This window comes from Gobio gobio (assembly GCF_949357685.1).
Source record: "Gobio gobio genome assembly, chromosome: 6".
In the NCBI taxonomy this organism is placed as follows: Eukaryota; Metazoa; Chordata; class Actinopteri; order Cypriniformes; family Gobionidae; genus Gobio; species Gobio gobio.
In genome coordinates, this window is record NC_137102.1 from 29,962,056 (window position 1) to 30,034,144 (window position 72,089).

At 42.6% G+C, this 72,089-nt stretch overlaps 2 protein-coding genes across 2 annotated transcripts; both read right to left on the bottom strand.

The window, feature by feature from the left end:
* Positions 1 to 6,480: 6,480 nt before the first annotated feature.
* On the bottom strand, positions 6,481 to 7,437 carry LOC307128530 (uncharacterized protein; the record flags this gene model as incomplete). The annotated part of the gene is made up of 1 exon (XM_079820444.1): positions 6,481 to 7,437. One exon carries the CDS (start codon positions 7,435 to 7,437, stop codon positions 6,481 to 6,483), a length of 957 nt encoding a protein of 318 aa, XP_079676570.1.
* Positions 7,438 to 19,242: 11,805 nt separating this feature from the next.
* On the bottom strand, positions 19,243 to 47,354 carry wnt3a (wingless-type MMTV integration site family, member 3A; the record flags this gene model as incomplete). The annotated part of the gene is made up of 4 exons (XM_079820268.1): positions 19,243 to 19,722; positions 19,927 to 20,192; positions 25,787 to 26,028; positions 47,281 to 47,354. The coding sequence occupies 4 exons, from the start codon at positions 47,352 to 47,354 to the stop codon at positions 19,243 to 19,245; spliced, it is 1,062 nt and encodes a 353-aa protein (XP_079676394.1).
* Between the last annotated feature and the right edge of the window lie 24,735 nt (positions 47,355 to 72,089).

A 72,089-nucleotide genomic window follows, 5' to 3' on the forward strand; every position in this document is an offset into this window, starting at 1 on the left:
TTCCACTGCACGGTACGGCTCAGTATGGTTCGGTATAGTTCGCTTTGGCGCTTTTTCCACTGCATGGTACGGCTCGGTACAGCTCGCTTAAACAGTACCACCTCGGTTGGGGTTCCAAGCGTGCAGTACCGATACTAAAATGTGACGTGTAAACACTGCAGATCACTGATTGGTCAGAGAGTATCGTCACCACTAGCGTCATTGGATTTGCGACACCAACCTGCTAGCAGTAACAGCCAGGCAGTATCGTTGGCACGACTTGAGAGGAAAACTTGTTTAAAAAAACAAAAAATATGGCTGAATCTTGGTCGGTAGATGAGGTGCAGACGTTCCTCTCGTTGGTAGCCGAGGAGCGGATCCAGCGAGAGCTGGATGGGGCAACACGGAATGAGAGAGTTTTTCAAGAAGTCGCTAAGCTGTTAGCCGCACACGGCTACCGCCGGACATTTAAGTCAAGTCAAGTCAAGTCAAGTCAAGTCAACTTTATTTATATAGCGCTTTTAACAATGTAGATTGTTTCAAAGCAGCTTTACAGTGTTAAACAGGAAAATAATGCAGCATAATTTTATTCAGCTGTATAGCCATTCTGGAAAAATTTCAAGTATCATACAGTGACAGTGTGGGCTTTAGATCAATAATTTGATCAGTAATTTAGTTTAAATGGTTAATTTAGTTTATTATTTAGATGTATTTCGATGTTTAGTTGAAAAATTTAGTGTCCCCAACTGAGCACGCCAAGCCAGAGGCAACAGTGGCAAGGAAACCAAAACCCCATTTGGTGACCTAATGGAGAAAAATAAACCTTGGGAGAAACCAGGCTCAGTCGGGGTGCCAGTTCTCCTCTGGCCAATTAACAAACAGCGTATTATTATTATTATTCTGGCAGTTTTACAGCTCGGAGGTCATAATAGATCAGAATATTCGAGGGACCGGGGGCAACATGCTGGAGACGGGTTTATTGAGGATGATGTTGATTAAATAATTATTAAAGTGCAATATTCGAATGATCGGAGGCAACACGCAGGAGACGGGTTTATTGAGATGCCATGTCGATGAGGCAGTTTCAGGGGGAGTCTAATCACGGTCTCCCAGACACTTCGGGGTCCTGTGTTGGTCTTCTCTGGGCGCAGGTCCACCATCTGATCTGGATACGGCCCGGATCCAGCTGACTGCAGTAAACCTCGGGATAAAACAGAGAGACTAACATTAGCGTAGATGCCATTCTTCTGATGATGTAACGAGTACATCAGGTGTTATGGGAAGTGTTCCCGGTTCCGGCTGACCTAGTTAATGCAGCCTAACAATCATTTCATTGAAAAAGTGTTTTATGTGTATGCCACAGTAAAGAGATGTGTTTTTAGTCTAGATTTAAACTGACAGAGTGTGTCTGCTTCCCGAACAATGTTAGGAAGACTGTTCCAGAGTTTAGGTGCTAAATAGGAAAACGATCGAGCGCCTGCAGTTGATTTGGATATTCTCGGTATGATCAACTGGCCAGAATTTTGAGACCGCAGTAGACGTGATGGAGTATAATATGTTAAGAGCTCGCTCAAGTATTGGGGAGCTAAACCATTTAGTGCTTTGTAAGTAATAAGTAAGATTTTAAAATTTATGCGATGTTTAATAGGCAGCCAGTGCAGTGTTGACAGAACTGGGCTAATATGGTCATACTTCCTGGTTCTAGTAAGAACTCGAGCTGCTGCGTTTTGGACCAGCTGGAGTTTATTTATTAAGCGAGCAGGGCAACCACCCAGTAGAGCATTACAATAATCTAACCTTGAGGTCATGAACGCATGAACTAACTGTTCAGCATTTTGCATTGAGAGCATGTGCCGTAATTTAGATATATTTTTAAGATGGTAGAAAGCAGTTTTACAGATGCTAGAAACGTGGCTTTCAAACGAAAGATTGGTATCAAAGAGCACACCCAGGTTCCTCACTGACGACGAGGACTTGACAGAACAGCCATCAAGTGTTAGACAGTATTCTAGGTTACTACTTGTGGAGCTTTTTTGTCCAATAATTAAAAATTCAGTTTTTTCTGAATTGAGTTGCAGGAAATTACCAGTCATCCAATGTTTTATATCAGCTATGCATTCCGTTAATCTTGTGAATTGGTAAGTTTCTTTAGGGCGTGAAGAAATATAGAGCTGAGTATCGTCAGCATAACAATGAAAACTAACGCCATGCTTCCTAATGATATCTCCCAGTGGTAGCATGTACAGGGTGAAGAGTAGCGGTCCTAGCACTGAGCCTTGCGGTACTCCATACTGAACTTGCGATCGGTGTGACATATCTTCATTTACTACTACAAACTGATAACGGTCGCATAGGTATGATTTAAACCATGATAATGCAATTCCACTAATACCTACATAATTTTCGAGTCTATTCAAAAGAATGTTGTGGTCGATAGTATCAAATGCAGCGCTAAGATCGAGTAACACTAATAGAGAGATACAGCCACGATCGGATGATAAGAGCAAATCATTTGTAACTCTGACGAGAGCAGTCTCAGTGCTATGATACGGTCTAAATCCTGACTGGAAATCCTCACAGATACCATTTCTTTCTAAAAAGGAACATAAATGTGAAGACACTGCCTTTTCAAGTATTTTTGACAGAAAGGGTAGATTTGAGATTGGTCTATAATTGACTAAATCTGTAGGATCAAGTTGCGGTTTTTTAATAAGTGGTTTAATAATTGCCAACTTAAAAGTTTTCGGTACATATCCTAATGACAAAGATGAATTAATGATATTAAGAAGAGGATCTATGACCTCTGGTAGCATCTCTTTTAATAGCCTAGTTGGTATAGGGTCGAGCATACATGTTGTCGATTTTGATGATTTAACGAGTTTAGCCAATTCTTCTTCTCCTATAGCAGTGAATGAGTGTAATTTTTCCTCAGTGACACTACAATGCTCTGTCTGATGTGATGCTGTATTAGACGGCTGCATGTTTAAAAATTTTTTCCTAATATTATCAATCTTACATGTGAAGAAGTTCATAAAGTCATTACTGCTGTGCTGTTTACAATCATCAGAAGTTGAAGCTTTATTTTTGGTTAATTTAGCCACTGTATCGAATAAATACCTTGGGTTGTGTTTGTTTTCTTCCAAGAGAGTTGAGAAATAAGCAGATCTAGCAGTTTTTACAGCCTTTCTGTATGTGATCATGTGCTCTTTCCACGAATTACGAAATGCCTCTAATTTTGTTTTCTTCCAGCTGCGCTCCATTTTTCTGGCTGCTGTTTTAAGGGCCCGGGTGTGCTCGTTGTACCACGGCGTTGGACTATTTTCTTTAATCTTCTTTAAGCGCAGAGGAGCAACTGTGTCTAAAGTACTGCAAAAGAGAGAGTCAATAGTTTCTGTTGCAACATCGAGTTCTTCTATACTATCTGGGATGCTGAGCAGATGATACTGATGAGGGAGATTATTTAAAAAGCAATCTTTAGTAGCGGCAGTGATTGTCCTGCCATTTTTAAAGCGAGGGGGCGGCTTTGCAACCTTAGCTAAATTAAGTATACATGATACTAAGTAATGATCTGAGATGTCATCGCTCTGCTGCAGAATTTCAACGGTATCAACATTTATTCCATGTGACAATATTAGGTCTAAAGTATGATTATGGCGATGAGTGGCTCCTGACACGTGTTGCCTAACTCCAATAGAGTTTAGTGTGTCTTTAAATGCTAATCCCAATACGTCTTTTCCGTTGTCAACATGGATATTAAAATCACCAACAATTAGTACTTTATCTACGGCCAGTACTAACTCTGATAGAAAATCAGCAAATTCTTTGATAAAGTCTGTATTATGCCCAGGTGGCCTGTATACAGTAGCTAACACAAATGTTGAACGGGTTTTATCATGTACACTACATAGCGTTACATAAAGCACCAAAACTTCGAAGGAATTATATTTGAAACTAGACTTCTGAGTAATACTGAAGATATTATTATAAATTACAGCAACCCCTCCCCCTTTACCTTTCAGACGCGGCTCATGTTTATAACAATAATCTTGGGGGGTGGACTCATTTAAGTTAATGTAGTCGTCAGGTTTTAGCCAGGTTTCTGTCAAACAGAGCACATCTAGATTATTATCTGTAATAATATCATTAACAATAAGCGCTTTTGGGGAAAGGGATCTAATATTCAGCAACCCAAGCTTTATCAATTGTTCATCTGTATTATATATTTTGTTTATTTGTTGGACGTCAATTAAATTTTTACTGTTGAATGGTTTTGATGTTTTTTTGTATTTACTAATTCGGGGAACAGACACAGTCTCTATATGATAATATCTAGGTGAAGGAGTCTCTATGTGCTGGGATTTATTTAAACAGTGTAGGGACAAGTAAAAAAAACTGAAAAGCGATTACAGAACCATAAAGGACCACAACAGCCGGAGTGGTTCAAACAGAAGAAATTGGAAGTGGTTTGACCAAATGGACGCGATCTATGGCAGTAGACCGGCGAGTAATGGACGGGAGGGTGCTCTGAACTCAGCCACGGCGTTGATGGAGAACATGATGGAGGATGGTACGTTGTGTTATGTTAACATTCACCATCTACTTAAAAGCTTACTGTTTACATCTATACCTATTTAATTGTTATTTTTGTTTATGGTCAGTGGTATTCTGGATTTGCTAGTTTGTTCTATGGTGTGGTAATTTGTGCATTAATTTTTTTTGTACCCATATTTTGTTTTTGTTTCAGATGCTTTGTCTACGGTTGATTCATTAGCACTTTCTCCATGCTCTGACGCCTCAACTTCGGTTGCAGCAGTGACGCCACCAGCACGATCACCAACACCAGCACGATCACCAACACCAGCAAACTCCAGCAACAGTACGACACCGGAGCGCGTGGTCTCAGGTATGAAATGAGTAAAACACTCACGTTTGCAAATCATAAATCTTGAGTAATGATGATTTGAATGACAGAAATAATATATAGCATGTATTGGCAGCATTAGATATATCACAAAATGTGTGTGTGTGTGTATATATACATATATATAAAACTAAAACTATTAGGGCTGCGCAATATATCATAATATCGCAAATGTACACATCGCAATATGCATATCGCAAGGGTACGCAATATCTGAATGATTATAATAGACTACTTCAACATTGTGAAAAGTGTACGTTTTAGGTTTATACATATGTATGTGTGTATATATGTATATATGTATGTATGTATATATGTGTATATATGTATGTATGTGTATATATGTATGTATGTATATATGTGTATGTATGTATGTATGTATGTATATGTGTATATATGTGTATATATGTATGTATGTATATATGTATGTATGTATATGTGTATATATGTATGTATGTATATATGTATATGTGTATATATGTATGTATGTATATATGTATATATGTGTATGTATGTATATATGTGATTTTATTTATATATATATATATATATATATATATATATATATATATATATATATATATATATATATATATATATATATATATATATATATATATATATATATATATATATATACATATATATAAAACTATTAGGGCTGCGCAATATATCAAAATATCGCAAATGTACATATGAAAAACCAAGACATTTCTAACTTTTGTTCATTTTTGTCCAGGCAAGAGAAAACGGAGCCAGCACCATCAGGAGCATATTTCTATTTTAAGAGAGATGCAGGTGGCTGATATTCAGCAGCAGGAGCTGAACCGTGCACAGAGGGAGCGCCATGTGCAGATGGCAATTGAGGAGGCCCGTCTAGCAAGGGAACAAGAAGCGGCCTTAAGGGCAGAGGAAAATGCCCAAACGGCTGGATTCAATCAAGCCTTCCTCAACGTTATGGGGATGCTTGTACAGGCAATAAGTGGCCGGCAACAACAGAACTCTCTGCCTGATTAGAAACCCATGCGGTACAAAAAAAGCTGTTTTGTGCACTTTCATTTTAGAAAGTTCTGCACTACGTGCATGTTTGCACGTAAAAAAAAAAGTTGACTGACATTTTCACATTTTTTTCATTTCTTATACATATTTTTTGGCACTAAATACAATTTGCACATTGTTAACATTTCTGTTTACACTAACAATTTTTTTGTCTTATGTATTCCACTACATACATTTGCACTTCGTTTACATTTCCTCTGTTTACACTTTTACTTAATTTCTTATGTTTTATGTATATATTCTTTGCACTACATTTCCACTTTGTTTAAAGTGTGACGTTTACATTTTAACCTTTTACAATTTTGTATTTGTTTTGTTTTTTTTCAATAAAAAAAGGAACTGGACAAACGTGTACTTCATTACTTTCTTAATGCATGTACTGTACCAATGAATAAATGTGAATTATAAATAATAAAGCCTGTTTAATAATATATATTTTTTAAAGAAAGCGAGACAATACTGAAATACTGAAATATTTAGTTTATTAATAATCCACTTGACAGGAAAGACAACATGAATAGTTAACTATTCAAGTAACGCAACAGACCCTCACGTACATCCCTGCCCTCCTCCTCTACAGCCTGTGCCAGTGCCACCACAGGCTCTGCTGCTGAAGGTGAATCCCATGCACTCTCATAGGCCTCTCCATGACTCTCACAAAGGTTATGTAGAGCACAGCATGTCAGGACCATAGATTTCACAAGGTCAACCGCACAGTCATTCCTTTTCATAAGGCAGCGCCATCTTCCTTTTAATCTACCAAAGGCATTTTCCACAACGACACGTGCTCGGGAGATTTTCATGTTGTACACCTGCTGTTCTGCTGTCAGCCGTCCAGTGTCAACGAATGGTTTTAAGAGCCAGTGCTGCAAGGGATAGGCAGAATCTCCTAGAATGTAGTAGCCAACATTCACCCCACCAATGTTTCTGGTATTAGCTGGTATGTGACTTCCACGACTTGCCAACTCCCACAGTGTGGACAGTCTCAAAACCCGAGCATCATGCAGGCTTCCAGGCAGTCCTGTGAAAACATTCCAGAAAAGTCCCTTTCCATCCACAACACCTTGAAGGATGATGGAGTGCCAGCCTTTACGGTTGAAATAGTCACAGTGATAGTCCTGTGGTGCTATGATGGGTATGTGTGATCCATCAATAGCACCAATACACTGTGGGAGCCCCCACCTGTTCTCAATGTAGGCAGCCATTTCTTGAAACTTCTCCTGATCTGGAAAACGAATTTGTTCTGGTACCAGCAAAGTCTCTGCTGCAGCACAGAACTCCTGGACACATCGACAAACAGTTGTTATGCTTGCTCCAAAAAGATGGCCAACACTTCTGTACTCAGAACCGGTTGCGAGCTTCCACAGTGCGATGGCTACTCTCTTCTTTAGAGGTACACAAACACGAAAGTTTGTGTCCCGTCTTTCCATCACTGGACGCACTTTGTTGCACAAGTAGACAAACGTTTCTTCTGACATTCTAAAGTTCTCCAGCCATTGAGTGTTTGTAAAACCGGGAACAATCACATCCCACCACTCCGAAGCTCGGTTAAATGTCCAAACAGATGGTCTGTTGCGGCGACGTTGCAAAATGTGAAGGATCTGAAATACACAGAATACGCATTTTAAAACATAATTTTGCCAGCCAAGTTCATTATATGTTTTCGTGACAGTGATATAGCGATTGAGACCGTAGTGCAAGATTAGCTTACCCTCGTGCGCCGTCGAGCAAGCCTATTGTCGAATGCGCTTTGTTGTAGGAGTTCCCATACTCTCTTAGTTTTTTTTTCAGTATTTTGTTTTGCTGCCATCAGCCTCCTTTGAAACAAACTTTTTCGTTGTGCGGTGAAAAACATCCACATGCCGAGAATCAAGAACACCATTCCTTCGATAGGCTCCATTGCTCCGGTTTTGCACGTTTGTTTTTGTGTCGCGTTTACGATGATGTCGTGGCAGTAGAGGAGGCGCAACTACAACGTAATCCCACCCACTTGAAGCGTTGCTACTGCAGTGGAAAAGCAACCGAGCCGAGCTGAGACGTGCTGTGCCGAGTCAAGTCGAACCGTACCAAGCTGTACCATGCAGTGGAAAAGAGCCATAAATTATAATTATGTACATATGGTTTATTTAACCCCTAGGAAGCTCCATATGATGAAGGTTATCGATGATCCTACATGTACTTTATGTTTTTTCAAAGTGATTGGCAGTTACTTCCACATGTTTTGGGAATGTTCCCCAGTGGCCGATTTTTGGAAGATGATTGCTTCTAACCTCTCTAGGTTGTTTAAGATTAGATTGCCCTGTACGCCTGCTACACTCATTTTGAATGATCTTTCAAGGTTTCGTTTGACATTGGATAAGAGAAGAGCATTGCTAGCTGGACTTACGGCTGCAAAAAAACTAATTGCCACACGTTGGAAACCTTCACATTCACTCTCTTTTTGAGCCTGTGCTTAAACATATATGGATATTGTTTACTTGGAGTTGTCGACAGCTAGAGTCCACGGTGCAAAAGAGTCAGCAATAGAGGCTTGGCATTCAGTGCTAACCACTCTTCGTGGGCTTCAGATTTAATTTGTAACTGAGATTGGGAGGGTGTGGGTGGGTTATACCCGTTTTTTTTTTTTTTCTATTTTATTTATTATTATTATTATTTATTTTATTTATTTTTTTATTCTTATATTTTGTTAATCACATGCTCTATTATATATGCTTATGTATAGGTATGTATGTGATTTATATATATACTCTAATTTTGTGTCTTGTATATATCTGTATGTATTGTTTCTCTAAAAGAATTAATATAAAAAAATACAAACATTTGATCACAAAAAAATTAATAAAATGTTTTTGCTTCATATTCTCGAGAAAAGGAGCTTTTCCCATATGCAATACGAGAGACCTCTCTCAGGGAACCATACAATACACAAGTATAAGCAAGTTCGTTGTTAGTCGCCAGAAGCACACACTCAAAACCATGTTACTGACGCATGGAGCAGAAACAACACAACCTCAGCGTCCATTTTCAGGCCTTTCAGCTTAGGTCTCTCCAGCACTGGAAACTTTTCTAATATTAACGTGGGTCCTAAAGCTCTTGCCTGATAATGACCCTTCTTTTCCCGGTGATATTCCACTGACCTCTTCTCTTTTGTAATGTATCTCAGCCATCCCTCTTTCGACAGTCTTTCTTCAAATCTCCCTCTTGCTCACTCATCTAATCATGAGCAGACACGCCCCCTATTGCTGATTGGCTACAAGTTTGTTGTGGTGAGTTTTTCAGAAATTGCTTAAAGGGTAACTTCAGTGATTTAGCATTAGGCTTTGTATCAGTAGAAACCTGGTAGTTTATTCAAATTATGGTACTTTCCCCCCTCATATCCCCCTGAGATGAGAGAATTATGCATTTTATTCCTGGAAAAATTCCTCCGATGACGCAAATATCGTCATTTTGCGTCATCTGAGGATTTTTTGGCCAGAGGCTAAAGACTACAGCCACTAGATGGAGCTGTTCCGCATGTTATCAACCCGTCCATAGGGGAGAGATCTCACGCACAGAATGTAAGAGATAGCCGGCCGTACAGACATTCATAACGGATCGATGCTGAGCAAAGTGAGTGTTTCAACTTTGAATGAATTCCTGTGATAGTTTAGCTTCCATATGCGATCTGAAAACGTGCCAGACTGTCGCTTAACGTTACCTCAGCTCTTCGATGAATGAAATCTGACACTGCTGCGTCTGTGACGTGACTTTCGTTCGGCTCGCTCACACTTTATTGAAAAGACACGTTCAGTTTTTAATTGTAGTGTTTATTCTCTAACTGAACGAAATGATTGTATTACTATGAAGATCAAAACGATGGTGTACGGAGTGGCCTCGTAGGGCAGCGAAGCAAGTGCATTCTGGGAGTTGTCTTTCATCCACATGAGACCAAAATCTTTTCTCAGTTTAGAATGCACCAAATTCAAAAATACACATTTCACATTTCTATTACATAAATTACCCAGTTTAAATACAAAGCTTAATGCTAAACCACTGAAGTAACCCTTTAATGCACATTTAATCCCCCCCCCCCCCCCCCCCCCAAGATGCCCCTGCTGGTGACTATACAGAACGTCAAGAAAAACATAGTTACACTGTGTTCACTAATTTCCCTTCCTAGTATCCTTATGTTAATAAACATTACAAACTTTACAAACAGGACTATTACTGTTACTCATGTTTAGATTTGAACTAACCCCTAGAAATATTAAACTTTGACATGCAACTTGATGTCTTATGTCAAATCTGGGAACATGAAGCAAAACCACATTTAAATAAAAAAATCAATGACAAAATGAGAATTTGCTTTTAATTTTTTATTTTATTTGGTTATAACATTAACAGCTAGAATTCTAATAACAGAGAGCAGGACACACAGTGGATCCTATGTTGTCAGTGAAAAAAACCAGCAACAACAGTTTCTGGTTGCTGATAAAACTTTTACACAAAACATTTTACACACAAGTAATAATCTTTTGTCAGCAAATATATAGTCTTACTTATATATACATTACAGTAAAATAAATAATCATAAAAAAATCCTCAGACTTTAGAAATCCATAAACACAGAATTAGTCTGTACAAAACTTTGGAATTTAAGACCTTGTTTAGAATACAAATTGAACTGGCTGGAAGCAAACAATTGAAATTTAAATGCAGTGATGTACACATAAAAATTATTGATTTTGTAGTTAGGGGCGGATCATAATGTTAAATAAAGCTTTGTGGAATGCTGAATTAGGTAGGCGCTTTTAAATGATGCCTGACTGATGAGAGATTAAATCAGTGTGAGATGGGCAAGAGGAAACTTGAGTTCATGTTCTTTGAGGAAAGATCTGCAAAAAGAACTTCTGCCAAAGAATTTTACAAGCCGGGGTTTTATCGTTGACTTCTCACCTTTCCCTGCGATATTAGACTGACTAAATATATTGCAGGGTATGCTTGCTAGATACAAATATTTTTTAAATGTAATATCATAATTGTGAATGGAGCTTGTGATCACAAAATATTCTTCAGACGGTTGTACAATGCTACTTTGTCAAAATATACTGTGGCTTTTAATAACAACATTTTCAATGCATCTCAGTTTTCATACAGTACATATATTTTACAAGCTATTGTTCAAAAGGAAATGCAAAAGTGTTAGAATATCTCTATTTGGTTAACGAATACAAACTCTCTATCAAGATTCCATTAGTAGAAAACTTCACATTTTAGTTGTTAATGCTTACACAGTGTCTTTCACAGAAAGAAGAAAACAAAGAGCCATACACATATACAGACACATTTACATACGAGCATCAAGACACAGTAGATTTACACAGATAAATGCAAATGCACATAATCACACATAAATATAACAGCCAACCTGTTATTAGTTAGCAGTATTATAAATGACAGTAGTTAATTTAGTTTCTGCACTTCTGCTAACATTCAAACCGGGTAGGTAAAGTCTAAAGAATAATAAAAACACATTAATTTTGGTCATGGATTCACATATAATGGCTATTAAAGACATATGTGGAAAATACTTGAGTATTACAATTGTGAATAAAAACGGAATAATTAATTTTGTCATAGCAGAAACAAAACCTATAATCAATGGTCCAAAATTAACCTTTTACCAAACAAAAGTATTAATAATAATTACAAAAAGCTTTTCACTGCTTATCAAAGGTAGGTGGATTTACAAAATTATATTCTGTTTTGCATTAGTTTCTTTAAAAAATAATAAAAAATAATGCATTTACTGGCATTTGACACTTGGCGAATTTGAGTGTTTATTTTGGACCCTGCATGTAGTGTTTCAGCTAGTGAATAAAGGCACAATTACCTTGTATATTCATTCTGGTGAAATATCAATAATACTGTCACACAAATAAGGCAAATTAATATCATGCTCCATTTCAAGATAGAAGTGCTGACATCGGTAGGATTTCGCTTTAAAAGATTATTGATCTTAAGGGAAAACTGGGTGTTCCCATTCAGTCGGTCACGTTCGATGTACGTCGGACGTACCGACGAATTGGGATCACTTCTGGGAGCCCCTATCAGCTTCGAGCTATCTAGAACCGGCCAATGAACAATTGGCGTGCGAGATTTGCATCTCGCGCCCCGTTCGCACCGCGGGTATAAACAGGAAGCGAGAGCGAATGCACGCTGTCATTCACTTCGGAGCCACACAGGCGTATGAAGGACTCACTCTTCTTCAAACAAGACGAGTATTTTTCGCTGCTATCAAGCAAGACTGTCTACAGACCGGAGAAACCAGAGGAGGACGCGTGTTGGAGGAACGGCACCTTTCAATGGGATCCGCGCTGAACTCATCGAGCTGCCTCTGAGTGCAGAAAAACTGCTGTTATCACAGCAACCTGTTGGTCTGGGTAGAGCGTTTTTCCTGCTGAGTACAGGCACGGGCTGCACTAACAATCCCGTGCGCTGTCGCGTTTCCCCCTGAGTGCTTCAGCACAGAGCGTTTTCCTCACAAAAGAGCTTCACGGGTGACGTGCCGTCTTTTTCAAGATGTCTTACCACCCGTGCGTTTCTGGATGCGGTCGTTCCCTGTCCCCTGCTGACGGTCACAATCGCTGTCTCACGTGTTTGGGCACACAGCACGCTGAGGCGGCGTTTGTGGATAGTTCATGTTCCCACTGCGGGAACATGACTATCTCGGAGCTAAGATCGATACTCTCCTACCTCCGGGCTGGGGGAGTCCCCTTACCCATCCCACTAACTAGGTCTACCCCTAACCCGGGTGGACCTGCTTCTTTGGATGGCCAGGGTGATCTGAGGATCACGTTTAGGGCAAACCCGCCGAGTGAATCTCTGCAGGCCCCTATTCCCTCTGCTCCGCAGCCGGTAGAGCCTCCAAGGGAACCCGTCTCCCGTCCCGGGCCTGTAAGTTCTCTTCCGGTCTGACCGGGAAGGCTTACAAGGCCTGCAGACAGGCTGCGTCCGCCTTGCACGGCATGGCGTTGCTTCAGGTCCACCAGGCCCAAGCACTCCTTGACATGCACGAGGGTAGGCCTGACCCAGAGCTCCTCCGGGAGCTCCGGACGGCGACGGACCTCGCCCTCTGGGCGACGAAAGTCACCGCCCGTGCCATCGGTCAGGCGATGTCCACGCTTGTGGTCCCGGAGCGTCATCTCTGGCTAAACCTGGCTGACATGAGGGAGACCGATAAATATCGGTTCCTGGACTCCCCCATCTCGTCAGCTGGGTTATTCGGCGACGCGGTCGAGAGCTTTGCCCAGCAGTTCTCGGCCGCCCAGAAGCAGACGGAGGCGATCAAACACATCCTGCCCCGGCGGCCCGCTGCTGCCTCCACCCCGCCGCCGGCGGCAGCGCCTCCGACTACTCGTCGCCGAGGACGTCCACCCGCCGCCGCCTCCGCCCCCGCCAAGGCACCGCAGCAGCCTTCCACCAGCCGACGGTGTGGGGCCGGCCGTGGGAAGGATGTCCAGCCCGCTCAGGCCGCTGCCAAGCCAGGTGGCAAGCGCCGTCGCAAGCGACCCTGAGACGGGCCGCCCAGAGATGGAGGAGACTGCTCTGAGGGAGATGGCTGCAGTACCACTCCTTCCCCCGGAGGAGGGCCGGGGGAAAATCTTTTGTTTTTCTGTTCCGCCGCTGGTCCCAGTACCAGCGGCACCCAAAACATCAATAAAAGAGCAGTTTCCAATATCTCTGGGTGCCAAGAGAGCGCGCTTGGCGGTGGTCGACGCTCCCATGCCTCGCCACCCTCAAGTACCTCTCCCTTCGCCAGCAGGGGACGCCGGCTGTCGGGACGCACACAAGCGGCCTCCCCACACTTGCACGTCCCCTCCGCGGATGCAGGTAAGTGTTGCACAGCACACTCAGATCCCGCTTCGGGCCGCTCCCATGCCGTCCGAGCCGGATCCCTTCGTTCCGCCTCGCTGCCCCGCTGCGGGTACGTCTGTGGTCCCGATGGTCCCCCTTGCTCGGAGTCTGGGAGCCTGGCTAGCGCTTCCCAGCCCGTCTCGGTGGCTCATCCGTACCATCAGACTCGGCTATGCGATTCAGTTCGCCCGGCGTCCCCCCAAGTTCAGGGGCGTTCACTTCACGACTGTAGTGGGGGCGAACGCCCCCTTGCTCAGGGCGGAGATCGCTGTCCTACTGGCGAAGGACGCGATAGAGCCGGTCCCTCAAGCCGATATGAGGTCCGGGTTCTACAGCCCGTACTTCATTGTACCCAAGAAAGGCGGCGGGTTACGACCGATCTTGGACCTGCGATTCCTGAACCGGTCCCTTCACAGGCTGCCGTTCACGATGTTAACGCAGAAGCGCATCTTCAGGTGCATCCGTCCCCGAGATTGGTTTGCAGCGATCGACCTGAAGGACGCGTACTTTCATGTCTCGATTCTCCCTCGACACCGGCCCTTTCTGCGCTTCGTGTTCGAGGGACGGGCATATCAGTACCGCGTCTTACCCTTCGGCCTGTCCCTGTCGCCCCGCGTCTTTACGAAGGTTGCGGAGGCGGCCATTGCTCCCATGAGAGAGCATGGTGTTCGCATCCTCATCTACCTCGACGACTGGCTGATTCTTGCCCAGTCGCGAGAGCAGTTGTGCGAACACAGGGACAAGGTGCTCAGTCACCTCAGCCAGTTGGGACTTCGGGTCAACTGGGAGAAGAGCAAACTCTACCCCACGCAGAGGATCTCTTTTCTCGGTATGGAGATAGACTCGGTCGCCATGACAGCGCGCCTCACAGAGGAGCACGTCCAGTCGGTGTTGAACTGCTTGAATTCGTTCAGAGGCAGGACAGCGGTACCACTGAAACATTTTCAGAGGCTCCTGGGGCATATGGCATCCGCAGCCGCAGTAACGCCGCTCGGATTGCTTCATATGAGACCGCTTCAACGCTGGCTACACGATCGAGTCCCGAGATGGGCGTGGCACAGCGGTTCCCTCCGCGTCCAAGTGACTCCGAGGTGCCGCCAAACCTTCGGCCCGTGGTCGGACCCTCTGTTTCTCCGGGCGGGAGTCCCCCTAGAACAAGTGTCCAGGCACTCCGTTGTCTCCACGGATGCCTCATCCACGGGCTGGGGTGCCACGTACAACGGGCTTGCAGTTTCGGGTCTGTGGACGGGGCCTCAACTGCAATGGCATATCAATTGCCTCGAGTTGTTAGCAGTTCGTCTTGCACTCAGCCGCTTCAAGGTGCCGCTCAGAGGCAAGCATGTTCTGGTCCGGACGGACAACACTGCGGCCGTAGCGTACATCAACAAACAGGGTGGTCTATGCTCCCGTCGCATGTCGCAACTCGCCCGCCATCTCCTCTTATGGAGTCAGAAGCATCTGAGGTCGCTTCGTGCCGTTCACATTCCGGGCCTGCTCAATTGTGCAGCCGACGAGCTGTCACGTCAGCAGGTACTTCCGGGAGAATGGCGACTCCATCCCCAGGCGGTCCAGCTGATCTGGAGTCGTTTCGGGGCCGCACAGGTAGACCTGTTTGCCTCCCCAGAGACGACCCACTGTCAGTGGTTTTATTCCCTGACCGAGGGGACCCTCGGGTCGGATGCCCTGGCCCACAGCTGGCCCCGGGAGGAACGCAAGTATGCGTTTCCCCCAGTGAGCCTTCTTGCGCAGACACTGTGCAAAGTCAGGGAGGACGAGGAGCAGGTCCTGTTGGTCGCTCCGTATTGGCCCAACCGGACTTGGTTCCCGGAACTAGTGCTCCTTGCGACAGCACCTCCCTAGCCCATTCCTCTGAGGCAGGACCTTCTGACTCAGAGACGGGGCACCCTATGGCACCCGCGTCCGGACCTCTGGAAACTCCATGTTTGGTCCCTGGACGGGACGCGGAGGTTCTAGGTGACCTACCGCAAGCGGTAGTTGACACCATCACTTCCGCTAGAGCCCCCTCTATGAGGCGCCTCTATGCGTTGAAGTGAAACCTGTTCGTCGATTGGTGCTCTTCTCGCCGAGAAGACCCCCGAAGATGTTCGGTCGCATCTGTGCTTACCTTTCTACAGGATGGGTTGGAGCGAAGGCTGTCTCCCTCCACCCTCAAAGTCTATGTCGCCGCTATCGCCGCTAATCATGAGCTCGTAGATGCAAAATCTCTAGGTAAGCATGATCTGATCGTCAGGTTCCTTAGGGGAGCGAGGAGATTAAATCCGCCTCGTCCTCCCTCCATACCCTCTTGGGACTTAACTCTGGTGCTAACTGCACTACAGAGAGAACCTTTTGAGCCTCTGCAGTCAGCTGAGTTGAAAGTTCTGTCGTTAAAGACAATACTCCTGACTGCGTTGGCCTCCATCAAGAGGGTAGGGGACCTGCAGGCATTTTCGGTCGACGAATCGTGCCTGGAATTCGGGCCTGGTAACTCTCATGTGATCATATGACCCTGGCCTGGATATGTGCCCAAGGTTCCCACTACTCCCTTCCGGGACCAAGTGGTGAGCCTGCAAGCGCTGCCTTCGGAGGAGGCAGACCCAGCCCTAGCTTTTCTCTGTCCCGTCCGTGCTCTCCGGACTTACGTGGACAGAACGCAAAGCTTCAGGACCTCAGAGCAGCTCTTCGTCTGTTACGGAGGACAGCAGAAGGGAAAAGCTGTCTCCAAGCAGAGGATGGCCCACTGGATAGTGGATGCCATCGTCTTGGCTTATCAGTCCCAAGACGTGCCCTGCCCGCTCGGGTTCAGAGCCCACTCCACTAGGGGTGTTGCCTCTTCCTGGGCGCTGGCTCGTGGCGCCTCGCTGACAGATATTTGTAGAGCTGTGGGCTGGGCGACACCTAACACGTTCGCTAGATTCTATAGCCTCCGTGTAGAGCCGGTCTCTTCCTGTGTGCTCACTTCCCATAGTCAGTAACACCGAAGTGCCCGTTCTAGTGTCGGCTTGCTGCGCCATTCCCTCCCCTATGGTAGACGGATGCGTGCGCTTATTCTGCTCCAGTCGAGTTCCCCGGAACGGCGAACCCTGTTGAGTCCTCCGCAACCGGCGGCAGTCGGACGTGGCGGAGCGTTCGACGCCAGGTCTAACACTCGTATGCATTGGTGGAACTTGTGTTAGGCTGGGTTCCATATGTAGTGACCCCCACGGCGGTCCCATATGTGTATTCTTCCACGGTACGGCTCCCTACGGCGAGCCCGTGTCTTTCCCTCGGCAGAGTTCCTCTGCCGTCCCAGGTACGTGTTGTCCCCCTCCTAATTGGCCGGGGCCACCCCTGGGACTTCCGTATGTTGTGCTGCCCACGGCCAGCCCATACGTGTATTCTCCACATGTTAACTCCCTCTGGGCATGATGTGGCTTCTGGAGCTGCCTTCACAGGCACGCTTTCCCAGCGTTATCCAATACAGTCGGCTGAGTGGGTCTTGCGGAACAGCAGCTTGACTCTCCCTGCGTGAACTTTCCCGCCCGCATCAGATCGGGGTCTGTGGGGCTCATCGCTGGGCGCTGGAAGTGGTAGTAACTATGGCGTTTTCCATAGGGGATCCCAATTCGTTGGTACGTCCGACGTACGTCGAACGTGACCGACTGAATGGGAACGTCTCGGTTACGTATGGTAACCCTCGTTCCCTGAAGGAGGGAACGGAGACGTACGTCCCGTCGCCACAGTTGCTGTACCATCACTGCAGGTTGAGCCATTACGTGTGGCTCCTCAGTGAAAAACAGCGTGCATTCGCTCTCGCTTCCTGTTTATACCCGCGGTGCGAACGGGGCGCGAGATGCAAATCTCGCACGCCAATTGTTCATTGGCCGGTTCTAGATAGCTCGAAGCTGATAGGGGCTCCCAGAAGTGATCCCAATTTGTCGGTACGTCCGACGTACGTCTCCGTTCCCTCCTTCAGGGAACGAGGGTTACCATACGTAACTGAGACGTTTTCACACTAGCACTTTTGGTGTTTGGACAATTTGGACGACATGAATGCTTTTTTCTCAGGTGTACACTCATGAACCGAACCTGAGTCCACTTAAAAAGGTAGTCTGTGGTTGTGATATGGACACAATTGTCTTAAATCGTTGAAGTGAACCACTATTGGTGGCGCATGATGTGGTCAAATTATGTGTTTTTTTGTCTGCTCACTCCTCTGATCTAAAATGAAGAATATATAGAGGCTCAATTACTTTCCTGACAAGCAGGCCTGACACTCTGCAAGCAGATGTTCTTTGGACCCTTTGCAATACATTTGCGGCAGATAGACCCAAGTGCCGTTCTGTGTTAATGCTTTGGAAACAAAGCCAAAGATTCAAAAAACAAAGGACAAAATTGAGCCTGGATGTCCATTTTTGCAGTAGTTGTTGACTAGCAACAGGGGTAAACAGCTGCTGCATTGATGACGCAAACATACTATGGTTCAGATCCAAAAATACAGTGTGAACACAATCCAGTAAGGTCAGGGAAAAACCAGTGAACCAGAAAACCAGTGAACCACTGAACTCTGGTTTGGACCAAGCAGTCGAAACAAGTAGGAAAGCAGCCTAAATGACATTAGCTAGAAGAGGTCATGATCTGTGCGATAAGTTCTAAAATCATCTCAAGAAAACAATGACATGTACAATGTATGGACATTCACTCAGGTACAAGTGCATTCATAACCTGATGTTAGTAACTTAATATACAAGTCCGATGTTTATTCTTACACACAAATACAACATAAAGTGAATTATATGTTGTAAAGGAATTTGTTAATTGGTTGTTTGCTGGTATTCAGGTATGTTGGAATGCACTTTGTATTAAAATGATACAAATAGCTTCTTTAATGGTGTCAGTAGTAAGGCTATTGTTAAAAATGCAATTATTAACATATTTCAGAGGTGCTTGTGGGCAAACCCTGGTATTCGGTTTGTGCTGCATTTGTTGTTATTTATAGTTCTCCCATCTGTTTGCTGCCACGTGCCGACAAAACCTCTCCCTTTCAAAGATTTTCTGTTCTTTTCTTGGAGACACAATTGGCCAAGGTCCCAAGGGCCTGAGTCTCTAGTAATCTGATCCATCACTTATCCCCTCCCATATCAGTCTGGAAACGATTAGTCCTTTCCAACATTGGTCCAGGTGGAGAACAAAGACTTTATGGGTTTATCTTTTTGTCTGTTTAAACAGCATTCTTATCGAAGGTCTTTTAGAATTATTTTACGGTCCACTGTATCTTTTTTTTGTGATTGTCTTATTAGTGAAACCACAAACAACTCGATTCAACTCAGTCCACAAGTTTCGGCGAAAAATCCCTTGCACCCTAAATGTCTGATCTGGCCCAATCTGGTTTTGGTTTGGTTTGGTGCTTACTTGCAGGTGTGGACATCATAAACTCGCGTACACTCCTGGCAACTCACGTAGCAGCACCAGTGGAAAATGCAATGGCATTTCTCCTTGCGTTTCTCAGTTCGAGTGTTGTGGCCTCGGCCGCAACAGAGCAAGTCGCAGCCATCGATGCCATTTGATGTAAGGTTACACATACGGTCACGGGTGCCAAAGGAGCCGGTTTCTGGGTTGGGTTCACAGAAGTTAGGTGAGATTTCGTAGTAGACAAGGTCAGTTTCAGTAGGGGGCTTGAAGAAGATGTACTTTGGCCGTAAGGTCTCAACCCAGCCTCGTGATTCCCGATGTTTTTCCACTACCATTTCTGATGCGCTGTCATACTTATCCTTGATGTAGTCACCTATCACCCGAAAGTCAGGCTGCGACCACCAGCAAGTTTTCACCTCACAGCTCCCCGAAAGTCCGTGACACTTGCATTTCAGGTACATGTGGTCATTGATTGACTAGGGGAAAAAAGGAAAACAGAATATTGATTTTAGCACTAAGATTGCATATGTAATTCAAGTTATCAAGGGGGAAGGGGGGGGGGGTGTTTATTCATCAACAAGCAGCATAAACTAACCTGAGCCAGAGGGGAAAAGCATTTAGGTCTTTTCAGCAGGGTTTTGTTAGTACCAGGCCAGCGTAACCAAGAAAAAAGTGCTCACCACACGTCCAGCTTCGTTGTTGTGACGATTCATAGCAGAGCGAGCGTCTGGCCGATTCTCACGAGCATCGGCAAACTCTCGTGATACCATGCTGCCAAACTCCACATCCTCACTGCAGCCACCCCACTTCCATCCCTCGCCTGGTGGTCTTTTCCTCTGCGTGTCACAGCCGCAGATGGTGGCAGAGCCCTCGGAGCAAGCCCGCGTCACAGCGAATGCTACCCCAGCTGAGGCAATTGCATGGACAAATGCTGACTCTCTGGTAGCTAAGGAAATGTACAGAGAAAAGAGCAATGATACATGTGTTACACCTCAGGATGTTATAGAGAAGTTATGGACTGATTGGGAGATTACATTCTTTGTCCTAACATTTTTGTTCCCATAAAACAATTCTAAATTAAATTAAATTAAACATCTTATGAGCATGTGGTTAAATTTGTAGCTATAAAGGCAGTTTACACAGGTCTCTTTGTGGACAAGGTGAGGCATTACTGAGGCATGAGTCAGGGAAGACCAAGCATATCCTTCCAGATAAGGTAAATACAAGGCTGACAAGTCTATAATTAGAAAGACTCAATTAAGCAACTCTGAGATGGAGAAATAGACTCATATTACTCATAGCTAAGACTCACTGTCGAATTGTGGTAACAAGACCCAGCGCGTTACTTTCAGAATTAATTTGAAGAATGAACAATGCAAGTTTTTGGTTGATTATAATCTCAAAGATGATCCAATATTCTGTCTAACAGGGGATTTTGTGACGATTCTTGCTGACGAGGGCCCCATACAAACTTAAAAGCATTTTCCAACAGACAGCTAATGAGCTTGGTTATTTTGATTTGATCTTGTGCAGTCTTGCACTTGCAGGAGAGAGGAAACAGCTATGGAGACGTGAATCAAGTCTTCCTTTGTTGCAGGTTTCAACTGGTTAGAGAAATCAAGGCTAGAGATAATGATGTTGCAAAACTGGCCACAAGTCTTTCTTATTTCTTAATGCTAATTATAATGACAAAGAGATTTGGTGCCTTTGAATGTTTTGATTGAAATTACCATCCAAAACAATGTTTCTTTGTTCTAAACTCGTCTCCGGCGTGTTGACTCAGATTGTTCGAATATTACAATTAAATAATACTTAAATCGATATGTCATCCTCAATAAACCCGTCTCCAGAGTGTTGCCTCCGATCATTCGAATATTGCACTTTAATAATTATTTAATCAACATCATCCTCAATAAACCCGTCTCCAGCATGTTGCCCCCGGTCCCTCGAATATTCTGATCTATTATGACCTCCGAGCTGTAAAGCTGCCAGAATAATAATAATAATACGCTGTTTGTTAATTGGCCAGAGGAGAACTGGCACCCCGACTGAGCCTGGTTTCTCCCAAGGTTTATTTTTCTCCATTAGGTCACCTAATGGGGTTTTGGTTTCCTTGCCACTGTTGCCTCTGGCTTGGCGTGCTCAGTTGGGGACACTAAATTTTTCAACTAAACATCGAAATAAATCTAAATAATAAACTAAATTAACCATTTAAACTAAATTACTGATCGAATTATTGATCTAAAGCCCACACTGTCACTGTATGATAATTGAAATGAACTGATGACTTCTGCGTCCATATCAATATAAAAAAATCATATAGTGGCTGGGGGTATGAATAGCCAGGTCTGAAAGGGCCATTCAATTACAATTTAAAACCAACTGAGTGGCCTATGTTTTATGATCAGGAAGCCAATAAAATGTGTGTCAAATACAGCTGGCTGACAATGAAATGGCAGGCTGGTCGGGGGAATAAAGAAGAGATGGGGGAAAGAGGGGGCAGATTAATATCCAGAGGAAGAATGGATAAAAAAAGGATAAATAGGATATATAGAGACACTTTAGTGTGGCAGTGAGTCTTTACCTGAGAAAAGAATGCAGGTGAAGCCCGATTAGACTGATTATTTGTGACAATAGTTGGCCTCTGCTGCCCACCTTCTGGCTAACTTTGCTGGACCCTCACATGGCAAGTGGTCCCTGTTACCTGCTGGGATCCTGAATCCCCCATTGTGCTGCCACTGTCATGGTGAATTACACACACAAAAGCCCCCCGATATTTTATATGAAATTTGCCCTTGCCAGTGATTAGTGGGGACCAAGTTAAGTCATAGCAACAGAAAACTATGCATTGGATGGACCCCACTTGTCGGCAGACGGGGAAATCCCCATTGAAATGGTTTAATAAAACAATCTAAAGGGCGTGTGAATTGTGAAAGGAGCTTTCTCTCTGGCTTAATCTTATGGTCGCCCAGATATTGTGTGGTGAGTTGGGCCCAGCAGGAGGCGGGGCTAAGGTCCCACCATCAACTCCGTTTGCCACACCCCATTCTTTCTTTCTTGGGCAGAGTTAATGATATGCCGGTGAGCAGACCTCCCCCAGCACAGTTAAACATGCATTTGATGAAAGGCACGGTGCTCTCAGTACATCCTAAATTGTAACAGTTTCTCCTCCTGAGGGCAGAGGTCATAACCCGGGTAGCCTGACCTCATGCAAAGTTGGTTTAGATGAGGGTGTTGGCATTAAGAGTCATGGGATTCCTTTACTTCACTTTGTGGTGGTGGCCAACGTGGTGATGTTCCTTAAGGAATTCCAATGTAAAGGGTTTCATTGACACCCAGATGCAATTTTATTGCATGTTAAATGTCTGAGGAAATTGCAAAGAACAGCTATTTTGAACAAATATCACAAAAACAATATAGTGGCACATGTACGTACAAGGCCACGAGGCCACAAAGTTATTTGTGTGTAATCTGTCGGGACATAAATCCCCGCTTTTCAGGTTAACTGTCTGATTTCAGTAACAACAGAAATCTCGAGTGACAGTAGGAACAAGTTAATTCTGGTGTCCAGTTACAGCTCGCATGCGACTGGTAACGTTATCTGCTAAAGGTGTGTTCATCAAACTCTTCTAGAACACCTGCGCTGACTCTCCTTTCATCGTGAGCGGATTCCAGTGGGCCATGTTTTGACACTTTGGTTAGTGTAAATTAATGAGTGCTGATACAGACGTAGCCTGAGGCAACATTGTAAAATAAATAGATGAGGCTGAGATTGGAGAGGCAGTTTACCTTTGCAAAACAATGCAATACTGTAGGGGACACAGGTTTATGAAAAGTACAACGCAAGCAAAGCTAGGTGGCAAAACGGACTGATTCTCCATGCCAAGTTAGTGACTAAGTAACGAAAGAAAGCTGTCAAACTGTATACATCAGTAAAAGTATCAAAATAAAGGCCTTTAAAGGAGAAGTGTGCACTTTCTGCTCCTGTGTCACCATTGGAATTGAAAAAATAAATAAATTCAAATAATTTTTTTTCTTTAGAGAGGTTTCCAGAACACTCCCCTCATCTGCGAATGGACAAGCCAACATATACTGCCCTAAATCATGTCATTGGGATTCTTAAACAAACAGAACATTTTCTGATAGCCATATGGGACTGTAACTTCATATAAAGCTGGAATAGGAGAAAGTACATTTCTCTGCTATCACCTCAAATGCTGAAAAAACATCATCCACGTCTGCTGAAAGTACCAGAGCAGATCTCAGACAGTTGTGTGATTGTCAGTAATAAGCCACTGAAGACCTATTAAAGATCAGCGCTCCATTCAGCCCAGCACAAAACAAAGGAGGAAACCGACACACATCCGTCTGCACCGCAGATATTAACACCACCACACAATAGCACTAGCTCTGCAAAAGTGACAGCGTTAGTCACAAAGGAGCGAAAGTGAGAGGTGCTCTTCTTTAAGCTCTATAAAAAGCTTCTGAGCTTCGAAGCAGCACTTAAACCGCCCCCAACAAAGCACTTAATCTGCCCGCTTTGACCTCTCACATTATTAAGAGCTTCAGAAGGTTTAATCCAATCAAAATGATTTACTAAAGCCACCCCTGGACCCCGATGACTGACCTGGTTTAAACCTCCATCACCCCTGTCCCTGACCAATCTCCCCTTCAATTTAGACCGGAGGAGGGGGAACTGCAGGGGACATGGAGTGGCTATTAACACTACAATGGAGAAGACCTGAGTAGTCCTCCCATCATCAGTGGCCCGCTTGGGTTCAAGCCCTCTCCATCAATGTAACAATTGCTTGAGAGTTTATTAAAAGCAATTGGCTCGGCTTCCACCGTAGCCGGTTATCAGCATTCATCCCACCTGTGGCCCCTCGACGGGCTCTGGCTCCTAGTACCCTGACCCCTCGTTGTTTCTTCTGGACACTGTGAGTGGTGAACTGATAGAACAGTAGGGAATAAAGGCAGCAACAGGTAGCCAAAAGCCTATTAAACACATCTCTACTCTTTTAAAATCTAGACATTCCAGAGCAATATCTAGTAACTGATGAATTGAAAACTATATTCTTCAGTAGTAATTTTTAGATTCTTCTACAAAGTGTAATGGTGTTGTGTGAAAAAAAAAATATTACATTGCTATTTTCTAATACTGTATTTCACTCACAGCTTTAAGTCAAGTAAACCGGTAATAAAATCAAACCCAAAAACTGGCCTAAAATATCTTTTTCTCATTGGGAAGTCTGGTTTGTTTAAGGGAAGCATTTTGCTTTTAAACCAGTTAAAAAAAGTTCAATCCATTTTACTGAAACGTTTTGTGTTTTCTTTTTGTAGTTTTAAAATTAAATATTACTATGGTACACTCATTTTAATAGTAATATTATATTTACTTGAAAGTGGCTATTCATCACTGTTTATGACTAAGTTATATAACATAAATGTATTAATAAATCACTTGATATTTATGTATTTAAAAAAAAATATTAACCCCCAACACATCGAATAGCTTAAACTGTAGTTCACATAAATATTCATGAGTTCCTTGTCAAGTGGCAGTTTTTTGAGCAATAGCAATAATGCTTACCTTAGCAAAACAGTTGATAATTTGGGAGTTTTGCTGAAAATTCCACCTCATGTTGTTAAATCTACATAACCCTAAACTATGTGTTATGCACAGACTTGTGCCTTAGACAAGAATCCCAACTGATTAAAGACCAAAACAACACATTCATAACTTCACCTTAGACAAATACACAAGCTGGCAATGTAATCCATTTGAGCGGTGAAGTATGTCTGATAATGTGTGCGTGTTACACTCACAGTGAGATACTTCTGAAGTGCATTTAAGGAAAGTCAGTGTGTTGCTGCAGTGAGATGCATTACTTTTGACAAACACAATGAGAAATGTGGGGATTCCCTTCGACAGAAACAAACAAAACATGTCCCACCCACTTTACACGCGTGCATCACTACATCTGAATAAACTGTCATAGTCCAGTGCACCTGACTAATGCCCATTGAGAGTGGGATTAGAGAGCAGCAAATAAATAATGTGCACAGAACAACAGAGTAATCTCAGTAATCAGAGCTGTGTGCAAACAGGGACCTTTGTTGTAATTAAGAAGCCATTATGTTACATAGCCACTGAATACAAAGAAGCACTGAGTGAAATATGATTTTCAGGTAGCTTTAGTTATGGGGTGGATAAAGGCTGATCACAATCCTGTTCTTAAACAATGTAGAAACTGTGGCTTTTTTAGATTCATAATGGATTTTTAAATCTATAAGAATAAGCCAAAACATTTAAAGGTGGTATGTGTATATTTGGAACCATCTGTTTTATAATTAATATTGCATATTAGACTGATTAATAAACCCATATTGATTGACCACCATTGCAAAAGAGTGATAACTTGTATATATTGGGGTATGGTTGCTACCATTGGCAATTCCTATTCTGTTCCCGACTATCTTCGTCTTCGCTGTGTCTCTAATTCCCATTAATTCCCATTGATTCTCTTATCGTATGCCTACCTTTATCCAGCACTGGTCCGAAGATGGCCAGATTATCATTGATAGTAGTGCAATTCCATCTGCGGCCACGGAACTGATGCTGACACTCTTGGATGCCGATTTTCACCCCCTCTGCCACACTAGGCATGATTTCCACATAGTTGCGGCAGAAGCGGAGCTGTTTGGGCACAAGACCAGGAATTGAGCTGCACAGGATGGGCTGGGTACCCAGAGAAGTGTACTGGTGTCCCACCGCCAAAGACCTGCCGAGGAAAACATAGAGGTGAGCAGCTGTCTAGTACAAAACAGATTTAATAAAGGCCTTCTGGAGCGAATCGATAGGGTTTTGTAAGAGAAATAACCATATTTAACATATTTAAATGTTATTAAGTAAAATATTAATATACACCTTACGTATTCAACTTACAGAAAAACTATTTGAACTGTGAGAGGCGTTACACTTTCTGCTTGAGTTGAATACAGAAGGCGCGTATTAATATTTTACTTTATAACGTGTTAAAGGTCCTGTTCTTCGTGATCCCATTTTTCAAACTTTAGTTAGTGTGTAATGTTGCTGTTAGAGCATATATAATACCTGTAAAATTATAAAGCTCAAAGTTCAACGCCAAGCGAGATATTTTATTTAACAGAAGTTCCCTTTCAAAGCCTACAGCGAACGGCCGGTTGGGACTACATCTCTGTACATCCTGCTTTAATTACGTCAGTAGAGCAGTTTATCGACTAACCTCCGCCCACAAGAGTATGCGAAAAAGGGGGCGTGGTCTTGTTGCTCCCGCGTGGATAAGAGGAAGTGTTGCGTTCGGTTGCGTTTGTATAGTTGGTTTGTCGCCATGTCGTCGAGACGCTGTTATTTTCATCCCGGAGTCAAGTCACCTTTGTTTGGCTTTCCCAGGGACGCTGTACTTAGAGATCATTGAGCGCATGCATCCCCGTTATGGTGAGAGGCGTGACCTTTCTGGTAACGTGCGCTCTGCGTGCGCTAAACTGCTGTCGAATCACAACACGGGAACCGCTGGCACAATCAGAACTCGTTACGTGTTTCTGAAGGAGGGAATTCATAGAACAGGGAAATCTTTCGAGCCGTTTTGAGGACAGTTAAAACAGCAGTATACAGATAAGTAAATTGTGTGAAAAATACTGTGTTTTTTTACACGCGAAACATGAACACATGTTATATTGCACACTGTAAACACAATCAAAGCTTCAAAAAAACACGAAAAACGGGACCTTTAAATGGATATTTTTCTTACACAAAACCATCAATTCGCTTCAGAAGGCCTTTATTAATATGACTCAGATTGTGTCCATCAGAAAGAAGAACGTCATATACACCTAGGATGGCTTGAGTAAATAATGAGTTAATTTTCCTTTTAAAGTGAACTACTCTCTTATAGCTCTCAGTACTATCTTGGGTAGTACACTCTAAGCACATGTACTGGATCATACAGGGCAACTGTCTTTTTTCTCGCTTTCTCTTGCTTTTTTTCTTTTGCTAAACTTCATTGCTATCTAAAATAAATGTTGTCTTGATTACAGAAAAAATGATTTTGAAACAAATCTAGCAGCCTGCCATACATAAAGTGCTGAATGAAGGAATATAATACAAGGCTAGTCAGCCTGTTTATGATGGTTAGCTGCTGATCTAGCTGATGGACCTGTTTAGCAGGAATGTGTCTGGTGGACATGGTTTACCAAGGTATTCTCACTAGTTTAGCAAGTTAAGTGGCCTGTCGTGGACAGCAGTACATGAGCATCCTATACTGTGGTCCTACATCCATACCAGAACATTTGATGTTCATATTTAAGATGGAATTTCATGTAAAAAGAGCTTAAAGCACAGACCCTTCTTTACTAACAACTCATGCTTATGGCATTATAACGGGTGTATAATTTACAAAGTGGCTGAAATAGCCAAAACAGTGTAATTAGAACAAGTATAGGTTCAAAGTGTAACATGGACTCCGGGTCCCAAAGGAGGAGATCAATCCAACACTTGGAATTGTATATGCACCACAGCAGTTCAAAAATTTAGCAGTAAGAATTATTGTTGCTTGTGTTGTTTGAACCTGTCATAGGCATTGAACATCTTTTGCTTTGAGGGAGGGGTTCAGATAAAGCCATAACATGTTGCTAAGTGGCTAAACATAAAAGAGCCAGCTGAGACAGGAGTAGTATACTGATTAAGGATTCACAGTGCGGGACAGGCACCTTGTCATTAAGGGCCACCGACATCCTTAAACTGTCCAAAAGTGAAATAGGTCTGTGGCTTCCTGTAATGACACAGTGTGCACTGGTCTGGCTGAGCATCAGAGGATAGTTTGAACTCGACCATTCTTTGATGACACATTGCTCAGATGTGACATGTGCTGACATGCTTTTCACTTACAATTCAGAGTTTCCATTGCAATGTTGTGGAAAGTTTGTCAGCTGTCAGCTGACTTTATTGAAGTACTGCATTTGGTGTGCTAACAACTCATGTTTAAGAACAAAATCTCATCATAGAGCCAGTTGCCTCTAAGGTTTAGGGATGTGACCAAAGCCAAAAACCTTATTCTGAAAAAGGCACGGATAATGACTTCAAGATGAATAACGAATAATAGAAAAAGTATCCGTTAGAAGCAGTCACTGCTTGCTAGATAACAGGTGAACCAGGTGACAGCATGATATTTTAGATAAACAACTAAAAATTGCAATGCAACAGTGAGTGTGGAAAGTAATCTCTATGAACGCAGTTGAGCAGTTTCTGATGTGCAGCACCGAGCCTTTGAAGTTGTCACATTGCATGCTGATTTCCTATAAAAGCTACGAAGGTAGCTAGAAGCTTAGAAATATGTAAGCAGAAGCCTCATTCATTACGGTGGATGTATTCGGACATCCTCAGTGTCAGTACAGTGTGTTGTAGTTGCGATCCGCAAGCTATTTTTTTCCAATGGATTTCAAAAAGTGGTGGAGACAAAATTGCAAAAGTGGGAAAAAGTGCTGGAAGCATGTCCCATATCACACATGGAACTGACACCTATGTTTTTTTATTAAATAACTTTTCATTTACCAAATTTATTTACCATTTAGTATTATTGTTTTAATTAAAATATTTTTACAGAAATGTTGGTTTATAGTTTTATAAATCATACAAGGCATTATTGATGTTAACTATGAAGAGAACAAAATTACATTTAAAATAGTATACAATACTATATATCATATAGTCTGGACACACATCTGGTTTAAGCACCGCCCAATTTTATTATATATAATATTTATGTTTAAATATTTTGGATATTAAATATTAACATTTATTTACTTGACATTTTGCTCCTGAAATTAAAGGTACGTGTTTGTAAAGGTGTAAGCAGTCTCAATTAGCTGTGTGTGTTGACCTGCGTTATGAGCTGATTACTAATCACAACAAGGGAGCCCCTTCAGTGACCCCTGACCGGTAGTGCTTAGATCTGAAGGGCTCTCTCGATGACAAAGACTACGACACTCCCTCATCAGCTGATGCGCCAACAACCAGTTCCTATACCTGCTGCATTCCACATCACTTCCTCTCATCCATTGTTCTGGGGGGAAGTTATGGATCTCTGGCTGTAAAGGAAATTAATGATGACTTCGATCGACTATGCTGGCCTAAAGCAAATCACTAATTTCATTGTATGTCACTGTAGTTCATTAATTAGAACTTTGTAAAAGAGAAAAAAAAGTACTTGTACAATCATGCTCGAGAAATACGAACGAAAGAAGTACACATACTAGCCATTGCTAGGCAGCTAACAACTTTCTTGTTATTCTGCTGCATGGCATACTCTTTGATGTCATTTCTATGATCGCTCTTGTCTAAACTGACTTCAATAGGTTATGCTTTGTATAATGTTGATCCCTGGCATTATTGTACTATGAGTCAGGTCTTTTTACATCTTTCTCAGTGAGGAGCTTAACCTGAATTTTACTTTAAAGACTAAGAGAGCACAAAACAAGAGGGAACTTGAATGAAACTGGCTCGAGAGAAGATTCAAACCTCATCTAGCAGGGTGTAGCGAAACTAGGAGGATTTGTTCACTAAGTAACTCCTATTACAATTTGACCTTTTCTTAGCCTTTGTCTGTCCTTTGCCTCAGGGGCCAAGAAGCCTCTCAAAACAATGGCATGGGACGTTTTCGTCCCCCCGCCTACCCCGTCTGTCTCACACTCTTGCATGCATTTTTTTTGCATGCATACAAATACACAACCAACCTCAGAGCTACGTAAGGGTGGAACTAGGGGGCCACCATTGACCAAAGCTTGGCCACACCAACACAATTGGTGTTTCTTTCTCTTTTTTCTTGGCAAGAATTGCGTTGATTTATACGTAGATCCATCTTTTTATAACCACAAAACACGAGAGACCTTTCAGGCAGGCACAGCAACTTCAACTCAGTTACAGGCGTAAGTCAAACGAACACGGAAATAAGCACAGGTGCCGAGGAGCTTCAGAAGAGCTTCAGATTTCTGAACGGTGAACAGCGAACAGTAGTTGTACAAGATAGAGGAAATAAATGAATACAGGTTAATAGGTTAATACAACATGATTTAATGTGGAAATGGTTAAAACAGCATCAAAACTTTGCATGCATGCAACTGTAATAACAACTCTAAGATTGGTATGATTCCCAGGGAATGCATGAACTGATCTAATGGTGGCCTTGAATGTAATGTAAGATGCTGTGGATGCCTCTAGAATCAAATATAAGGCTATGCAAGATCACAGTATAAGGCACAAATGTATATTTAATTTTTAGCTGTAATTTAATGCACAAATAAATGCGAGCACATTTATACTCAAAAATATGTGCCAATTTTGTGCTAGTTGGTAAAGTACAAATGAAGATGGAATATATTTAAGTGTGCTGGTTTAAGTGTGCTGACTTTCATATTTTTTATTCCACTTTATATTAAGTATGTTTAACACCGGTTCTGTTCATAATTTTTATGGACAGAATTTCTAGGCGCAGCCAGGGGCCGGAGGGTGTCAGGTTTGGGGACAACGCGGTTTCGTCTCTGCTCTTTGCGGATGATGTTGTCGTGTTGGCCCCTTCTAACCAGGACCTTCAGCATGCACTGGGACGGTTTGCAGCCGAGTGTGAAGCGGCTGGGATGAGGATCAGCACCTCCAAATCCGAGGCCATGGTCCTCAGTCGGAAAAGGGTGGTTTGCCCACTTCAGGTTGGTGGAGAGTTCCTGCCTCAAGTGGAGGAGTTCAAGTATCTAGGGGTCTTGTTCACGAGTGAGGGGAGGATGGAACGGGAGATTGACAGACGGATCGGTGCAGCTTCTGCAGTAATGCGGTCGATGTACCGGTCTGTTGTGGTGAAGAAAGAGCTAAGCCGTAAGGCGAAGCTCTCGATTTACCGGTCAATCTACGTTCCTACTCTCACCTATGGTCATGAGCTTTGGGTCATGACCGAAAGGACAAGATCCCGGATACAGGCGGCCGAAATGAGCTTTCTCCGCAGGGTGGCTGGGTGCTCCCTTAGGGATAGGGTGAGAAGCTCAGTCACTCGGGAGGAACTCAGAGTAGAGCCGCTGCTCCTCCACATCGAGAAGGGTCAGCTGAGGTGGCTCGGGCATCTGTTCCGGATGCCTCCTGAACGCCTTCCCGGGAAGGTGTTTCGGGCATGTCCAACCAGGAGGAGGCCCCGGGGAAGACCAAGGACAAGCTGGAGGGACTATGTCTTCCGGCTGGCCTGGGAACGCCTCGGTGTACCCCCGGAAGAGCTAGAGGAAGTGTCTAGGGAGAGGGAAGTATGGGCATCTCTGCTTAGACTGCTGCCCCCGCGACCCGGCCCTGGATAAAGCGGAAGAAGATGGATGGATGGATGGATGTTTAACACCGTCCCGCTGGCGGGACACCTGGCACTCTTTTTTTGATCTGCTTTTTTTCGTATCATATATTTGAGTAATTATCATAAATTAGGTATCATTCGAAAGCTTACAAACTCAAAATTCATCCTGTGAAAACCGTTTTGAAATTGGACGTTGCGTTACCATGGAAACGGTACTTTAATTTATGCTAGCGGGCTCCTCCCCTAGTGGGCGTCGTCATGTTTTATATTACAACATTTATTTTAACTACTTTATAATAAAAATCTTTTCTAATCTTGACAAAACACATATCGTCGGAAAGGTCTGAGTCTCAGGGTTCCATATTTGGTGACCATTTTGTGATGGAAGGGATATTTGGACAGAAATTTACAGAAAAATGCATTAAAAAAACAATCAATGGAATATGTGTGACACCCGGTGGCTATTTGTGGTACAGCGCCTAAACAAAATCTCATGGGCACTTCAATTTTTGTGATATCAACTTCAAATTTGGAACACAACTTGGTTAGACATATGGCTTTGATTTTATAGTAATTTTAGATTAAAACATTTTTGTAAAACTTATATTTTATATAAAATAAAAATATTTAGTACAGTATTTTTTATTTACAGTAAATTTTAATTTCCATAACTTTTTCATACTTTCATATTTTGAATTGTGTTCACTTCAGCAATAATCTGCAGAGTGTCTGCTTTAAAAAAAGAACAAACTTAGGTCTATATTCCAAAGCATTCTTGAATTACAGCCCTTTAAGTTTGGATAGTGTATTTTCATGTGTATTCTCAAAAAGGGGGGTGACAGGTAAGGGGTTAACTACTATGTACTAGCATGTAGATTAATCATTTGATAGTGTTGTTGCATTTTACTTATATTTAAAACATACATTAATGTAATTACAGCTGTAATTAATTTAATTTACCCTTCTCTTACCCCTTAACCTACCCTTAAACCTACCCATACCACTAAACCTGTGCCTAACTTTACCCGTATCCCACCGCAATAGCAGCAAGTGTTCTGCAATACAATATGAACAAAATAAGTACATTGTAGCTAACAATTTTTTTTATGTAAGTACTTAGTAGTTAAAGACATCTAATATAAAGTGAGACCCACACTTTTTTTTTTGTTCTCTTGCACTAAGAATGTTAAATATTGAATGTTTAATTTTTTACTTGCACGCTTTTGAAACAGACCTTACAGTCTAGCCCAGAATTATTGAAGAGTTCATTGATTTTATTTAATTCAATAAAGGGTGACTAATCTAAACTGTATTGGCTTGGCATTCTCAAGTACTAACACCGGCAAAGCCAGTGACACCAATATCCACTTCCACTGCGGGGGGGGCTTTGGGTGCTCGAGCCCCTGCCCTTTTTCAAAATGAATCAAAAGTACCCCTCTCAGACAAATATCAATGATAATATCGTGGTCAATAAAACTAAATAAATGTGATTATTTTAACATGACAATGTATACAATAGTAACGAACGGCTCAAAAGTCGGACAATTTCTGTTGAGGCGTTGCTATAACGCGTTGCTATGGGTTGCGTGCGTTTTGATTGACAGCTGATTTTCCACTGTTTGGAAACGGCTCTCGAGCCAAATATGGTCCTTTCAGAGAGCGTGTGGCTTCGCGGGAAAAAAGAAAACCAATTGTTTTTTTTTTTCATCCATAATCAGAGCTAATGTGTTGATTTAATTACAAATCTATATATTATATATTTTAAAGTATTACACAATTCACCAATGCCCGTTTGTCATGTATATACACCAACCAATCGTGATCTGGCAAAGCAAGTTCAAATTCCATTGGGCGATGTGAAGCGGTAATTTTCTGTTCTTATTCATAAATCGGTTGAAAATTACATGGACAGACGAACTAATGTTTGTGGAACGATTTCCTGCGGTTTGTCTCATTTTATAAATTGCATCACTGACAAAATGGATTTTAACTGACAACAAACAAAACCATGCAGCAGCAAAAGTCGCATTAATGGTAAGTGTTAAATTCACTTGTATTTATGTATATTGATACACCGTTTACTATTTCATGAAACTATCAAAGTTAACCCAAGTGCCACTGGCTCCTACAGGCCTATTATGTGAAGTGTAGGCTGGCGAAATGGTTACGTGAAAGGACTTTATTAGCTATATTATCATTTTTGAATATTATGCAGCATTATGAAAGAACTCTCTTATGTTCATCAAGCCTGCATTGATAAAAAACAGCAATATTGTGAAATATTATTAAAATAATGGTTTTCTATTTTAAAATAATTTAAAATATAATTTATTCCTGTGATCACAGCTGGATTTTCAGCATCATTACTCCACTCTTCAGTGTCACATGATCATTCAGAAATCATTCTAATATGAGGATTTAATGTCAGTGATGGAAACTGTGATACTCTTTTCAAGATTCTTTGATTAATAAAAAGTTAAAAAGAATATAATGTAATAATATTTCACAATATTAGGCTACTGTTTTTTCTGTATTTTTGATTAAATAAATGCAGGCTTGATGAGCATTATATATATATAAAATATATATATATTTTTTTGCCCCTTTTTTACATTTTTACATCTCTGCACGTCATCCCAAAGAGGATGCTTACAGAAGTGGGGATAAAGTCTTGTATAACCAGGCCAGAAACAGACTGACAAAGGATATCAGAGTTGCTAAAAAAAGCTACACTGAAAAGCTGAGAAACCAGTTTTCTTCCAACGACCCGGCTTCAGTTTGGACAGGCTTGAAGAATATAACCAATTACAAGTCACCATCCCCCCGATCTGCTGAGAATCAACAACTGGCCGATGTGCTGAATGCTTTTTACTGCAGGTTTGAAAAGCCCAGTCCCACACCACACACCCGCTCTGATCTGCAATTCACACATCCCACATCACCTCCTGCACCCCCCTCCTCCCCCCTCCTGTCATCCAACCCAAGCTTAAGGTCTGTGTGGAGGATGTGAGCCGAATCTTCAAAAAACAGTAGACTAGGAAAGCTTCAGGCCCAGACAGCATCTCATCTGCCTGTTTGAAAGCCTGCGCTGACCAACTGGCCCCAATCTTCACGCAGATCTTCAACAGATCATTGGAGCAGTGTGAAGTTCCCTGCTGCTTCAAACGGTCCACTATCATTCCCGTCCCCAAAAAACCCAATGGACTTAATGACTACAGACCTGTCGCTCTCACGTCTGTGGTCATGAAGTCGTTTGAAAGACTGGTTCTGGCCCACCTGAAGGACATCACTGGACCCTTGCTGGATCCTCTTCAATTTGCCTACAGAGCAAACAGGTCTGTGGATGATGCAGTCAACATGGGACTGCATTATATCCTGCAACATATCGACAGACCTGGGACTTATGCAAGGATCTTATTTGTGGACGTCAGTTCGGCCTTTAATACCATCATGCCTGATCTTCTCACAGCTAAACTGACCCAGCTCTCCATGCCATCATCAATCTGTCAGTGGATCTCCAGCTTCCAGACAGACCAGCACTGGCGCCCACCAGGGGTGTGTTCTCTCCCAACTGCTCTTCTCCCTGTACACCAATGACTGCACTTCTAAAGACCCCTCTGTGAAGCTCCTGAAATTTGCAGACGACACCACTGTCATCGGCCTCATCCAAAACGGTGATGAGTCTGCCTACAGACTGGAGGTTGAACAGCTGGCTGTCTGGTGTAGTTACAACAACCTTGAGCTCAACACGCTCAAAACAGTGGAGATGATAGTGGACTTCAGGAGGAACACCCCAGCTCTCCCCCCACTCACCATCATGAAAAGCACTGTGGAAGCAATGGAGTCAATCAGGTTCCTGGGCACTACCACCTCTCAGGACCTGAAGTGGGATAATCACATTGGCTCCATTATGAAAAAGGCCCAGCAGCGACTGTACTTCCTTCGTCAACTGAAGAAGTTCAACCTCCCACAGGAGCTGCAGATTCAGTTCTACTTGGCTGTCATTGAGTCTGTCTTATGCACTTCCATCACTGTCTGGTTTGGTTCAGCTACCAAATCTGACATCAGGAGACTACAATTCACAATCCGGACTGCAGAAAGGATTATTGGTTCACCCCTGCCAACCCTCCAGGACCTGTACTCTTCCAGAGTGTGGAAGAGAGCAGGAAAAATCATCACAGACTCCGCGCTCACCCTGGACACCTCCTGTTCCCAAAAGCCATTTCACTCTTGAACAGTTAAATACCCATAACCCCCCCCCCAAAGTGCAATACTCTGACTGTTTAATGCAATCTTCTAAACTCAGGAGATTTTTTATATTTATATATTCATACTACTCAAATACTGTAAATATGTTCATAATCTGTAAATGTTTATTCTGACTAAACGTAACTGTGACCTTATATTTTTGATACTATTTTCATATTTTTATTCTTAGAATTTGTATTACTATGCTCTTGTTGTGTTTGTATTGTATATGTGCACTGGAAGCTTCAGCACCAAAAAAAATTCCTTGTGTGTGCAAGCACACTTGGCAATAAAGCTCTTTCTGATTCTGATAGGCGGGTGACGTCATAGATCTGGAAACTATAAGGCACCCGTGAACACAAACAGAAACTAGCTTCTGTGCCTTCAGAGCACTCTGTGTATATCTTGTCTGTCAGTTCTGGTGTTTTTGTCACTCTGTATTTCTCACACACAAAAAACTTTTATACTGACAAAGCAGACACATTTAAGTTAAAAATGGCGAGCGAACAACCACAGACTTCTCAGTTCACTAAATGTGTTCATCCCTGCCCATGCTACATCATGGGTGGGGATACACATCCTATGTTTGTTGTTTGCATGGGAGTGCAGCATGCACAGGCGGCTCTCGAGGGGGCTGCCTGTGAAAATTGTGAGCATTTACCATTGAGAACGCTGCGCTCCCGCCGGGCACTCTTGGAGGAGGGCGCCTCGGCTCGCATTCCCCCGCGGCTCCAGTCCCGCTGCTGCCCAAGGCAGACCCAAGGCAGAGCGGAGATCGCAGTCGTGGGGTTCGCAAATGGATCTGACAGCGGGGTTAGAGACGGGCTCTGCCTTATCTCTACCCTTACCTGTCAGATCTAGTGCCTCCATTCAGGGTTTAGAAGCCCGCGCTGCGGTTTCCTCCTCCCCGATGGAGGCATCGATACAACAGCTATCTAGCTGTGAGGAGTTAGATGTTGTTAGTATCGAGGCAGGTGGAATCGGCGACTCATCACTCTGTTCCCCTGCTAGTGAGGAGCTTGTGGAGGTGTTGAGCAGAGCGGTGACCAGGCTCAGTCTGGACTGGCCACAAGAATCACACGAATGCCCGTCTATTAAAAGCAGATTAGATGAGCGTTTTCTTCCTGCGTACTCTGCTCAGCCTCCACGTCAGGGCTTAACGTTCTTTCCCGACCTCCACACCGAAGTGTCGAGGTCATGGAAACGTCCTGTTTCATCACGTATTTTCAGTCCTCAAACATCTACATACAGTGATATTATGGGTCTGAGAAAGCATGGTTATGGTCCGAGGGTGGAGGCGGCGCTTGCGAGCCATCTCTCTCCCGATTCGGCATTGTTCATTAAAGCCCCGACATTGCCCACCAAGCCATTAAGAGCTACATCAGCGCTGGTGGGCAAAGCATACTTGGTGCCGGGTCAGGCAGAGTGGGAGAATCCTTCAAATATTTCACGTTGGGTCCTGCACATTATAAAAAAGGGATACGCCATTCAATTCAGGTGTTGTCCACCCAGTTTCAATTGGGTTCTGCCAACAGTGGTGGGCATGCTTGCACACGATGGCTATAGTGCAAGATACCAGGCTGACCTGCTTAAGGATCTGGGAGAAAGTGCGGAGATCGGGGCGGACCTTGTTTGCGAGCTTCAATCTTCAGCTCATTTAGCACTCTGTGCCACTAAGGAGACGGCCAGACCTGTGGGCCGTTCTATGGCAGTCCTAGTTGCCATGCAGAGGCATTTATGCCTGAACCGCACAGATATTAAGGAGAGGGATAATAGCTTTCTGTTGGAATGCGCCGCTGTCTCCAGAGGATCTGTTTGGTGACGGCTTTACCACCGTCACCGACAGATTTCTGCAGTCCAAGAAACAGGCAGCGGCGTTCCAGCAGTTCTTTCCACGTAAACCCCAGACTCCAGCTGCTGCTGTGTGGGAGCAGCAGAAGCCGAGTACCAGCTCCTCACACCGAGCGCAACAAAAGCAGAGCAGAACAGAAGGGGTGGGGCGGGGGGCGACGCCCTCAGGCGCAGCCTTCGAAAGGGTAAGACGGATCTGAGGACTGTTATTATTTCTAAGAAGGACCTTCAAAAAGGTCCTGACACCAAGGGTCCCCTCCGAAGGCAAACAGTGTACACCTCAGCATACGGTGCCCGTCTCCCTTCGGTGCCCTCACAGGGTCGATCCGCTAACCTCACTGCAATGCGTCCTCAGATGATTCACGCCCAGTCGGGCCAGTTATTCCCTGCCGGTTCACCGCTTAAGGGCGCTGTGCAGAGTACATCAGAGGCCAGCCTCGAGAGGCTGGTACCCTTAGTAGATTTTTTGGCAGAGTGGGAGAATCTTCCAAATATTTCACGTTGGGTCCTGCACATTATAAAAAAGGGGTACGCCATTCAATTCAGGTGTCATCCACCCAGTTTCAACTGGGTTCTGCCCACAGTGGTGGGCCCCAAGCAGGCTCTGGTTATGACTCAAGAAGTACAGACTCTTCTGTGAAAAGAGGCTATAGAAAGGGTTCTTCTAGCCAGCAGGGAGTCAGAGTTTTACAGCCAGTACTTCATCGTGCCAAAGAAGGATGGGGGGTTTGCGGCCCATTTTAGATCTGCGCATTCTCAATCGTTTCGGGCTGAGGCTAAACTCCAAGAAGAGCGTTCTTTTGCCAGCACAGAGAACTACTTATCTGGGGGTCAGTTGGGATTCGATCACCATGCGGGCTCGCCTATCAGAGCCTCGTGTGGGGTCAATCCTTTCAGCGGTGAAAGGGGTGAAGCTAGACCAGCCGCTCACTGTCAAACAGTATCAGAGACTGTTGGGTCTGATGGCAGCAGCGTCCAACGTGATTCCTTGCGGCCTGTTGTACATGAGACCGTTGCAGTGGTGGCTCAAGACTAAGGGGTTTTCTCTGAGGGGAAATCCTTTTCGCATTATCAAGGTCACGCGGCGATGCCTTCGTGCGTTGGTGATGTGGAAACAGCCTTGGTTCTTGGTTCAAGGTCCAGTGTTGGGAGCTATGTGTCGTCGAGTCACTCTAACGGTGGATGCTTCTCTCACGGGCTGGGGGGTGTTCGTTCGGCCCAGGGCTTATGGCAGGACCATCATCGCTACAGGCATATAAATTGTCTGGAAATGATGGTGGTGTTTTAGGCCCTGAGAAACTTCCTGCTGGAACTCAGGGGCCATCATGTGTTTGTTCACACAGACAACACATCGGTGGTCTCTTATATAAACCATCAGTGGGGGTTAATATCGTGCCCGCTATACAAGCTGGCTCTTCAGGTCCTCCTGTGGGCCCAAGGGAAACTGCGTTCAATCAGGGCAGTTTATATCCCAGGGTATTTAAATGTGGAAGCAGACATCCTGTCAAGACAGGGGCCGAGGCCCGGGGAATGGAGACTCCACAGTGAGGTGGTGGAGTTCCTGTGGGAGAACTTCGGCAGAGCGGAGGTCGATCATCTGAGACCGCTCACTGTTTCCTGTAGTTCTCCCTAACGCATCCAGCTCCCCTGGGACTGGATGCTATGGTACAGGAGTGGCTGAGACTGCCTCTGTACGCATTTCCCCTGATCGCTCTGCTTCCGGGAGTTCTAGATAGAGTGTGTCGGGACGGGGCCCGTCTTTTGCTAGTAGCCCCGTTCTGGCCGGCCCGAGTATGGTTCTTGGACATAGTGTCTCTCCTCGACGGCTCTCTGATAGAGATTCCGATGAGGAGGGACCTACTCTCTCAGGCGAGGGGAGCAATCCTGCACCCTTGCCCAGGCTTGGCCTCTGAGGGGGCCCAGCTCATGAGTTCAGGTCTCTCAACTGAGGTTGTGGAGACCATTCTACAGTCTAGAGCTCCCTCCACGAGGAAACTTTATGCCTTGAAGTGGAAACTTTTCACTGCATGGTGTGGGGATCACCAGTGGGACCCAGTTAACTGCCCAGTGGGTGCAGTGCTGGACTTCCTGCAGGAGAGATTCGCCACAGGGTTAGCTCCATCCACAATAAAGGTGTATGTGGCAGACTTAGCAGCTTACCACACTCCTTTGGGTGGTGTTTCATTGGAGCGACACCTGCTTATTACTCGTTTCCTTCATGGCACTTTGAGACTTAGACCGGCGGTTCGCACCAGGGAGCCGGCAAGGGACTTGGCCATTGTTTTACAGGGCCTGTCTGTGGCTCCGTTTGAGCCAATTGAAGAGGTCCCTGAGAAGTTTCTAACCTTAAACCTCTCGAGTCGGCGGTCGCGCCGGCGCGATCGGCTCTCTTTTTTTCTTATCAGTGCCAAAGAGACTCATATAACTCTAAAGTCGTTTTTTATCATTCAGGCAAGTGTTATACATCATTATAATCTGTTAAGTTTCAATTGTTTTTGTGTACAGTCACAATAAAAACAAAATGTTTTGCTTTTTGCAAAATAAAGAAAACAAACATGATGCGATCTGCAGCCTCTCTCTCATAGACATTCATTCAGATAGTCTTCAGAAAAGGAACTCTAGCTTAGTGAATACTTGTATCACAAACATGATACATATATCTAAAGAAACTCTGAAATGTCAGGTTTTAAACAATGTAAACCAAATCGAAAACAAATATGCTGTGTTTATGTAATCTAGTTGAAAAGTGATAGATGTCAGTATTTCGTGAGCCACTTCATTATCCGCTAATGCGACCACGCCCACGGAGCACACGCTCTTTCAGATTCAAATACTGACGATCCAGAGTCGACGCCCACACATCAACTCATACAAACACATCAAGTGAAGTGCTGTAACGTTTCTTCAGCTACATCGTTTTGAGACGTGTTGAGCTATAATTCTCCTCATGAAAAGCTGTTAATTTCTTAAAGCAATGTATTCAGGGCTGATTGTAAGGTAGGCTTTATTCTGTTAAGTTTATTGTGTTAGCATCTGTGAATATTAAACGCACAAAGACCGTTTAAATATGAATCCTGCTGCATGTCATACACGCAAGACTGTTTAGACAAGATTTATTTGGCCTGTTTTGGACAGATTATAATGTGTTTATTGTAAAAGAGCCTAGTGTCACAGCAATAAAGCTTTTATTCACAAATGTCTGCTCAGATGCTATAAATATAATACCAGTCAAACGTATTTTTCTTCATATTGATGTTTAAATATTATAGCCTAATGTTGTTTTTTTTATTTAATATCAAAGTTTGTTTTATCGAGTTAATATCGAGTTTTGTTTTGTAGAAAGTGATTTTTTTTGTTTTGTAGAAAGTGAATAGCTTTCTTTAAAGTGAATTTTGTTTTGTATAAATTGTATCTTAATTTTAATGATTTATTATTTAATATTTTAGCATGAGACTACTTTCAAAAACATAAAAATATTTTTTGAAAAAGTGATCTTCTTAGTAATTTGTGTCTTGTTTGTGTCTAAATATTTAAACATTCTTAAATCAAGATGCATTTACTAGATAAGTACAATTTTCAACTAAATAAGAAGAGCATTTTTGCAGTGTAGTCAAATCTTTTGATCATTTAAAATATAATAGGCCTTTGTTGACTACATTCTAAATAAATTATTCTGGAGTTTTGTTTTGTAGAAAGTGATTTTTTTATTGTTGTTTTTTGTTGAAAGTGAATTGCTTTCTTTACAGTGAATTTCGTTTCGTATAAATTGTATCTTAATTTTAATTATTTATTATTACATTTTTTAGCATGAGACTACTTAAAAAAAATAAAAGAATAAAAGAATACATACAATTTAGAAAAATGCTCTTAGTAATTTTTTTCTTGTTTCTAGTCTAAATATTTAAACATTCTTAAATCAAGATGCATTTACTAGATAAGTATAATATATATATAATAATATAATGTCCTTTGTCCTGCTGTTCTCATTCACATAGGTACCTGAAGCTCATTCCTTATGCATTATGCAGGTCAGTATGCGGGCTATTTTGTTCTTTTGTCCTCTCAGGTGATATTCATCATTATTCATTAGATATCACACCTCCACGCAAACTGGTTTTGTGAAGAAAAACTGTCTTAAAAATGTTTTTAAATCAGTGTATTGTTTTATGTGAATGAGTAGGCTCAATGATTCTCACATCAGTTTGAAGCAAAAACTCTTGGCAACAACACCCATTATTCAAAAGTCTTGTGGACACATATCTATTGTGTTTTGAGGCCTTAATTTAAAAAAAATAGTTTTCTCAAAACCATGCATAAACATTTTTCTCTCAAATATACAAGCATGTACATATATGTTGCTCACATTTTATGGTAGCCCAGTTTGTGCTGAATACAGTGTAATTACACTTTTGCCATTAATGTGTTTATAAGCAAATGAAAAAAACACAAATGTCAGAGCATGCGTGGGGATTGTCGTTCCTGCAGCAGTGACGCAGTGCGAGTTCCCTTGAAAGGGAACGTCTCGGTTATGTATGTAACCTTAGTTCCCTGAATAGGAAATGAGATGCTGCGTCACCCGGCCATACTCCCTGCATGCCCATAAGCGCTTACTTCAGGCTTTTCAGAAGCTAGTTTCTGTTTGTGTTCACGGGTGCCTTATAGTTTCCTGGTCTATGACGTCACCCGCCTATGACATTCCGTCTTGCTATTGGACTGGTTACACACATGCTTCAGGACGCAATTCACGCAGAGGCATTCCCGCAGCGGTGACGCAGCGTCTCGTTCCCTATTTAGGGAACTAAGGTTACATACGTAACCGAGACGTTCTTTATTGTCAAATTCATTTTTATGTTGAAATTATGTAGCCCCTGCCTGGCCACCCCTATATGAAAATATCCTGGCTCCGTCAAATGACTAGCCTAGAAATCTAGACGCACCCTAGCGGCAGAAAATATAATTTGCAGCCAGGGTGTCTAGCAACTCTCCGTTGGCTTGCGAGCTGGAAAAAGTCAGGCCATACACATTGTGTATAGAGTCGGTGGGCGGGCTTAACATAATGACGGTTCCACATGCTGCTCAAAGAAGCTGGCGAACAGATTCTTTCGAATCAGCTTTGGCCGCGACTCTGGAAGACTTGGAGTTAAGCTTTTCTTTGAGAAAAGAACAAAGCACAGCACTGAAGTCATTCTTAAAAAAGGAAGATGTGTTCAGAGTTTTGCCGACAGGATACGGCAAAAGTTTAATCTATCAACTAGCTCCGCTTCACCTTCTTTGTTGCTCTGGTTGGTTGTAACGCTATTCTATTGCGTGCAGAGGGAATTTGAAAGACAACCGTTTATCCTGCCCCTCGGATTGAGCCCTGCCAATGGTGTGTTCCCAGACCCAACATCTTGATGTGGGTCTGGTTTGTCAGGCTACCAAAGGACTAGAATAATAGGATAAATTGCACAAAAATATCCGCAGGTTGAATTTAACCCCAAAATCAAAAGCTTCTAAGCCTATTTCAGGAACGTTAAAATTTTTTCACATTGTTTTGCAATGCAAACGTGACATAATTTTTGTGACAATTAAGTACATTCCACACCTATTCTTCTTATTATAAATGCATTATACTTTTGAGTTTTTTTGTAAGTACTTTTTTTCTCGACTGTATTTTTTTTTTTTACTTTAATTAAAGTTAAAAAAAAATATTACATTGTAATCCACAATGTTTCATTTAAATTAGCATAAATGATATAGCACAACAAATCATTATGAGTACATCATGTTTTTCAAAAAGAGATTTACACTTTAAATAGAGCTTTAAATGAGCTTCATTATTTCTTATTTCTTTATTATGACCTGGACATATTCTTGAGAGGTTTCTTTTTTTTCAAAAAGGCAAGAAGAGGCTGTTACAATCTTTTCACCACAGGTAAGTCTTGATTAAGCGTTTCCTTAACCAAGGAAAAGTGACTGCGAGTAATGTTAGATCATTAGGCTAACTGTGCAGTAAGTTGCCAAGCAACTTATAGAATAAAATATGAAGTCACAGGTGTGCATGCACTGACAGTTTCAATTGTGGATCCTCCAATCATATCCAGATAGAACTATCTTCTTTTTTTTAAAGCTGGCAAATGGTTTGTGGGTTCCATCAAGCGTGGACAGCCCTCAGGTATACTGCAGTCAAGACTAAAGTGATAATTAATAGGCTCTGTTGACGGCTAGAATCACCACCTCATACTTTGGTATTGTACTTTGCCAGAAGCTGATGAATTTGAGACGTCACCACCGCTGAGTGATGTAAACAGGTGTTTCAATGACATGTCCTCGTGCTCAGCTGTCTTGGGCGTGTGTCTGCCCCGGTCATCTGTTGTAGCTCATGATATTGAGATCATCATTTAGTAAGAAAAGAAAACGGAACACAACAGAGATCGGAGTATCTTAGCACACTGGGCAAACCAGATTCATAATGTATCACTGCACTGAGATTGGATTGCTGGCATTTATCAAATCAATCAATCAAATGCAACACGAGCATTTATACGGTTGTCCTAATTTGCATCAGGTAAGTGGCATAGCATTCTTTGAACTATGCGCTTGTGCTAAGTTGTCATATTTTTTGCAATATCCCAAACGAAAGCACGACCAACTGACATCCACCCTCCACTCTGGTAGAACAGTATCGTTTTTACCTGCCCCAAATCTCTTAAAGCCAGGTAATTAAAAGAGAAAGGGACAGAAATGAACATTTCCATTTGCTCTGGAGTCTTAGATATATTTGCTCACTTTTCATCTGAAGTGTATCCAGTCTAGGTTTTAATGCATATTTCAGCAAGCCCAAGCAAGTGCACCTCTGAATTACCACTTTACTTGTAGGCCCCGGGGCCACAGAGCCGACTTTGACATCAAGAGAGAAGTGTTTGGGCGAAGGAATGTGCGGCAAGCTTTCACCTCCAGGTATTTATCTTTTAAGGTGGAGTGTGGGGGGTGGTGTGTAGGGTGCAGTCAGGCAACACCATCTCATAAGGAGAAGCAGGAAGCCATGAACCTGGTCTCTATACCTGAGCCATGGGTTAGATGTTATCAGCTGGTATACTCTATGTATGACAAAACCAATACTTTCAAGGTCTCCCATGCATGGACATGAGCAGTCCTGCAGCAGGTTATCATATCACATACATAACTCTCTCAGCTGGAGAACCTCAGGCCTCCCTGCTGAGTTAAATGGCCCAGAGATGTCAGTATGTTTTCCCGCATGTCCCTTCTGTTATGGGAAACCTAAACTCTGTGACGTATTGCACTTGTTTCTTAAAGAACAATATGGCTACATAAAAAAAGAAATCCAACAAACTTCAATGATTTTATTCAGACCTCTGTCAAAAGCTGATTGTTTTAACCGAGAGAGATGGGGACATCAGTCAGAAGCAGTCTTTGTATCATTCATAACTAATAAAACAAACAGTATAGACTGAACTAGGTCAAACTAAACACTTTTCTGATACCTCTACATTTTACCAAGAAACTGGTGATACCAGAGGCAACGAACATTCTGTACAGCTTGACATGTATATATGGTTAGATAACTTTATACCTCAGTGTTTCAAACGCTTCAATCATTAGACATTTTTATACCTTGATGGTAAGTGTAGAACTTATATCACACACCCCTGAGTTCCCTTGTGAAAAAGAAGTACACTTTTGCATACTTTTAAAAAGAGTTCGTATTATGGAAATAATATACTTTAAAATAATATACCTAAGTGCGAAATGTACTGTTTCCGGACACCTAATCATATGTTATTTACAATCAATGAAAATGTATTATAATTTAAATGTATATTTAATGCAATTAACTGAGCCACTTAGTAGGACTTGCATATACCTATATATGTAATTTCATAAGTACTTCTATTGTCTTTTAAAATTACGGTTAAAGTGTAAAAGAGTTGAATGGATTTGGGATAAATTTATGGTAAACTGAAATATGCCTTAAAGTCATTTCTATTGAAACTTGTATAAATGTAATTTCCAATAGGCCTAACTAAAGTTATTTGATAACTACATTACAGTTAACATTATAAGAAAGAGCTTTACATGTAGCATGTTAGTCAACACAACAAAATAAGTGCCCTTCTTTAAAGCATGTCAAAAGATTATTAAAACATAATGAGTTCAAATGTTCTTTACATTAAAACGTTTCATGACTTTATAACAAAGTGCACTTTCTCATATAGAATTGTGTTAACTCTGTTTAAGTCCACATATGTGACCTTATTTCATTGATATTATGAGCAAGTGCAGTAAAAAAATTTAATTAAAAAAATTAAATTGCACAACAAGTGCACATTCAATACAATTAAGTGTTTTTCTTTTTCACAGGGGTTGGCTGTCATAATAAGCAACAGTAGTTTCTGGATACTGTTTTCTGAACTGGCATTGTGATTGAGAAGGAAAGCACAGCTTTTAAAATCTTAAGAGGGTCAGACAGACAACAATTAACAAAAAAGAGTGGCCTGGACAGTGACTAATGACCAACTCAATTACAGCTTTTACAACCACTGAGAAAACTCTGCTTTATTGTCTTGCTTCCCTGAAACAATGAGTGAAATCTGTGGACTAGATCTAGAGAATACCTTTTGTTTCTGCCAGGCATGAAATTATGACTTTTTTTGTACAACGTAATTTCATGAGAAATACCTTCTATTATATTCTTTTAAATATAGTCTCAAATGATTATGCAATTCTGTATATTCTTAACAATCAATAATTTTCCAAAATCCTCAGCTACAATTGCCTTTTTTATTTTATTATTACTACAAGTGTTGTATTTAAATTACAACAACTAAGCGTTCAATAGCCCATATGAAATAATGTTCATAAAAATACAACAACTAAAATCCAAGGTTGAATACGCAATTGGCCTAATTTAAATGAATTCAGATAAAGTTGTATCTCTTATTAACTAAACAAATTGAACAGCTTCATTAACAGCATTGATCGATGGCAAATTACACGTATGAATTCCTCACATGGGTTTTATTTAAAGACAATTCGCTTCTCTTGAAGAAGTTTGACGTCCAGCCTGAAAATGTAGCTATCAGTGACACAAAGACAACATCTGAATCACTGAGATAATTTTTACATTTTAAAACTCTTTTTAATAGTTGAAAACTAATTGTAACAACTTTTTAATTAATCAATTGAACATTTTAACGAGCAAATTAAACATGCGTTGTTATAGGTCTATGTTGATAAAAGTTGTTTTAGCAATTTAACTATTAACAGGTGCACGACAGACAGACAGGAAGATAGATAGATAGATAGATAGATAGATAGATAGATAGATAGATAGATAGATAGATAGATAGATAGATAGATAGATAGATAGATAGATAGATAGATAGATAGATAGATAGATAGATATCGCGTACGTCATCTAACATCATATCAACACCGGTTACGGCTTACGTCATAGACATTTTCAATCCCCAAATCATTGTCAAGTTGAAAGCTTGTAATTTAGCCTATACCCTTTCTAGACTACCAAACTTATTGCATTTCACATAGAAAGGTTAAAAAGGTAATAAAACTTACCACCATATCGGGTAACTTGCCATGACACGCGTGAGCCCACAAAAAAGAAACAGGAAATATCCAAGATATATCATCCTTTAAAAAGTTAGGCTTAAACAGACACGCACGCACACACGCACGCACACACACGCGCGCACACACACACACACACACATACACACACACGCATAGACACTCGCCCGCGTGTGTCAATAAGAAAACACGAGGTGATTATGAGCGATATTTCTCTCCGATAATCCTACAGCCTTCTTCTGTGCGCGTTCATGAGCATATTATAGTTGAGAACAGCTTTTCATTCGGACCCAATCACAGGCTTTTGCCACGGGCGAAATTCTGATGATATAGTCACTCAGTCAGCCTGAACTGCATTGCTCAGGACACTCACTGTTTTAATAGTTATTGGGACATGCAAGGCTTTCTGTGTTATATATATAAGGTTGTCTACGGGTGGGTGGAGGGACCCCTGTGGATTGGGTAGCTATAACAACCTGTCCGGATTTCACCCCCCGATTTAAAGCCCCTCATATGCAAAAATAAAAACGTGTGAATTGCGTGCTTTGCCTCGTGTTAGTTTTTCTATTGCTTTTTTCGCTCTGTACAAATTTTTCGATTCAAGCTATTTTCTTATTTAAAAATAAATCAAATAAAATATTTAATACATGTTTAATGTAGGCCTACATGCTAAATTATCAACATAAATTAAATGCGCAGCTGAAAATACGCCATATATAGGCTAGGCTATAGTTGTTTTGTTTCCAATTCGAATATCAAATGCAATTAAAATTTCAAACATCGAATATAATGCTCTGAACTGAAACTGTACGTTTGCCTCATATAAGATTGTGGAATTGTTACAGTTTTTAACTATCCTATTGTATCGTAATGATGATAAAATGAAGGAGAGAAAATAAAATAAAATAGGCCTATATTATGCTATAATACAGGGTAAAATGCTCTTTTTTTCAATGTCGCATTTCCCAAAGCGGAAACTTTTTTTAAAGCTTGTAAGCAGTATTTCTTTCACGTGCTATCTTTCCGACTGGAAGTGTATCCATCCTGTGTATTCATACTCATTGATCCTCTACACACCTGATCCAATGCATTTTGTGGTGGAACTGGTCCTTTACAGAGACTTATATACTAGATCTAAAGGATAAGCTCAAATCAAGTAGAGTTGACGAATCTTTCGTTCTCCCTCATTATAAAGTCTTAAAATATAATGACTAACTTGCAGATCTAATCAGAGAATTCTTTCCGACGATTAACCGTTAAATAACTATAGATGAACTCTTACATAAAGCTGCATAATTTCTCTTGTAACATAATAGGAAACAACAATAACGAGATAACAATTGACCAAATAGGCCTAAATGTACTCAAAGGTCGGAACTTCATTGTCATGTGGTGATTGTACCGACCTGCTTTAAATTTTTATTTCTACAGACATGAGACTAAATTTAAAATTCATTCATTATTTCGTGTTCACAATATATTGATAAAAATAAAAAAATTATTTATGTTTTTTTAAATAATATTTTTATTCATTTTTTTTTTCATGCTTTATTTAACGACTGCAGTTGATTCATTGTATGTAGCTACTGAAGCAGAATTGAAATTTCTGTTTCACAAGTCTCCATCTAGTGGAAATGAGCAGCAGCAAACTCGAAGGCAAACACAATCTCACTTCATTCATGTTGCTCAGCAGAGTTTTTTAAAGAAGCAAATGTTTTATATGTATATATATATATATATATATATATATATATATATATATATATATATATATATATATATATATATATATATATATATATATATAGGGTAGAGTGGGGGAAAACTTATGAGAACTTATGGGAAAAAAATGTCACATTTCCCTTAAGGAAAATGTGACATTACAGTGAAACAAAACATAAATGTGACTAGAATTGCCATCCCAGTTTTGAGTGACTATGGCAGGAGTTATTCACCAAATATTAAAATTGCTCAGCCTTCATAATTAATTAGTATTTTGACTGAAAATATTTTTGTACAAAGGGGGCGTTTTGCCCCAGCAGTGGGGTAAAATGCCCCCTTTCTTACCAACCAGTTTGCTTCATAGATCAACAGCAAAATTAACAGACTAGTTTTAATCTCTAAAAGTAAAAGGCAAGTAATGTATCAACATGTATAGACCTATATATAAATATATTTTTTTGAGGAATGTCCAACATATCCACATTTTTAAAATGTAAATGTATACATATAACTAAGTCATGCAAACAAATATGTTATAATAAATAAATAAATACATAAATAAATAAACATTGATTCATTAGCCATTCACAGCCATTTTAACATTTATATTTATACATATAACTAAGCCATGCAAACAAATATGTTGTAATAAATAAATAAATAAACATTAATTCATTAGCCATTCACTGTTCATCCATGCACATTTCACAGATGAATTCCCCTCGAATCTCATTGGAACAATCTACATGTGGCCACTTTTGGCACCCCTCACACCTTATCCAGTCTAGTTATACTGCATTAAGTGTAAAACAAAGGATTTGATAGACAGAAATATGTTATTATAGTAATTATGATAGAGAGAAACTATGCCCTCTGGGGGACGTTTTACCCCACAAGCTATGTTAAAAAAAATTTTTTTTAAAAATATAATTATATTCCTTATAAATAACATATCCTCTCAAACTACAGACTTCACTTTTCATCTATCATACATCACTGTGATATCCTGCAGAACAATATTCTCTTAAACACTTGTTTACTAATATCTGAAAATTATAGCGCTTATCATGCAATCCTCTTCTCTTCAAATACGTTGCTGGTGTCAGCTTCTCCAAGGAGATTTGTTTATCCCTGTTGTCAAACGTAGTGCATAGCAACAGTGAAAATGTATCTTGACTCCCTCTAGTGGTTATGTTGGGAAAAACTGGTGGGGGCGAGGGGCGTTTTAACCCAGAGGGGCGTTTTCCCCCACTCTACCCTATATATATATATATATATATATATATATATATATATATATATATATATATATATATATATATATAAAGAAAGTATATATATATATATATATATATATATATATATATATATATATATATATATATATATATAAAGAAAGTATATATATATATATATATATATATATATATATATATATATATATATATATATATATACAGTATCAATGTATCAATTTCTAAAATCAGAAACTTTCTTTTAAGCAGTTGCAGTATATCTTTCATGTGTTTTCTTTCCGATTGTAAGTGTGTAGGCTATTCATCCTGTGTAATCATTTTCATTGATCCTCTACACACAGGATAAAATGCAGTTTGTGGTATGTCTTTTTTTCTTGAAGAATACCGAACAAATTCTGTGCCAGTGAAAGTTATCCGTCTAAGCTTACAGTGCTGTCAAATCTGTCAGTGACCAGTCCGTGTTAATGTGAACATCTGACCTGACCAACCTATGCCATCTAGTGTCAGCCTTTGAAATGACTATAGCTGAATAATGACACTAGAGCTGCTTTACAGCAGAATTGAACTCTGTTTGCATCATTGATTATTAATTTCCTGTTTATCACTGTGAAGCTGCTTTGAATCAACCTGTATTGTGTAAAGCACTATATAAATAAAGGTGACTTGACTTGACTAGTGTTAAAGCCATGTTATAACAGACAAACAAGATCTACATATCCCTGGCTTACCCAAATATTGCGTTACTGTGATTTGCAAATTACTAGAATTTATAAACTGAATAAGCATCTTTGTAATGAAGAAATCTGTGTTGCCTTATAAACATTTTGAAATATCTCTTCTTAACAAAGCTTCCTGGAATGACGGACATTTATTGCTGTTAAGTCAGAAGGGTTTTGGAAGTTATTTTGAATGCCTCTGTGTTGTAATATGAGTCACCTGTGTTGAATGTGAGAATTAACTTTTGGATTAGATATTACTTAAAGCAGCACTAGGTAGTTTTTGCTCTCGGGGTCCCCCTACAGTTGAGAAACAGTATTGTCCTCTACTTCTGTCGTAAACTTTCATTCTACATCAGGGGATGCATCGCACGTGCATTTGTTGACATGACAACTATGATAGCCCTGAACACTGCAGGAGGAGTTCCCCTGTCTATGGAGTTCACATGCAGGTGTTCTGCTTGTGTCACGTGTGAAATGTCTTCATCCCAGGTACAGTGGCATATGTTTCAGCATGTCATATGAATATAATTTCATGGGTTTTATTTTTTTCAAACGCCAAATTATCGCGATGCTCACGTTTACAAGCCAGCGTCATTATAGTAGCCTAGTCTATTGGTTACCGTTTTACAGAATCTATATGATACTTCAATTCAATGTTTGAGTGTTAGGTAATAACCATATATCATCAATATTATAATATCAAGCTACCATAGATGAATCTGCAAATTTGAAAAATCGATTTGCATTATAGCTTGAGGCAAGACAAATAAACCAATATCACAGACATGTTAGGTATCCTAAAATATGATTTTGTACGTCTTATCATATGTATTTACTTGCGAGAATGTAGCCCCTCCTCCTTCAGCTCACGCCAACGAGCAAACGCTGGCCCAATGTTGATCCTCGTCCTGCCTTTAATACGATCACTTTCTCGTTTCCTCTTTTTGCTTTCCTCCGACAAAACTTTTGCTTTCTTATTTTTCTGTGCTGCTTCGGCCATGACTATAACATTCGGCAAACAAATGATAGTTTTTCTTGCACGTCCGAATTTAAGGAAGTGGAAGTGACGTATATGCCGTAAAGCAGTCGAATTTTGTAGTTCTTTTTGTTCTCGGGTTACTACCCGAAACCCGAAGTTTAAAAGTACGATTAAAAACGATACAGACCCCGTCAGGCTATGGCAGACGTGTCATTCAACCTATTGTAAGTCAATGTTTCATCGCAAGAGGTTGGAAAATATTTTATAAAGGTTGAAAAGTTACCTAGTGCTGCTTTAAAGGAATATCTCATACAAATATGATCCGTATTGATCCATGTTGTTCCAATGACATATGACTAAAATAAATATTTATTTTGTTCATTTTCATTTTATGGGTGAACTTTGAACAATTCATGTTTGGTAAATATTGATTGTTGATGCTGAAGAGATCCAGGTTTTGATGCAAAACATTATAAAAAAACACATTATCTGTGTCACGGTTCATGGATTCACTGGCTCATTCTCTATGTGTGTGTGTGTTTGGTTGTGTTGGAGGCGTGGTCACTGATCGCTGCAATCATCATCACTGCTAGCTGTTCCTCATTTCACCTGCCTATATCATGCCTCACTTCCATTCTGTGTTTGTCGATCGTTGCAGTTGTTCCCTGGGTGTCGTTGCGAGCATTTCGGGTCCCTTGGTGCCGTGTTTGGACGTTACTTGCTTCCTGGAGTTCCCGTTGACTGGTCCTTGCCCATTGCGTCCCTGTGTCACGTCTCGCCTCACTGTGTCTTGAGGCCCCACTTCCTGGTCCCACTGCCTGCTTCAGACATTCTCTCGTCCACCTGGGACTTCATGCTTGTTATTGTTCTGAGTACTCTGTGTCAGTACCTATAAATAAAGACCTGAGTTGCACTCGCTATTGGATCCTTGCCTTTTTCCTGTGTTGTCTGCGTGACATAATGATCGACCCAGATGGATCCAGCGAGAACAGCGGAGTTACAGGAATATCTTTCCAATACTCAACAGCGTATGGACCTACAGGATGAACAGGTACTCGCTACCACACGGGCGGTACAGGCGTTAGTGACACAGGTGTCCGAGCTCACCACCCAAGTACACTAGCTGACATCACTCACTGCGCCAGCCCCACCCGCCGTTTCCCTGGAACCAGTCAACACCGCCTACAAGCATGAGCCGCGCATTCCCACACCAGAGAGATATGCGGGAGAGCCCAATCTCTGTAGATCTTTCCTTACAAGATGCTCTGTGTTTTTCTCATTGCAGCCACGGACATTCGCTACAGAGGAGTCAAGATGACACTGGTGTTGAACCTGCTATCGGGACGCGCTGCTCTGTGGGGAAAGGCGGTGTGGGAAAATCAACATCCATGCTGTTCCTCGTTCCCTGCACTCTCAGAGGAGATGAGACAGGTATTTGACCGCGTGGTCGCAGGGCGCAAGGCGGCCCGCAGGCTCGCGGACCTCCGTCAGAACAACCGACCTGTCTCTGACTATATGATTGACTTTTGTACACTGGCTGCAGAGTGTAAGTGGAATGAGGAGGCGCAGTGGGACATCTTCCTGCATGGGCTGGCTGACCGTGTGCAGAGGGAGATCTACGCTCTGAAACTTCCCACAAGTCTCAATGCTCTGACGGAGTTGGTGCTGCGCGTGGATGTGCGCATACAACAGTGGGACCAGCGTGCATTACCCAGACTACTCTCAGAGCATCAAGAGAGTTCCAGAGAGTGCACGGTCAGCCCACCCGTCGATCCTGAGCCCATGCAGGTGGGTAGAGCTTGACTTTCCCGGGAGGAGAGAGAATGTCGGCGAGCAGGAGGACTCTGCCTTTACTGCAGTGGGACGGGGCATTTCCTCAACAACTGCCCAGTAAAAGATCAAGCCCGACAGTAGGGAAGAGGTTACTGTCGGGCGGGTCCATGTTGGGGAAATCCTCGTCCACCACTCTCCTCCCGGTAAGACTGCAATGGGCAGACAGGTATCACAGCTGCCAGGCCATGGTAGATTCCGGAGCGGAAGGTAACTTCTTGGACTTTTCATTGGGCAGTCAGCTCCAGATTCCAACTACACCTCTCCGTCACCCCATCACTGTTCACACCCTTAATGGTCAGATTCTTCCAGCCATTACTCACTCCACTGACTTTCTCACTCTGATCACATCTGGCAACCACACTGAGACCATCAACTTCCTGATCACTGACTCCACTCGTTCTGATCGTCCTCGGTCATCCCTGGTTGGTCAGGGTTGACTGGGGTCACAATGCCATCTCTGCCTGGAGCGATCAGTGTTATGCCTCTTGTCTTGTGTCTGCCCGTCCGTCTGTGTCTAGTTCTGTGTTGCAGGAAGTTCCGCCACCGGTCTAAGCCTCCCGTCTACGTCGTGGGTCAAAAGGTGTGGCTTTCTTCCAAGAATATTCCTCTGCGTATCGTCTGTAATAAACGTGTTCCTAAATTTATTGGTCCGTTCCGTGTCACCAAGATCCTTAGTCCAGTGGCAGTCCGCCTCAAACTGCCTCCCGCGTACGTGAGAATTCACCCCGTGTTCCATGTGTCCAAATTAAAACCCGTATTTCATGCCCGTATTAATCCGCCTGTTCCGGTTCCTTCCCCGCCGCAACTTGTAGATGGGGAACTCAACTTATTCGGTCAACCGTATTCTGGACTCAAGGCGGAGGGGACGTGGATTCCAGTACTTGGTGGACTGGGAAGGTTACGGTCCGGAGGAGAGAAGTTGGGTTCCTGCGAGGGACATACTGGATCACTTCATTATCGATGATTACAATCGACGGGTAGGTTGCTCTGAGAGCGTCAAGAGATGCTCCTAGGGCGAGGGGTACTGTCACGGTTCATGGATTCCCTGGCTCATTCTCTATGTGTGTGTGTATGTTTGGTTGTGTTCCCATTGCGTCCCTGTGTCATGTCTCGCCTCACCGTGTCTCTGTCTTCCTGGTCCCACTGCCTGCTTCAGACATTCTCTCGTCTACCTGTGACTTCATGCTTGTTAGTACTCTGTGTCAGTACCTATATATAAAGACCTGAGTTGCACTTGCTATTGGATCCTCGCCTTTTTCCTGCGTAGTCCGCGTGACAATCTATAGACTGCATTTCTTTTTTTAAACAATCTATTAATCCATTTTTGCTTGCAATGTTTTGTTTAGTTTTTTTGTGGTAATAAAATACTCTTTTTACATTCTGACATGTTTTCATGTGATGTTGGAAGCAGTTTTTTTAGAGCGAAAATAAGATCTGTACAGTGTGTTTTAACTTTTTATTTTGGAGAAGAGACACCAAAGGTGTGAGTTGAGGTACTTTTTTCCACCCGTTGTAATCATGACCTCAGGTAGAGTCAGCATTTAAAACATACTCAAATTACATGAACAACGTCAACTGCAATCCTGTCCACAATATCACTGGTGGAGGAGAAATATGAAACAGACAAAAATGTTTGAGGTTCTGCTTCAGAGTCCAGCTAACAGAGCTTGAAGAGGGTGAGGTGTTGTTTAGTCATGGGTTACAGTATACGAGCGGAGTGTCAGCTCTATTATTCCAGCCATGAGAAAGGAATATGATTAATATTGCCCCCAGGTGACTATGAACTCAGTGAACCTTCACACTTTTTCCTCCTTACTCAACGTGACTTCCAGATTATGTTGACAAAGATTCTCTAAAACTTTTGTCTAACCAATTTTCAATGTCATTAATTGTTTTTTAATTTTTTATTATTATTCATTAAGTATCACTTATAATGTAATTGTATTTTATATATTTTTTTACATCAAAAACTTAATTTAGCAATAAATTGCCGTTTTTACCCTGGTTCAAGGATAGGATATGTCACCAACCATCAAAGCATTACATTAAAGTGAAAATGTAATAATATCCAACGAATACAGCAAAAACATATTGGGTAGTGACTGTAACCCTTGTTTCCTCGCACTGCGGCGGTGACGACACTTTGAGGAACGAGTACCCACTATGCCACACCGAAACACGCCTGCCCTAGTGTGAAGCTGAACCAGACACAATTTAGGACGAGAGCACTCATACACCCGGCATAGAGGGAAGGTGCAGACTATAAAATCTGATGAAAATCTGATGAATCTGCATCGCTGATCTCTTGAAGTGGGACTTTTGAGAGGAGGGCCCTAGAGCAGGGGTTTTCAAACAGGGGTACGGAGACCCCCAGGGGTCCTCCAGAAGGTTCTAAGGTGTCCCCAGAAAATGACAGAGAATAAAAAGACAAAGCAAAAATGGATAAAGTCATCCGAACATTCTGTTTCATTTCTAAATGTATATGCCGTATACATACTTTCCAGAATTGTATATGTTTGCTTTGTATCTTTCTAGTGAGTTTTCTCACTATAGTCCCCTTTATCTTGCTCACTCAGTATAGTGGTTGTAAAGCAGTATTCTTAACACAGTGTGTGAGCTGCTTACATACATTTATTGTGAAAGTTGCTTATAGAAATCATTTTTAATTGAAAATGTTCTTCAGGTTTATACATCTGTCATAAACAATATGTTTTATTTATAATGTTTAAATGTGATGTGATCTACGAAAACCCAACACATGGTAAAATTTTACCTTTTACAGCTTTTGATATCATATGAAAGCTGGGGCCAAGTCAAGTCAAGTCAACTTTATCTATATAGCGCTTTTAACAATGTAGATTGTTTCAAAGCAGCTTTACAGTGTTAAACAGGAAAATAATGCAGCATTATTTTATTCAGCTGTATAGCCATTCTGGAAAAAACGCTGATGTCATCAGTTCATTTCAATTATCATACAGTGACACTGTGGGCTTTAGATCAATAATTAGATCAGTAATTTAGTTTAAATGGTTAATTTAGTTTATTAATTAGATTTATTTTGATGTTTAGTTGAAAAATTTAGTGCCCTTTTTAGTGAAAAATCAAGCCCTTTTCAAATATATTTTCATTTCTTTCAAGGCTTGTCTGAAACAAAAGTCATGGTTGTCTAAAGTCGGCTGATCGCTATGATTTTTAGGAACGGAATTTTGAGAAAAACAGGTTTAAATAACTGCCACTCCTTTTTTCGCATAGACATGAAAATGCACTATACAAACTTAAAGGAACTGTATGTAAGAAATGTATTTCAATTAATCATAAAATCGCCCTGATATGTCACTAGACATTAAGAAATCATGTTAATTTCAAATACTTATATCACTGACAACAGTAGTCCGGCCAGGATATTGTCATTTAAAAGTGAAGTTGCAGCCCTCAACTGATGTTGATGTTGACATGTTGTGTTTTGGCCTGAAGCGCCACCCTCCACATTTCTACCAATCATGAAGTCAGTAGTATTTCGGCATCCGGGTTGCCAGCTCTGCTCTAGTTACCACAGCTGCAGCTACAAACTTTTTGGATAAAAAATAAAACTTTACGAAACCTAAAAGACCTCGTTATGAATCAGTAAAACGTTGTGACAATGAAAAAAAAAACTTGCTGTGTAGGACTCGTCACTTGCCATTGGAAGCTCCTTGTAGCAGCCTACGTTCCTGCTGGATCCTGCAGCCTATCTGGAAACCTCAAGTCAGGGGTGAGGGGAGAGGGGATACACTGCTCTACAGTAATTTGAAAGTGATTGCAGTACCAGTTTTGGCCACAATCTTACATAAATTTCCTTTAAATGGCTGTAATTCAAGCATGCTTTGGAATATAGACTTAAGGTTGGTCTTGTTTTAAAGAAGACACTTGGCAGATTATTGTAGAAGTCAAATAAATTATGAAAGTAAAATAGAAAAATAGAAAATGTAAAAATATAATGTGAGATGGTGGTCCAGTGGGTTAAACCATGGAACTGATTGCAGAAGGTTGCAGGTTCGATCCCAGTGGTCACCACCAGTGTGTCCTTGAGCAAGACACTTTACTCCATGTTGTTCCAGGGGGATTGTCCCTGTAATAAGGGCACTGTAAGTCGCTTTGGATAAAAGCGTCTGCCAAATGCATAAATGTAAATGTAAATGTATATATTTTATATATATTAATAATAATATGTATTTTACAAAAAATGTTTTACTCTAAAACTACAAGACAATCAAAGCCAGAAATATGAACAAGTTGTTCATATTCAAAGTTCAAAGGTTTAGGTTGATATATCAGAAAATTAGCTTTCAGTAAGACTTTGTTTGGGCGCAGTACCAAACTTTTCCTCTAGATGACATCCAAGCTCCATTACTAACCATGTAAGGGCGCCTCCATTTCCATATGGTTTGAGTGATCTGAACCATATATTTTTTTCATAATTTTCATACATTTTATGAAGTAGACATCCTATTCAGAAGTATATAGGCAGTTTATCAGTATTTGATTTGAATTCAACCTCTAATAAATATAAAAGAGCATGTGCATTATAGCTCACTGCTGCATCTCAAATGGCAAATCTATATAATTTTTCCCTTTTTATTTAAAAAATTTCCAGAACTTTTTATAAAAACAATTCACTGTATGTTAGAGCCCTGCGCGGGACTGTTTTCTTCATCCCGCTCCCGCCCGCACCCGCCGAATTTCTGACCATTACCGCCCGCTCCCGCAACGTATGTGTTACACTCCCGCCCGCTCCCGCAATATGTATGTCCACTCCAGCCCACACCCGCAAAACTCTGAGAATTTATTCCCGCACAATAATGGAGATGCATTGATTTTGTGTCTTCTCCCGTCCCGCAGGAAAAAAAAAAACACGTATTTGTATTGATATTATTAAAGAGATTCATGGGGTTGTTTGTTTCGTTTCCCTGGCCTGCATGTAAAAAAAAAAAGACAAACACATTCAAATATAATTTCGTTTTTATCAAAAACTTTGCACATAAAAATAGACTGCTTTGCAAAACAGAAAACAGAAAAACAGATTGAGAAACAAAAAACAGATCCCAATTCGTCGGTCAGTTCCGACGTACGTCGAACGTGACCGACTGAAAGGAAACCTGAAAAAACATGCTTCAACAGAACGTAATGTGAACACAAAATAGCAAACGGACATTTAGAAACAATCCATTTCCACTCACTAAACTTCTATGTATTGTTTGTCAAAAACACCAAACAGTCAACTTGACCTGCAGGGAGTGCTGAGCGTTTTGGTGAGGTATGATCAAGTAGCTATGTATTTGCCAGCTGTGCAATATGTGGATACACATAACGTTATATCGCATGATTTTGCCTACCAAAACAATTGAGAAACTTCTCCAAATGTCAGACTTTCCTTGCTTAGCTTTTGTGCTGTAAATACCTCGTTTGAGGTTCTTTTCTACATCATCTATTGACATCTTCTCCATCATGTCGTTAGGCAACCTCCCTATCCCGCCGATTCCCGCTGTGTTATTTTTAGCCGCCCATTCCCGCCCGCAGCAAAATTCAAACCGCCCGCTCCCGCAAGATTTACGTTGGGTCCCGCGGGACCCGGCGGGACTCAATCCCAATGCAGCCCTCTACTGTATGTTATATTTTGAACTCTTGGCATGAAAACAAATTGGTTGTCTACAAATCTTAAAATTTTTCCATGTTTATCTCTATTTCAAAATAAAGGTCTGAACTGAATATGAAAATATGAAAACTAGAATTTATCAGCTGCATCTCTACACAAGGGTAACGTTACTCTGAAGAGAACAGCAATTTAGTAAGTAGTGAAATACGTTTTCTATTGTTTATCATGGGCTGTCTCTGAACTTGTGATCACCTGTTGTATGTTTAGATCGCACAGCTAGTGTAAATTTTTAGAATAGCAAGCACAGCGCACCTGCAGTTTAGCTAAACCAACTCCTCTTTAGTAACTTCCTCATCCGATCCTTCATCTCTGGATGTGAAATGATCTATTATATGATCGTTTAGGGCACTGACATTACCAGGATTAAGCAGATTGAGGCGAGCGAGATCACAAAAGAGATCAGTTACTTCACACTCCGTTGTTCTCTTGTGCTCTGCCATCTCACGATACGATAACGTATTGAATAAAAACTTTGCGTGCCGTAGTTTACATAGGACTGGAGGGAAATGTGCTTTGATACCTCTTTATTCTACATGTAATGGGTTTATTTTGATGGGTGAACTGTCTTTGTGGTGTTAAGAGGGCGAAAACTATGGCCGTTTCTTTTTTTTTTTTGCACCTCCGCCGGGCATTATCTAAATAAACATTAGAGAAAGACGCAGTCTTTTCAGCTTGCCGCTATAAATCGATATTTTTCTGCACTAAACAAGTTTATTTTGCCAATATATTTTTAGAAATGATAGATAAGATGTTATAGAAAAATTATTTACTGAAAACCCAATTTTGACAAAAAATGGACATTCAACCTATTATTCGACTTTGCTGAAAATGTTCCAGCGCGACATCCAACGGGTTTTCCCAGATCGCATCACAATTTTTTTTTATACATACAAATATAGATGGATTTTAGGAAGGGGGTCCCTCATAAAAAATTTATCATATTTGGGGGACCTTGGCATCATGAAGTTTGAAAACCCCTGCCCTAAAGGACGCAATGCCTCTAGTAGAGTGAGCCTTCAAGAGATTGGAGGCAAACTGCGCACCTGATAGGCCGAGGTAATAGCCTGAACAATCCAATTACTGATTGTCTGTTTGGAAGCAGGAAGCCCCTTCTTGGGTTACCCGAAGCACACCAACAACTGGTCTGACCTCCTTCACTGAGAAGACCTCTGGGACAGAGCAAATGAAGCCTATCTTCTTCAACACGTGGTGGAGGATGGAAGGCCTGAAGAATCACAGGCCGTGCCACATAAGACAGCACCTTAGGCACATAGCCAAATCTAGGATGTAAAATGGCTTTAACTCCCCAAACTCCAAGCAGGTCGGCGAGATAGCCAAGGCCTGGAGGTCCATTACTCTCTTAAGATAAGTTATTGTCAGGAGAAAGACGATCTTAAATGTCAGGTTATTTGCTGCCGCAGACTGAAGAGGTTCGAAGGGGGCCAGTAACAGCAGTTAAAGCAGCACTAGGTAACTTTTGCTCTCGGGCTCCCCCTACAGTTGTGAAACAGTATTGTCCTCTACTACTGACGTTAAATGTCATTTTACATCAGCGGATGCATCGCACGTGCATTTGTTGACATGACAACCATGATAGCCCTGAACACTGCCGGAGTTCACATTCAGGTGTTCTGCTTGTGTTGCGTGTGAAATGTCTTCATCCCAGGTACAGTGGCATATGTTTCAGCATGTCATATGAATATAATTTCATGGGTTTTATTTTTTTCAAACGCCAAATGATCGCGATGCTCACATTTACAAGCCAGCGTCATTATAGTAGCCTAGTCTATTGGTTCCCGTTTTACAGAATCTATATGATACTTCAGTTCAATGTTTGAGTGGTAGGTAATAACCATATATTGTCAATATTATAATATCAAGCTACCCTAGATGAATCTGCAAATTTGAAAAATCGATTTGCATTATAGCTTGAGGAAAGACAAATAAACCAATATCACAGACATGTTAGGTATCCTAAAATATGATTTTGTATGTATTACGTATTTTCTTGCAAGAATGTAGCCCCTCCTCCTTCAGCTCACGCCAACGAGCAAACGCTGGCCCAATGTTGATCCTCGTCCTGCCTTTAATCCGATCACTTTCTCGTTTCCTCTTTTTGCTTTCCTCCGACAAAACCTTTGCTTTCTTATTTTTCTGTTCTGCTTCGGCCATGACTATAACATTTGGCAAACAAATTATAGTTTTTCTCGCACGTCCGAATTTAAGGAAGTGGGGGTGGTGGTGGAAGTGACGTATATGCTGTAAAGCAGTCAAATTTTGTAGTTCTTTTTTTTCTCGGGTTACTACCCGAAACCCGAAGTTTAAAAGTACGATTAAAAACGATACAGACCCCGTCAGGCTATGGCAGACGTGTCATTCAACCTATTGTAAGTCGATGTATCATCACAAGAGTTTTGAAAATATATTATGAAGGTTGAAAAGTTACCTAGTGCTGCTTTAACTGGGTTCAGACCTTGCTCTCTATACCAAGGGTCTTCAAAATTTTTCAGGGCAAGGACCTCTTAGGCGATAGAGACATGGAGCAGGGACCCCTGATACAAAATGTGTCAAGCAAGCATATAGCCGTCGATATTAATAGAAACAAACTATATTATGATTAAGAATAAGTTACATTCTATTATGTTAAGACAGTAGATCAGAACTATGCACATTATTGTTGTTGCACGCATGACTATATATTACTTTTCATTGTTTAAAATTGAGATTTATGCATCATAATAAACAACTGTTACGGGTGTGCTCAGGCAGGAAGGCAAAGACAGGTAAGTAGAATACTCAAACAACGTTTAATACTTAGAAGACTCAAAAGTAACAAAGTAGCACACCTTACATAAACATACACAAACGAGATCGGACAGAGACTGAAGAAATGGGAGGAACTTATATAGTGAACACCAAGAGGATAATGAGAACACACAGCTCACACAGATTAACTAATAATGATGTGAACCAGGAAGACAGACAAGAGGCGGGAAACTTAACAAAGGAACATGTGATAACAGAAACCAGGAAGTACAAAAAACAACAGAGACAGACTGGATATGTGACATAATGCCCCCCTCCCGATAGGCGCGTCCTCGCGCCGTAGAAGACACAAATAGGGAGGGAGGGTGGGCACCCTGGAGTCCTGAGGACGGGAGCACTGGGGTCTGACTGGCTGGGGTGCCTCCAGGGTGGAGCCGTGGGCGGCCATGGCGGGTCAGGAGCCGTGGGCGGCCATGGCGGGTCAGGAGCCGTGGGCGGCCATGGCGGGTCAGGAGCCGTGGGTGGCAATGGCGGGTCAGGAGCCGTGGGCGGCCATGGCGGGTCAGGAGCCGTGGGCGGCCATGGCGGGTCAGGAGCCGTGGGCGGCCATGATGGGTCAGGAGTCTTTGGGCGCCTTGGCAGGACAGGAGTCTTTGGGCGCCTTGGCGGGACAGGAGTCTTTGGGCGCCTTGGCAGGACAGGAGTCTTTGGGCGCCTTGGCAGGACCAGAGCCCCACCCACATGTGTGCCACCCACATGTCTCCCACCCACAGGTACATAGCCCCCCCCCCAAAACTTTCTTTGGGAAATTCAGGGCAGGACTGGAGGGCTTGTGCAATGGGACAGTCCTGCGAGGTGGAGCGGCCTCGTGGAAGGCTGGAGCGGAAGGCTGCCGCGGCCTCGTGGAAGGCTGCCGCGGCCTCGTGGAAGGCTGCAGCGGCCTCGTGGAAGGCTGCAGCGGCCTCGTCGAAGGCTGCAGCGGCCTCGTCGAAGGCTGCAGCGGCCTCGTCGAAGGCTGCAGCGGGGAAGCCTGGAGCGGGCTCATGGAAGCCTGGAGCAGAGTCCAGGAAGTCCAGGGGTGCTGGTGCGGAGTCCAGGAAGTCAAGTGGTGCTGGAGCGGAGTCCAGGAAGTTCTGGGGTGCTGGAACGGAGTCCAGGAAGTTCAGGGGTGCTGGAGCGGAGTCCAGGAGTGCTGGAGCGGAGTCCAGGAAGCACGGAGCGGAGTCCAGGAGGGCTGGAGCGGAGTCCAGGAAGCACGGAGCGGTAGGATCGCTCCCAAAGTCTATCAACAACCGCTCCAGTGAATCTGCCGTGGTAGCGGCCGTCACGCCCCGAGACGGGCGCTTAGCGGCAGCTCTCCTCTTCCTTCTGGGCTTGGGGACAGGCAGGACCTTCCCGGCAGGCCCACTGGAGGGATATGCAGAGGAAACTGGCTGAGGGTGAACTGACCAGGCAGCGAGCTTTTCTGAGGGGACTGGACGAGGAAGACACTTATTCATAGGAACCTCTTCTGTTATCTCGAACTCGGAACAATTTAGGGACAAAACCAGGTTGATTGTCTCGACTAGGGAAAAGGAACAGGCAGGTTCCAGGAACCGAATAGTGTCCTCGTCTAGGCTCATCAGAAAAAACGCATTAAGCAGCGCATCTGGCCAGTTCACCAGATAAGCTAGCTCAGAGAATTCCTCTACATACCTTTCCAGTGAGCGACTGTTCTGTCGAATCCCCCAAGGGCGATCCTCCGCTGAACCGCCTTCCTCTGGGGATTCTGGAGAGAGTGGGACCAGGAGAATACCCATCCCAGAGAGGTCCTCTTGCTGTTTGGGTCCGATCTTCTGTTACGGGTGTGCTCAGGCAAAAAGGCAAAGACAGGTAAGTAGAATACTCAAACAACGTTTAATACTTAGAAGACTCAAAAGTAACAAAGTAGCACACCTTACATAAACATACACAAACGAGATCGGACAGAGACTGAAGGAATGGGAGGAACTTATATAGTGAACACCAAGAGGATAATGAGAACACACAGCTGACACAGATTAACTAATAATGATGTGAACCAGGAAGACAGACAAGAGGCGGGAAACTTAACAAAGGAACATGTGATAACAGAAACCAGGAAGTACAAAAAACAACAGAGACAGACTGGATATGTGACAACAACATGCTGCGATAAATTATTGCTGCAGTTGTTGTAAATTATTTTTAATTGATTTGCAGAGTCATACATTTATTTTACTAATCAGATGGACAAATAAACATTTACCTGAACCTTAGACACAAGTTTATTAAAAATTCACATTTTAATTTTACTGCCAGATGGATAATTGAACATTTACTTAAACTTAAGTTTCAAGTTTACAGAATTTTTTTTTATTACTTAGTTATATATATATATGATACAAATATTTTTTAATCTATGATTTTGTATTTATTTGTATTTATTTGCATCTATTTTGATATGCCATATTTTTGTCCCGAGTTAATTATCACTGTCAATTGCAATTTCGAGAGAAAATCATGCATTTATATTCAATTCAATTCAATTCAAATTTATTTGTATAGCGCTTTTCACGATACATATCGTTTCAAAGCAGCTTCACAGAAAATGCATCTACATTACAATTTAAATTGATTTGTACATGTTATGCATTTCAGAAATGCACATATACAAAGCACACAGATTAGCTAACTATCTATTATTAATCAATACAATAACTATGGCACAGAAATAAGAATACATGTTGTTAATGAATAGGGTATATAGAGATGAGCATGAGTGCATGTTGATGTAGTGCTGTATCATCTGAAGTCCTCGCAGGAGTTGAGTCGTCTCTTCACAGGTGATGGTCATCTGAAGTCTTTACGAGAAGCTGGATCCAGACTGGAGCTGACGGACCCTCTAGTTACCTCGGGATGGGCGCCCCGAGATAAAACAGAACAGACGTCAAATTGGATTTAGACGTATTATATGTAGATGTCACTTTCAAAACTTTGCAGGGTGTAATTGGCCATAGTTCCCCTTAGCAGCATGAAAAACACTTTTATTCAATGGATTATAACAATATAGCTTTGAAAGCACGAAAGAGTGCTCACTTTACAATCGGAATTAAGCTGTCACTCATCTCAGTTCACAATCTCACAGCGCTCCATCAAAAAAGTTAATCAGTAAAGTTGTCTACACTGAATAATGAATCTCTTACATTGTGTCTTTGTTAATGAGATAATTAACAAGAGTGAGCAGAACTCAGCACTGAATAAAAACTGGTGTTTTGAGCGATGAGTGGATTCTTACTTAAACACCTGTGATTGGCCATTGCGTTCCATAAATAGACAAGCATTTCTATCAGTGATGTGTCGTTCATGAACGATTCGTTCATTTTGAACGAATCTTTAATATGACTCGGGACTACCGAGTTGTCTCAGAGAGTGATTCGTTCATTTTCTGTTGACCGCGCATGCGCATTACGCTGAATCTGTACTGGAAACAACAAAAATGATTAGTTCATCTTTCGAGTCTCGAGTCTCTAGTTCGGGTTTGAGTCTTTCGTTCTTCCTGTCAGTCAAATAGAGTCTATGCTGTCAGTAGCGGAAACAGAAAAGATTAGTTCTTTCGAGTCTCGGGTTTGAGTCTTTCGTTCTTCCTGTCAGTCCCATAGAGTCTATGCTGTCAGTAACTGAAACAGAAAAGATTAGTTCTTACAAGTCTTTCGGGTTTGATGTTTGAGTCATTCGTTCTTTTGCCACGTGACTTGTCACCGTATTGAACACTAGTTCACAACCTTTTTACTAACAAGCACGTAGTTATTCTTTTATTTTATTTTTATTTTTTTATATATAATTCTCAGTTAATATCAGACATATACAAATATGGGAAATATATTGACTATTCAAGTCTAACATCACAAATTCAAGTCAATTAGACTATTACTCGTTTTGAATCAACTGTTTTTTATTTTTCTCTATTGAGTTGTTATATAATTTTTTTTGTCCTTGTGTTATTAATGAATAAAAATCAGTTTAAAAATGTTACCTAAACCTTTGTAACATAGCTTATAGGCCTATAGCAGCTATACAAAAACATATTACACACATACATATCCTGTATCCCGGATCTTGTCCTTTCGGTCATGACCCACAGCTCATGACCATAGGTGAGAGTAGGAACGTAGATTGACCGGTAAATCGAGAGCTTTGCCTTGCAGCTAAGCTCCTTCTTTACCACGACAGACCGGTACATCGACTGTATTACTGCAGAAGCTGCACCGATCCGTCTGTCAATCTCCCGTTCCATCCTTCCCTCACTCGTGAACAAGACCCCAAGATACCTGAACTCCTCCACTTGAGGCAGGAACTCTCCACCCACCTGAAGCGGGCAAGCCACCCTTTTCCGACTGAGAACCATGGCCTCGGACTTGGAGGTGCTGATTCTCATCCCAGCCGCTTCACACTCGGCCGCAAACCGTCCCAGTGCACGCTGAAGGTCCTGGCTCGAGGAGGCCAACACGAAAACATCATCCGCAAAAAGCAGTGACGAAATCGCGTGGTCCCCAAACCGGACACTCTCCGGCCCTTGGCTGCGCCTAGAAATTCTGTCCATAAAAATTATGAACAGAACCGGTGACAAAGGGCAGCCCTGCCGGAGTCCAACATGCACCGGGAACAAGTCTGACTTACTGCCGGCAATGCGGACCAAGCTCCTGCTCTGGTCGTACAGGGACCGAACAGCCCTAAGCAGGGGGCTGCCGACCCCATACTCCCAGAGCACCCTCCACAGGATGCCACGAGGAACACAGTTGAATGCCTTCTCCAAATCCACAAAACACATGTGGACTGGTTGGGCAAACTCCCATGAACCCCCCAGCACCCTGGAAAGGGTATAGAGCTGGTCCAGTGTTCCACGACCGGGACGAAAACCACACTGTTCCTCCTGAATCCGAGGTTCCACTATCGGCCGAATTCTCCTCTCCAGTACCCTGGCATAGACTTTCCCGGGGAGGCTGAGAAGTGTGATCCCCCTATAGTTGGAACACACTCTCCTGTCCCCCTTCTTGAAAAGAGGGACCACCACCCCGGTCTGCCAGTCCAGAGGTACTGTCCCCGACCGCCATGCGATGTTGCAGAGGCGTGTCAGCCAAGACAGCCCCACAACATCCAGAGACTTGAGGTACTCAGGGCGGATCTCATCCAACCCCGGTGCCTTGCCGCAGAGGAGCTTTTTAACCACCTCGATGACTTCAGCCCGGGTGATGGACGAGTCCACCTCTGAGTCCCCAGCCACTGCTTCCTCAACAGAAGACATGTCGGTGGGATTGAGGAGATCCTCGAAGTATTCCTTCCACCGCCCGACGATATCCCCAGTTGAGGTCAACAGGTGCCCATCTCCACTGTAAACAGTGTTGGTAGGGCACTGCTTCCCCCTCCTGAGGCATCGAACGGTTTGCCAGAATCTCTTCGAGGCCGACCGATAGTCATTCTCCATGGCCTCACCTAACTCCTCCCAGGCCCGATTTTTTGCCTCCACGACTACCCGGGCTGCAGTCCGCTTGGCCTGCCGGTACCGGTCAGCTGCCTCCGGAGTCCCACAAGCCATCCAGGCCCGATAGGACTCCTTCTTCAGCTTGACGGCATCCCTTACTTCCGGTGTCCACCACCGGGTTCGGGGATTGCCGCCTTGACAGGCACCGGAGACCTTACGGCCACAGCTCTGAGCGGCCGCAGCGACAATGGAGGTGGAGAACATGGTCCACTCTGACTCAATATCTCCAGACTCCCTCGGGATCCGGTCGAAGCTCTGCTGGAGGTGGGAGTTGAAGATCTCTCTGACAGGGGGTTCGGCCAAACGTTCCCAACAGACCCTCACAGTACGTTTGGGTCTGCCGGGTCTGTCCAGCTTCCTCCCCCGCCATCGGATCCAACTCATCACCAGGTGGTGATCAGTTGACAGCTCCGCTCCTCTCTTCACCCGAGTGTCCAAGACATATGGCCGAAGGTCTGATGACACGACCACAAAGTCGATCATCGACCTCCTGCCTAGGGTGTCCTGGTGCCACGTGCACTGATGGACACCCTTATGCTTGAACATGGTGTTCGTTATGGACAAACCGTGGCTAGCACAGAAATCCAATAACAGAACACCGCTCGGGTTCAGATCAGGGGGGCTGTTCCTCCGAATTACGCCCCTCCAGGTGTCACTGTCACTGCCCACATGGGCGTTGAAGTCCCCCAGTAGAACGACGGAGTCTCCAGTTGGAGCACTTTCCAGCACCCCTCCCAGAGACTCCAAGAGGGCCGGGTACTCCACACTGCCATTTGGGCCGTAGGCACAAACGACAGTGAGAGACCTATCCCCGACTCGAAGGCGCAGGGAAACGACCCTCTCGCTCACCGGGGTGAACTCCAACACATGGCGGCTGAGCTGGGGGGCTATAAGCAAACCCACTCCAGCCCTGGCCACCTCTCACCATGGGCAACTCCAGAGTGGTAGAGAGTCCAGCCTCTCTCAAGAAGTGTGGTTCCAGAGTCCAAGCTGTGTGTGGAGGTGAGTCCGACTATCTCTAGTCGGTACCTCTCGACCTCCCGCACAAGCTCAGGCTCCTTCCCCGCCAACAAGGTGACATTCCACGTCCCTAAAGCCAGATTCCGTGTCCAGAGATCGGGTCGTCGGGGGCCTCGCCCTCGACTGCTGCCCGATTCGCTATGCACCGGCCCCTTACGCTCCCTCCTGCAGGTGGTGAGCCCAAAGGAGGGCGGCCCCACGTCACTCCTTCGGGCTGTGTTTGTGCTATATGATTCAAAATGAGTAATAGTCTAATTGACTTGAATTTGTGATGTTAGACTTGAATAGTTAATATATTTCCCAGATTTGTTTATGTCTGATATTAACTGAGAATTATATATATAAAAAATAAAAATAAAATAAAAAAATAACTATGTGATTGTCAGTAAAAAGGTTGTGAACTAGTGTTCAATACGGTGACAAGTCACGTGGCAAAAGAACGAATGATTCAAACGTCAAACCCGAAAGACTCGTAAGAACTAATCTTTTCTGTTTCCGTTACTGACAGCATAGACTCTATGGGACTGACAGGAAGAACGAAAGACTCAAACCAGAGACTCGAAAGAACTAATCTTTTCTGTTTCCGCTACTGACAGCATAGACTCTATGGGACTGACAGGAAAAACGAAAGACACAAACCCGAACTCGAGACCCGAGACTCGAAAGATGAACTAATCATTCTGTTCCCGGACCTGTGTCACATGGCCCGGCCCAGACCCAGATCAGAGTCAGACACAGACGAGTCGACAACTAATGTCTCGAGTAGTTCGAAGACACGAGAGGCGGAGAACAAACGTGATAAATATGAAGTTGCAAAAGAAAGAATGTCTTGGATCAGGAGGTGAGGTGAACTAACAGAGTTAGACTGCAATGGCCTGACCCAACAACTAATCAATTAATTAAAAATTTCAGTTTCTTATCATTTGGCTTTGGTTGAAGTACCCTATAGTTTATTTTTATTTAGTTTTACAAATGTAATCAACATTTTCATAAGTACTAGATGGGTTGGGCTATTTAACATGTCATTTTAATTATATTTTTCTGAAATGAACGAAATGACTCGAAATGACTCGAAAAAAGATTAGTTCATTTTGCTGAACGAGACTCAAAGATCCGAGTCAGTAAAATGATCCGAACTTCCCACTACTAATTTCTATGACTGGCTACATTTCTCAGTGCTGCAAAATACGCTGTACACTGAACATTTCACGTTTTCCAGAGCGCAATCTCAACGCAATGTTTGCCAAATCTGTTTCACCAATAATTTTATACTATTACAGTATCAACGGAGGGTGCTCTGCCAGAGGCAGTCAAAAATTATTTGTGATCAAACATTAATTGGTGGACCCCATGCGGGTAAAGACCCATGATCTACACCAAGTAGAAAACACATTCCACTTTAGGCCATACAATCTCCTCATGGAAGGAGCCGTGGAACTGAGTATGGTCTCTACCACTCCAACCGACAATCCAGCCCCTAGCTACTGAGCCCCCTCAGGGGCCAGACCCACAGTTTCCACAACACTGGTCGGGGGTGAAATATTGTGCCCCCTGCCTGAGACAGGAAGTCCCTCTTTGGAGGGATATGCCACGGCTGGCCTGCCAGGAGTAATATAATGTCTAAGAACCATACTCGGAACAGTCAGAATGGGGTTACTAGCAAAAGATTGACCCCTTCTTTCCGGACCCTCTCAAGATCTCCAGGGAGCAGAGCAATACAGCATACAGCTGTTGCCCTAGTGGGGCTGGATGTGTGAGAGAAAACCACAGTGGACAGTGGGTCATCTCTCGAGATGTGAACAAATCCACTTCCACAGGGCCGAACCTCTCGCATTTGGACTTCATATGTGAGAGGTCTCCATTCCCCGAGCCTCAACCCCCTCTCGAGGCTGACCTTGGGTGTTCTTTGAGTATGGTTCATGATCCCCTGAAGTGGAATACCGACAGGGAGAAATAAAAAAGATTTTGTGCGGACGGCGTCGCTTCCCGGCTGCAAGCCCCCTGACAGAGTAGCGTGCTTTCCCTGGAAATCGATGTGGCCCATAGCATACTGGACAGCATGATTCCAACATTCCCGATAATTTCAGCCACAAATGTCTCCGTGGTTGCTATTGCTGCCATGGAGAGGCCAATGGCACGGGCGGTCTCCTTGGTAACCCAGTCTCTTGGTAACAAGTCTCGCCCTCATCTAAATTTTTAAGAAGATCAGCCTGGTATGCCTGCATCAGCGCCATTGTGTGCAGGCAAACACCAGCCCGCCCAGCTGCCATATAAGCTTTGCCTACCAAAGATGATGTATCATGGAGGGTATGGTGGGCAGCACAGGAGCTTTCAGGGACAACGCGAAGTCAGGGGAGAGGTAACTGGCCAAAGCCTCTTCCACCCGTGGCATCATCCCATAACCGTACTCACGCCATCCTACAATGTTACTATAATCTAACACAGGAGGGTTAGATAGTCGGGTGAAGTATGGTTTATGTGGTAAGCCCCGGCCCTGGCATAAGCCCCGGCGTTGAGGTTGAGACCTGTGCTGCAGGAAGCGCACATCAAGTTTACTTTTTGCCTGCACTTCCTGTCTCTCTTGTGGCCAGCTGATATTAAGTCTGATATTGAGTCAAAACCTCAACAAGCTCCTCATACCCAGGTGAATGAAGTGGCAAGCTCTCATTTACTGCTTCTGGAACTGCCTCGATGCTGAGCACATCTAATTCCTCAGAATCAGATCGCTCAGCCATCGGGTTCTCATCCCATGTGGAAGAATCCGCTGGGCAGGGTCTGTGCGGTGAGTGAGAACATCGCAACTGTCAGAAAGTGCCGCGGCAGTCTTAAGCCCTCTTGACAGATCCATTTGCGAGCCACGCGATCTGAGCCGCGTGGAGCGCGAGCCTGGCCGGCCTCATTGAACACCAGCCAGGTGGGAGCGCAGAACTCTGATCGGTAGTGCTTCACAGTGGCTGCAGGCAGCCCCCTCGAGAGCTGCCCGGGCCACTCGTGAAGAATCTAGAGCAGGCATGCACACACTGCTTAAACTGCTCGCTCACCATTGTAACAAAACACTTCAAAGTATACACTTTTTGACTAAATATACAGAGTGTTTCTAACTGGGTTTGCAGGATCAGACAGTAACACACACAGAGCGCTTGCTGAAGAGCAAAAAGATAAACTCTGTTGTGTGCCTGCGTCCCTTTGTGTCTTCCGTGTATGCCGTCACATGCTATATCATGACGCAGCGGCAATCAGGATTGGAATAGTTTCATTCATGCTTCAGACA